This window comes from Benincasa hispida, chromosome 7 (genome assembly GCF_027475165.1).
Source record: "Benincasa hispida cultivar pf3 chromosome 7, pf3_genome.v1.1, whole genome shotgun sequence".
NCBI lineage: Eukaryota > Viridiplantae > Streptophyta > Magnoliopsida > Cucurbitales > Cucurbitaceae > Benincasa > Benincasa hispida.
In genome coordinates, this window is record NC_143484.1 from 29,818,510 (window position 1) to 29,873,032 (window position 54,523).

The 54,523-nt window shown below is 32.9% G+C and overlaps 3 protein-coding genes across 4 annotated transcripts; 2 read left to right on the top strand and 1 right to left on the bottom strand.

Moving 5' to 3' along the window:
- Nucleotides 1-4,716: 4,716 nt before the first annotated feature.
- Nucleotides 4,717-8,572, top strand: LOC120082222 (alpha-soluble NSF attachment protein 2-like). Its single transcript, XM_039037500.2, has 9 exons — nt 4,717-5,086; nt 5,673-5,722; nt 5,819-5,891; nt 6,054-6,133; nt 6,449-6,600; nt 6,753-6,912; nt 7,007-7,054; nt 7,468-7,548; nt 8,322-8,572. The coding sequence occupies exons 1-9, from the start codon at nt 4,942-4,944 to the stop codon at nt 8,400-8,402; spliced, it is 870 nt and encodes a 289-aa protein (XP_038893428.1). The 5' UTR covers nt 4,717-4,941; the 3' UTR covers nt 8,403-8,572.
- Nucleotides 8,573-13,361: 4,789 nt separating this feature from the next.
- Nucleotides 13,362-16,834, top strand: LOC120081889 (uncharacterized). The gene is made up of 4 exons (XM_039037065.2): nt 13,362-14,160; nt 15,222-15,285; nt 15,359-15,438; nt 16,508-16,834. Exons 1-3 carry the CDS (start codon nt 13,801-13,803, stop codon nt 15,418-15,420), a joined length of 486 nt encoding a protein of 161 aa, XP_038892993.1. The 5' UTR covers nt 13,362-13,800; the 3' UTR covers nt 15,421-15,438; nt 16,508-16,834.
- Nucleotides 16,412-21,677, bottom strand: LOC120081888 (staphylococcal-like nuclease CAN1). 2 transcript variants are annotated; one of them, XM_039037063.2, is made up of 9 exons: nt 21,458-21,677; nt 21,226-21,281; nt 21,020-21,134; nt 19,795-19,911; nt 19,517-19,704; nt 19,369-19,425; nt 18,325-18,484; nt 17,976-18,044; nt 16,412-16,756 (listed from the first exon to the last, which is right to left on the bottom strand). In XM_039037063.2, the coding sequence occupies exons 1-9, from the start codon at nt 21,596-21,598 to the stop codon at nt 16,658-16,660; spliced, it is 1,002 nt and encodes a 333-aa protein (XP_038892991.1). In that variant the 5' UTR covers nt 21,599-21,677; the 3' UTR covers nt 16,412-16,657. The 2 variants fall into 2 exon arrangements, with proteins under 2 accessions (XP_038892991.1, XP_038892992.1); XM_039037064.2 differs by having other exon boundaries at nt 16,412-16,791.
- Between the last annotated feature and the right edge of the window lie 32,846 nt (nt 21,678-54,523).

Here is a 54,523-nt window from a genome sequence, read left to right on the forward strand (position 1 = left end):
AATTTCAGATCTAAAAAATTATTTTCCTCTCAAATCTGAATTTTTACACACCGATCATCTTCTTCTCCTTCTTTCTCTAATTCTGAGCGTTTTCTCTCATCAATTCCAACACTTCCTCTGATGAGTATTTCAAATCTAAAACATTATTTTCCTCTCAAATCTGAATTTTTACACACCGATTCATCTTCTTCTCCTTCTTCCTCTAATTCTGAGCGTTTTCTCTCGTCAATTCCAACACTTCCTCTGATGAGTACACGTTCAATGTGGAGTGCTATGTAAGCTTTGGGGAGCAACTAGCATAAACGATGAGATCGTGTTGAATTTACTTTCAAGGCAGTGGTTTCCATGACACAATGATTCAGATATGGTATTGTCAACGACTATTATTCATTACTCCTACTTAAATGAAATGAATATATATATATATATATATATTTATACAATACTTGAACAAACAACATCCACCATACTACAATTAAAATCATGTTATCTTTTGTATAAATTACATACTTTATATTAGATATATATTTTATAATTAGTATATCAGTCAACTAATTGTTGATACCCAAATAATGGTAAAGTTGGAAATCAAATTTAATATTTCTGCTATACTTGCAAGTTTTGAAAATCATGGTTAAATTTATAATACCCTTATATTTTTTTCGCAACCCATTACAATGTTTCCCTTTTTCAAGGAAAAAAGTATTCAATAGCGATTTGGTTTTTGAGTTTTTTTTTTTGAAAAATTAAGCATATAAATATTATTTTTACCTCTAAATTTCTTCATTTGTTGTCTATTTTTTACCAATAGTTTAGAAAATCAAACTGAATTTTGAAAACAAAAAAAAAGTTTTTAAATACTTGTTTTTGTTTTTTGAATTTGATTAAGAATTCAACCATTCTACTTGAGAAATATGCAAATGATAAGAAATTTGAAAAAAATGAACTTGTTTTTCAAAAATCAAAAATAAAAAACAAAATACTTACCAAATGGGGCCTAATGTTTTGGATTTTAGTTTTTGAATAGTAAGCTAATGAATATTCTCCTATCTCTAAATTTCTTGTTTTGTTATCTACTTTTTATTAATATTTTTGTAATCCAAGTTAAGTTTTAAAAATTAAAAAAAATAGTTCTTAAAAACTTTTTTTGTTTTTGGAATTCGACTCTTTTATTTAAAAAGAAGTAAATAATTGTAAGAAAATAAGAGGAAGTATTTTAATTTTTTTTTTAAAAAAAAAAAACAAAAATCCAAAACGCAAAAGACTTTGACACTAAAAAATCTATTAATGACGGTAATAGTCACAAATGAAAGTTACACGAGAATCACTATACTATTGATCACCTCAGGCATATTGACTATAACTTAAAGCATTGATAGTTCAGTAAGCACCACAGTGCTGCTAGTTTCATTTCATCCAAGTCTTCAAAGGTAGTAAAGAAAAACGACCAATATCAATTTATATCATATTTTGTGAGGTTGTTTCAATTAGAATATTGAACTAATAAATGTATCGATTTTAATTTTAATTTTTTTTGTAAATTTATCAATTTACAATCTTCCTCTAAGTTTTTGTTCAACAATATCGTGTGAAATTCGAGTCAATCAAATTGGTAGAAATTTTAAATATGAAATTACAACATTTTTAAACCACATATATTTCAAAAAGATATATATACTTTTGTAAAATTTTATTATTAAGATTTGTTTTACATTTTTCTAAAAAGAAACGATAAATAATTGAGTATTTATCATAATATGAGGGGACAAACGATATGCATATACAAATGTTTGATTTTAAATAGACTTTACAATCTAAATATAATTAAATTGATTAAGATATATATCATCGTTTAAAAAGTTAGAAATCTAAAAAAACTTAGAAACATTGAAAGGACTTCACACTTATGATCTATGTTTTTAATTAGGAGTTTTGATTACTTTCCATTTTTACCCTTTTAAGCATGTTTAAAAGTAAGGGCTCGTTAGTCTTTTTGTTTACCACTTCCTCTTTGACCCATTAGATATTTTTTTAACATGAAAAAATTAAAAGTTGAAGAATTTGTATTATTCACAAAATTAAAAGTAGACATACAATTTTTGTTATTAATTGTTTTAGAAACCTATGTTTTAAATGGACAATTTAATAAGATTATTTAGATAAATTTTTTTGTTTTAAATGAAAGTAGGCATGACATTAAGAAAATTGTTTATATTATTGAATATTTATGTATGAGAATGTCTTGAGATTTTGTATCAATATCCTTACTAATATTTAGGCAATTACATATTAGTTTAAAACACTTAACAAACTTTTGTGTCATTTTGGTCTTTACTAAATTAATGTGTTATCTTTATATAAGTTTAGTTAATGCTAATATTATATTTTAAAGCAAACTAATTTATAATTTAATAATACATAAAAATATTGAAAATTGAATATTAATTTCATCTAAACATTTGTTCCCAAAAATGGGAAAATTAATATAATCAATGGTATTTTTAGACCATCCTCTATAGGTGAATTCTGCTTTACTTTCTGGTTTTGAAAAAAAAAATAGGGTAGATCTAACACAGAATACAATGTCAAGCACGATGTCACAAACAATATGTATGACAAGTGGAGCAACACTAAAGTAAATAGAAATATAAAGACACAAAGATTGATAACATAGTTCAATGCAAATTCACCTACATCTGGGGGACAGTGTGCCCGGTGAAACTAAACTTCACTATATATAAAGTTTAGCAATTACAACAAAAGTACTTATCTGACAAACTCCCTCTTCAGTAACTCACGTATAGCTACCTCTTCAGTTTCAACTTAGGCTTCCCCTTGAGCTCCCCTCACTTCCACAAAAATGCTTCTCCAAGCTTTGTATGAGATTCTCTTAATATAACATATTTAGGTTCCCCTTAAGAGTGAGAGGACCACACATTCATCATATTTAGGCTCTCCTAAATATGCGTGTTCATTATCTTCAATGTACTTAGGCTCTCCCTAAATACAATATCAAATCAAACTCGTCTCGAGTTCTACAATGGTTGTCAAACCAAAAAAAAAAAAATCTCAACGACAAATACAAAAAAATTCAATAACAATACATGGAGGTTAAGGCTTAGACAAATCCTAAGCTCAAAACTCTCAATATACACATTTCGAATTAGGCAGCTAGCCCTAAAAATGAATAAGAGTACAACACAAATAAGGCTAGCTATGGGAATATATTTCTTGAGTGAATAAATATTCTTTGCAGGAAAAAAAAAAAGGAATGCAAATATGGAGATCTGCAAATCACGCAGACAAATATGAAAAATATATTCTGTAGAATTTATTGTCAGACATGTAACAATGTTTATGACAATGCCTTTAACATGATTTACAACATGTTGCTCGAGTTTTTTCTGTAATAAAATTAGGCAACCACACTGCAATAACATTCTCCCCATTTGGCTATTTTTTAAGGCAAAACAAACCAATCATCAAGGCACGACAGCGGAAGCAGACCAACTAGACTAGAGCAACGTACACACAACCAAAAACCATCGAGCAAAGAAAACAAACCCAGTTTAGAACGACCATATTCATTCTCCCCCTTTTGTTTGACTTACAAAAACAACCAAAGCCAACACTAGATAACATATAACACATGCCCAAAGTCTTTAGCAACTGGCCCTGATATAGAGACCACATTTACACAAATAACAGATAACCACAGTAACTTAACATTAACTTCAACCATAAGATTAGTAGAGCAAAAAGAGAACACGCAAATCTTGTGATTTAGATGTAAAAACCTTGGACGATAATAAGCACTAGATGTTGTTGAAACAAATTAACACTAATATAAGTAACAGGAGGAGTTTCACACCAGACATCAAAATATCATCATAAAAAAAATCCGCATCAGCTAGTAGAAGAATGCCTTGGACGATAATAAGCACAAGATGTTGTTGAAACAAATTAACACCAATATAAGTAACACTGAGATCGACAATGACGAGCTACCCATTCTTAAATCAATGCTTTAACACTAAGATCAACAATGAAGAGCTACCCATTCTTAAACCAATGCTTACGAACTCCTAAAATTAATAATTTAAACTCTAAACTAATAGTTATATCAATTTAAACCTTGAGGAGGTAATATCAGTTTAAATCCAAAATTAATAATTTTATCGATTTAAACCCTGAACTTTCATAAGTATATCAATTTAAATCCTAAACTATCATAAGTATATCCAAATAAAATACAATGAAGGGTTCAAATTGATACACTTATGAAACTTTAAGGTTTAAATTGATATACTTATGAAAGTTCATGATTTAAATTCATACCCTTATGAAAATTCAAATTTTAAATTAATACAATCCTCAAAGTTCAAGAGTGTGAATTAATATTTGCACTAAAAAAACATAGTATAATTTATAAAAGAAATGAAGCAACCACCAATATGAGCTCAACCGACATAGTATCTGTATTAAATTCTCCTGTCTCACATATGGTTAAAAAAAACCATTTATTTTGATTTATTCCTAAATTTGAGGGTAGAGTGTTTAATTTAAAAAATAAAAAATTTAGAAAAAAAAATAGAGTGTTTGGTAATCATTTATAATAATTTCGAGCGTATTTTAAATAATTTTTATAAAAGATATTTAAATAAAAATGAGTTTTTTTTGGAGGAAAAAAAAACTTGGGGAGTTTTTAGAGATTTCACATTTGGGCCAAAGAAATAAAAAGTTCAACTTCAGTAGCAGCTTACGCGTAAACGCGAGGACGAACATTCCTCACCGATTGATCCAACAAAATCAGTTTCGTAAAGAAAGTTTTGCCTTTCTAAGACAAAACCCACCAAATTATGCAAGAACAATCACAACCCATTTCTTAATTTCGATCCTTTTTTCGTTTTCTTCTCCCAATTCTTCGATTCACATTCATTCATGGCGGATCATTTGGCCAGAGCAGAGGATTTCGAAGCCAAAGCAGAAAAGAAGCTCAGTGGTTGGGGATTGTTCGGCTCCAAGTACGATGATGCCGCAGATCTCTTCGATAAAGCCGCCAATTCTTATAAGCTTTCCAAATCATGTACTGCTAATCGCTTTTTCTCCTTTTGGTTATGTATTTCCCTCTGTTCTTATTATTTTCATTTTCCCTAAACACTGCTACATATTGGATACTATTAATTTTGTTGTTTGTTTGTTTTGATCATTTTGATGAGTAATTTGATTGTGGCTGGCTACTTGTGTTTTATCCCTCTTCGCTTCCTTTTCGATATGATTTTTCTCGTTTTTCTGGCGATGGTTTTGGGTAATGCGAGAGTTTTTTGCTTGGAAATCAATAGTTTGATGGTTTGAACTTTTGATAGATCGGCATTGTTGCATCCTTGTGTTTTGGGGGCGGACCCAGAAATTTTCATGATGAGGAGAAAAGTTCTATTCCTATATATAATCTATGGAGGTTTAGAAATTTAGGAGGTAAATAGAAGAGAAAGTGAAAAGGATAAACGAAGAGAAGTATTGTGCCCCTCTTCGATGCATTATGGCCGTCATCTTAATTGGTCATTGCCTTATTGCGTTAGCTGTGTTCTTGCTTGTATGAATATTACATTGTTGTCTATTTTAGTTTACTGTCATCCATTGGCTTTTTAATCTCTGTAGATGTGGTTTTGCAGGGGATAAAGCAGGATCAACATATATAAAGTTGGCAAATTGTCATCTGAAGGTTGGTGCTTCATGTTTGTGAGATCAAACGCTTCGTCAGCTTCCTTTATTTTACACTGTTTCTTTTACTGAAAAATGCATTGTTTTTATTATAAAGATGGAAAGCAAGCATGAAGCAGCTCAAGCTTATGTCGATGCGGGCAATTGCTATAAGAAAACATCTGTTAGAGGTAGTACTGGTTCATAATATGATTGTTTAATAACGTAAAGTCCATTCAGGGACATTCGATACTTCAATGTGATTTATATGAGTGAAACTATGTTAATTCGAGTATGCCATTATTGTAGGGTAAATTACTTATTTCCAAATTGCAATTGTTATTTTGATGCAGAGGCCATATCTTGCATAGAGCAAGCAGTGAATTTGTTTTGTGACATTGGAAGACTCAATATGGCGGCAAGATATTACAAGGTATATTCTTATTCTTGTACATGAAGTGCTTTTTTGATTTCTTTGATTATCTAAAATGTTTGGTTACTTAGCTAGGTTACGCTCTGCATTTTTTTTTCTTTTCTTTTGGGTCCTATTCTTGTGGCTGTTAATTCTTGATTAGAAATTGTTATGAAGTATCATACATTAGGTCCCTTTAGACTTTACTTTGCTTGCATAAAATGTTGGCAATTACTTACGCAGAATTCTTTCATCATATGATTAACAAAAAATTAAACAAGTACCTCATGTCCAATTCATGACTTGAAATTTGGATGTACCTTCTCGCTTGTGCAGGAAATTGCTGAATTGTACGAGTCAGAACAGGATATTGAGCAAGCAATCGATTACTTTGAAAAGGCTGCTGACCTTTTCCAAAATGAAGAAGTGACAACTTCAGCAAACCAATGCAAGCAGAAAGTTGCACAATTTGCTGCACAGTTAGAACAGTAAGATACTTTAATATATTTAGTTAGTATGCTCTTTTAACAATTTTTTTAACGTTGTTAGTATTGCTAGTTGCTACCACCAATCTAATGGTTTTAATCTTTATATTCTTGTTTTCTTGTATTAACCTTCCATATGGTAACATAATTTCCAGATATCAGAAAGCAATTGATATCTACGAAGAAATAGCAAAATATTCTCTCAAGAACAACTTGCTCAAGTATGGAGTGAAAGGGCATCTTCTTAATGCTGGAATTTGCCAGCTTTGCAAAGGTGATATCGTTGCTATTACAAAAGCATTGGATAACTATCAGGTCTTTTCTTGACTCGATCTCTCTTATCTCCTAGCAATTTATGTCCTGCCCACAGGCTGGGAAAATAGTTTGATGTATTACTTCCCTTTTGCAGGACTTGGATCCTACTTTTTCAGGGACACGTGAATACAAGCTTTTAGCGGTGTGTAATGTTCATTCCCTGAATTCTGATATATTATTCTTTCTTTTACATGTTTGATAACATTTTATACAAGGCACGATAGTATTCATTTGATTCAGAAAGCCTAAAGTTTGAGCTACATACAAGTATCTCTCTGTTTCCATGTTAAATCTATGCTATATCCAAAAATCTAAACAAATATGTTTAATGCTTGTTTTTTTTAAAGGCAATTTAATGCTTTTTTATGTATGTTGAAATTTGAACAATTAGTTTAATGGTTCTACCCATTTCTGGCTTGCTTATTGATTGAAGACATCGTCATGTATTGCTGATTTGTCCCATATCTTGCATAAAATTGTACTGATTCTTGATTAAGGCACCCGCTCATCTTCTTTCTTTTTCATGTTATATTTTTTCTCTCATATTTACCTCAGGACATTGCTTCTGCAATTGATGAGGAAGATGTAGCAAAATTTACTGATGTTGTCAAGGAATTTGATAGCATGACCACACTGGTAAGATTATATACTTAATTACTCAACTTTAATATTATTGTTTCTTGGGAACTGTATAAAGCAACACGATATTGTTAATGAGGGTCGGGAGTTTAATAAAGGACCTGGAGGGAATTCGATCAATCCATGGTGACCACCTACCTAGGATTTAATATTCTGTAAGTTTTCTTGGCAGTCAAATGTTGTAGAGCCAGGTGAGTTGTATTGTGAGATTTATCGACGTATGCACAAGCTAGCTCGGACACTCACAGATATTATGAAAGAACTAGAAAAATAAAAAAAATAAAAAAGTAACATGATATTGATATGTAAACTGCAAAGTTGCTTCTTGAAACTCTTAGATCTGGAGAATGTTAGGTATCGAACTTGGAATCACCTGAAAATAACATAAAAAAACACACAACAGAGGGAAGTAAGTACCAAATGCGCTTTGATAGTTCATATATAGTGAAATATCCTGCTCGATCACAACCCAGACAATATGTCCAGAAACAAGAAAACACCAGCTATTCTCTCAAGTGGAGAGAGCTGGGAACCTCTCCTCCTAACCCCTGCAAACGCGCTGCCCCACACTCGCCGACCATACGCGCACTTCCTCTGCTCGCTGTGAAATACCTTTCTTACCCTTCCTAGAATAAGCATGCACAATCGGAGGGCTCACACAGAAATGTAGTATGATCATTGGGGATCGACCGAGGGGAGTTGCAACACTCTGACTATATTGTTTTCATTTCTTATGGTAGAATTACCAATGAATTATGTGCATTTGACAGGATCCATTGAAGACAACCCTTCTGTTAAGGGTGAAGGATAAACTGAAAGCTAAAGAACTAGAAGAGGATGATCTTACCTAAAATCATATGCTGGTTTTTTTCTCATCCTTATGTTTTAGATCATTTTTATGAGTTTGTGTGTTCTATGTCCAGTTTTTGTTTTTTTGTTTTTTTGGCAACTGGCATTGTCTATTAATTATTGAATGACTTGGTTTGGGTTCTGATGAATAAAGGTATCCTTGAAGCTGTGAGCCTGTGATGTTGCTTTCTGTCATCATAACCAAATCTCTATAAACATTTATGTCCAAATATATATAATTTTGTACTATATTTCCTTTTGAAGGGCAATTTTGTATCATTTATTAGAAGTTGAAGTCATCAGTAATAAGTAAAAGGTTCAAATACTATTTTGGTCCCTATATTTGAGACATGTTCAATTTTAACCCCTGTTCATCCAACAAAACTTAAATTTAGTCTCAACAATAGTTTATTCTTGATTTTTTCAAAAAAAAATTATTATTTGTTAGAAATTTTATTATAAATTTTGAAAATATATTCACATAGGCTATTTTCTTCAAAATATATTGGGACTAAAATTAGATATTTAAAAAATACTAATATTAAAATCAAACAAACAGGTGGATCTACACTCGCAAGAAATCCCATTTCAAACTATCGAGATAGGCTTTGTTACATACAAAAGTTCAATGTCTAATTTGCTATTTGTATTACTTTTGCAATTTTCTTTTATGTTGACTTTTGGCCTTCTTCTCTGGCCTCATTCCCCTAAAAATAAATAACCCAACCCATTTATTTATTGGATTGAATACAGAGCACCATTATTTGGATTGAACGAACTTATTATTGGGCCACCATTACTTACAATAATTCGTGCATATGTGTATGATCTATGAAGCACAAATATTTCATGTGAGACAAATAATTAGTATTAGATACGCGTGACGTATCTATTTCTATGCGTACTTTTTTTTTAAGAAAAAAGACAAGTAACTCATCTATTTTTCCTAATCTAAAATTAGGCAACCTATTTCAAGCTCACTACTCGAGTCCAAAATTAAAAAATGAAAAATATAACGGACCAAACTTGATACTAGAATCATTTAATCTCCATCTTCACATTCGAGTCCCTACAAAGTCCACAAAAATATAAACCATTTGGATATCTTCAACAGTCATATTTCTCTCCCTAATATTCATCTTCTTCTTTGTAATATGAGTCACTTTTCAATTGCATTTTATTAATTATTGTACTTCAACATCTTATATGTTGCTTTTTTGTATTGTATTTCAGTGTTTGTATTTTATTTTGTGCTATTGTTATTAACTTGTATGCTAAGTTTATTTATATCCTAGATTTTTTTAAAGAAAAAAAAAATGTATCTTCAACATATCAGTATCCTCGTTTTTTAGAAATATATAAAAAATGATTCATCCTTAGACGTATCCATATCTTAGTTTTTTTAGAAATTAACGAATCACCATCCAATCGTATCCGTATCCTGTAGCCATGCTTTATAGTGTATGATTCTTTACTATACTACATTTTATGTAAAAAAAAAAAAAAGAACAAACTTTTTAATATTATTTTTTAAAATATATTTAGATATATCATAGTTAATAATTATAGCTTTTAGTTAACATAATTTTCTTTTCAAGTATTAGAAATTAATTACAAATATTTGAGAAAGTTAAATACTAAATAAAACTTTACGATATTAATAACTAAATCAAGAAAAAGTTATAAAAATACAAAATAAATTTAATAAAAACTATAAATTGAATAAATTTTACTAACATTTCATTTAGAAAACTTAAAATATACATATATATTTTTAAATAATTAAATAATTAATATTTAATGAGTTAATCCAATAAAGCTCAATACAAGCTCGACCTTAATTTTTTGTGTTCCAATGAGCTAGACTCAAAAGGGTTGTGTTATGGGCTCGGTAATTGATGGTTGGGTCGGTCCGATCCAACCCCAAACGATGTCTTAGGCCCTTGGGCTTGGGCACTACACATCTTTTTTTTTTTTTTTTTCCATAAATCATACAATTCAGAACATGGCCATATTTTCAATTGGATATTCTGTTTTGGCCATCCTGCACAATTTCTCATTTTTTTATTTTTGTTGATTCAAACAGTTCCCGTAACCCCACCCAACTCAACTGTGTACACCCACAAAATCGATGGTATAGTTGCCACACAATGAGGGAGTTTCTACCCAAATTGGGAAGATATTTGTTGTCGTGGTATTAAGTTTTCGTCTATATATCAATATTCCTATCAACATTTCTACATTTTCATGGATTCACATGAGGTGAGTCAATATTTTCATCATATCGTAAAAAAGACCATAAAACATAAAAAAGAAGCAACAAATGCCCCGTTTGGTAACTATTTAATTTTTTATATTTATTTTTAAAAATTAAGCCTATAGATTCATAGGCACTACTTCCACATGCAAATTGCTTCCTTTATTATTGATCTTTTACCATTTGTTTAAAATATAAAACCAATTTTTTAAAACTAGAAAAAGTAATTTTTAAAAATTTGACTAAGAATTCAATTATTATACTTAACAAATATGCAAATCGTTGTAAGAAATGGAGATGAAACAGACTTAATTTTCAAAAACAAAAAATAAGAAACGAAATAGATACCAAACGGGACAAAATGTTTGTAATCTGAATACAAAATAAACAATAAACATATTAATTTATTTTAAAAATATAAAATCTTTATTTATTGGTTCAAATAACTTCTTTGAATGTTTTGTTTTTATAATTTTTTCTATAAATATTTATCGGTACTTCCATTGACAATTTCATAAGACTGAAATCTTGACATTCCACCGACATCGACATCTTAAACTTTACTTATTATTTGTGCAAGCACAATGTTATCCTGAAATGCTAAAGCCTTGTCATTTCCACTAACCCAAAGAACACTTTAGACGTCTGGGCTGCTGCCATGATCTCTTCATATGCATTATGAATAACAATTTCATGACCAACTATTTCATCTTTGATTGAGTGCATGGTTGGAAGTGATTTTGAAATTGTTAAAATTACTTTTGTCATAATTAAAATCACTTTCAAACACTCATTTGATCACTTAATTATTTTAATGTTTAATTTTATATGTTTAAATATAATTTTTATATCATCAAAATTGATTTTAAATGATTGAAAGCATGATTTAGAATAAATTTTTAAAAATGACAAAAATGATTTAACCATTTTAGAATTACTCTCAAACTTGTCATGAAGTATCTATGTTCATCTAGTATGAACTACGGTGCTTTTTGTTGTGTTATCATGCTCATGATGATAACACATCAATATATCTCCTCTAGATTTGTTATTAATTTGTTTAAATCAAAATAAATGTACAAACCAAAATTAGTTATTTTCTAAAATTTCAGGGACTAATATAGAATCTATAAAAATTAAGGGATCGAAATGGACATTTTGGAAGTTTAGAAACAAAACTAAAATAATCTTAAAAGTTCAGAGACCAAAATAAGATTTAAGTTTAAAATAAAAGAAAAAAAAAAGATTAAATTACATGTTTAGATTTCAAACTCTTAAGGCCAAGTATAAAATATTCTCGAACTTTAAAAATGTCTAATAGATACCTGAACTTTAATCTGCTGTCTTGGTCATTGACATATTTGAAAATGTTAAGAAAATAACTTATCTATTAGATATAAAATTAAATTTTATGTTTGATAGAACCTCGAGCTGTCAATTTTGTATCTAGTAGGTTTGTGAATTTTAAAAAATGTTAAATATGTCAAAATATTTATTAAACACAAAATTAAAATTGTAGGACCAATTAAACACAAAATTGAAAGTAATACCTTATAAATTATGTATATGGAATTATATATGTGACATTTTTAAAAGTTAAGGACTCTTATGGACCAAACTGATTTAAAGTTTTAAAAGCTTAAGGATTCTATGGACACTTTTGAAAGCTTTAACATTAAAATTTGAAGAACCTATTATAGTTTTTAAATCATAGACCAAACTGACCTAAAGTTTAATGAATAAAGTTGTGATTTAACCCATAATAGTAAGGTCAAATTTTACCAAATAGCTTTAAACTTTAAGCTATGTTCCAATTATCCATCTTTGAAAGTTTTATTTATACCTTTGAATTTATTTGAATTTAAGAGGCATATTTGACATCATTTACAACTCCATGATCTCTGAATCGAGAGTACATATTTTATGTCGGTTGAGCGATGATTTTGTCAGCATTATATAATAGAAACTTATTAGATAATTTAGCCTAATAATAATGAGACAAGGAAAAGGTTAAATTATTGAAAAATACCTTGAACATGGTCATTTGTTTAAAAAAAATACTCATATACATTTAAAAAGCAATATTACCTTTGACCTTTCATAAAGGTTTCAAAAATACCTTTGGAGTATGATTTTTCTTTTTCTTTTTCTTAAATTTGGATGAAAATTGAAATATGAAATTATGTGGTAGGTGACATAAATAGAAAAAAAGTTCAAGGATATTTGTTATAATTCTTTTCTTTTAATATAATAGGGGTAAGAAATTCAAACCTCAATGTCTTGCTCGTTCGTGGGTTGAGTTGAAGTCTTTTTAGACTATCCCATTTTGTTGAGTTGTAAATTTTTTCAATCAAAATAACTCTTATTAAATAACAAACCCAAACCCAACCCAAACCAACCGGTTGAGTTGGCTCGAATTAATCAAATCATTTATTTAAATTTTTGTTATAAAAATAAGTAAAATATTAATATATAAAAATGTTATTTAATTATTTTCATATATTGGATTAAGATTAATAACTGAATTTCAATATATATTATAAAAAATTTCTTTCCATATGCTAAAAATTATTTTTAGGAGTTATTGAAAAATAAATTAATAAAAAAAATTAATGTCTTTCCTTTAAGGGGTTGTTGTGTAACAAGTGCATAATGGCCACTAGAACTTCTGTATATTTTATCGTCAACTTGATGAATTAATTTCAAGATATAAGGCTTTCCTATTATAACATGTTGTTCAAAAAGATTTCCTGTTCTTCTATCAAATATTATGTTTTTTCTTGGATACTCGAGTTCAAATACCCATGGACTCGGTGTTTGCTTAAGACTAGTTTTATAAAATAAAAAAAAATAAAAATATTTAAAATAATTGTATAGTAAATAAATACAATATACTATTTAAAATTAACTCAATTGATTGGATTTTTTGAGTCATGGCTAACACATTCCTACGTGAGTTCTATGTTTGGTTTATATGTTTATAATTTAGGCAAAAGAAAAAAGGAAAATGAAAGTGAAAAAGAGAGAGAGACTGAAATAGTATCATCTCCCTCCTCAACCAAATCTTATTCTAAATCGAAGCTTGAGATTCGCAGAGGCGAAAACTGGGAGTTTTAATTCTCTCGAAACCCTTCCGTTGTTTGATGGCAAAATCGCTTCCATCGCCAACTCGCCTTCACCAATTCGCCAAGGTCGTCGTCGCCTCCAAGAAGCCCCAATCAGCCACACCTAACCCCAAGTCTCGGATCCGAGTTTCGCCGCCCGAAACTCCGATCTCCGGTACCGTCCGAGTCATCTCGGAGTTGAAGAAGAACAACAACAACATGGAGGAGGAGAAGAAGGAGGAGGCGCATCGGACTCCTTTGGCCGATGTGGTTTCGGACTGCGTCAAGCGGTGGTTTCAGGACACGCTCAAGGAGGCCAGGGCCGGCGATACGTCGATGCAGGTCTTGGTTGGCCAGATGTTTTGCTCTGGCTATGGAGTTCCTAAGGACACTCAGAAGGTTTGCGCTTCTTTTTGCTTTCTACATTTCGAGATTTCGTGTTGATTTCTTGCGTATGTATTTGGGGAATTAGAGAGGATATTCTCGTATAATCTAAGGGGAAAAACAAAACGAGTTTCGGTTGTTCCTTGAAAGGGTTGTGAAATACTTCTAGGATAAGAGAATGTAGTTAATTTTGGGATGAAGTTCATTCTAGAATTCCATACAATTGGTGTGTATTTTGAGCTGCTAATTGCTAAGGTTATTGTAGGTTGTGTTTTGTTGTGTTGCTCAATGATGAAGAAGGTTCTCTTTCGGCTCTCCTATTGAGATAGGGGGCGTGGTTTGTTCTTTGCTTCTAGTACGTCGGAATATTTGGCTTGAGAGAAGTAAGAGTTGAGAGTCCTTAGTAGGTGTGACATTTGGTTAGGTTTTAACGTCTCTCGTGTTTGTGCCTTAAAAGACATGTTTGGGATTGATTTTGAAATAGGTAATGTTCAAATCACTCTAAAAACATGCTTTTAGTCATTCAAACTCAATTTTGATGGTATGAAAATTACGTTTAAATGTGTAATATCAAACATTGAATTGAATTTGAATGTGATTAATGGCATATTTAGGAAAATCGGAGATCAGAGTGTTTTCTTCTCAGCTGGAGTTCTTTTGTGGCATGGTTCTCTTTTCTTTTTCCACACCTGTTCATGAATCATGATTAGTAGAATCACTTTTTAATAGATAAGCATAAACTTTCCTTGAGAGAAAAATGTGAGAGTGCAAGGGATGTGTTGCGAATATTAATAGGATAGTAGTAAGTGTATAGTGGTGTCATGGTAATAAGGGGAGCCGATCGATCCCCTTAGAGGGGAGAAAGATTTCTGGTATTGTTCAGTGTGGGGCTTTGGAAGAGACATAACCTTCTTGAAAAGCTATTGATATTGTGAAAAGCTATTGATATTGTAATTTCTCTTGGTATTGCAATATAGTCTTATCTTTGTATTTTCTATTGTGTTCCTTGTTAGGAGAATCCTAACAAAAACAAATCCTGTCCTCTTGCTAAATAATTGTTTGATATCTGAACTAAGGGAATTGCTTGGATTAATCGAGCTTCAAAAAATCAGGCTTGGAAAGTAAGCGATAGACATCCAGGTATTCCAGTCTTCCAGAGTCTGTTTGGCAATAATCTTTTGGCATCGCTTTCTAAATTTTTTTTGTTCTTTAGGTTATCTTGCAACCGATTCAGAATCAAGCGATAGGAGAGTGAAACAAGATGATGTCAGATGATCCTTTTCACTAATCTTAGTAAGTCGTGTTCTGAATGTGAACCTTTCTAACTTGAACACTTCATGTAGTTTTAATTCATGTATGTGAAACTCAGCGTAGATGAGTTATTGAAAAAGAAAAAGGAGAACGAGTTATCTCCCATGTTAATTTGTGGAAAAGTAAAATTTGTTTTGCGTTTCTCACCTCCCCTGATAGATATCTCTTTCATTTATATATTAATATTTCGTTGTTGATTGCTTTTATTTATGTTCTGCTGTCCTTTATTTACGTATTATTCCTATGTAAGCACAGTTAAGAATCAAATTTCAGAAGGAATATAACATTTTTGGTTTTTTGCCATACTAGCCCTTGAACTTCCAAATTTATTCCATTTTGGTTCCAAAACTATACTTTTTAACTATTTGCAGAATAATCATTTGTCCTTGCTGATATTTTGTCATCTAGTTCTAAGATAGACAAATAACTTTGAATATGTGTTACGTGCTTACGCATAACTGCTTGTAGGGCAAGTACTGGGTGGAGTCATGATATTAGAAACTAGGAACTGAATAGTTCAAAGGCAACAAAATACTGTCAAGCCCTAAGTTGTGTTATACAGTGGTTGTGCCTGAGCATTTGTTTGTTTCTCTATAAGAAAACTACTAGTGACTTATCGTAAGGCCGTAAATAGGGGCTATGTCGACTCTTAACTAGGAGATTAATCAAAAGATAATTAAGTGCATATTTTCGGAACTTCTGCATTTTGTTGAGTATCATTGTAATTTAGCAAGCTAGATTCATTTTTCATCAAATTACTCATGTTTCTACAGATTGTAGTATCCCCTAATTTTTGTTACTCATTTTCCTTGCACTGCCAAAGTTAACAGTCAAATGGGGTGTCTTTTCTATCAAAAGCCTTTTGGTTAGCCATTGTAATCTACCCTCCCCATGTTCATATACTGTACTGGTTGATTAAATTTTGAATAGTGAATGCATTTCCCAACCTGATGGCTTTGTTTTTTTCAACAACTAGATTGGACTTTTAAATTGAATGAATCATATGATTTTACAAGTATAACAATTGCTATATCTCTCCATTTCTTTTCAGTTGCAAATTCACAATCAATGTTGAAGATGTTGATAAATACTAAAGACAGAAGAGACCTTGTTTTGGCTGCTTCTCCTTGGTAGACATGAAATGAAACTTCATGTATAAGTTATATATAAAGTGTTGCGTATTGAAGCAGGACAGCAGCCATTATTTCCCTTCACGCTTTCCCTTTCTCCATTCCCATGGCTGCTCTGGGTTTGAAGAAGCCCACAACCCAGCCCTTTTAGCTCGAGCTTCATTTTCCCACTGTTATGAATAATGAATTAATATAAGGTTTCACACTGCAGATGTCACAACGTTGCAAAAAGGTGCTTAGTTGAGAAATCTGTGTTTGTGCTTTTCCTCTTATTTTAACCATTTTGAAATATGTTTTTAATCATTCAAAATGGTATGAAATGAAATAACGATTAGAAAGTGTACAATCAAACACTAAATTAATTTTGAATAATTAAAGATATATTAAGTTGCAAATATGGTCCCTATAATTTATAGAAAGTAACCGTTTAATCTCAATGATTTTAAAAATTAGATTTTAGTCTTCGTGATTTCATAAAGTTTTGTAAATAGTCTATATGGTTTGATAAAATTCTCATAAATAGTTCTTCAAATTCAAACTTCGTAAAATTAGTTGTAATTATAAACCATAGATATTTAACTTCTAACATTCTTCAAACTATTAAGAATTAAATTTGTAATTTAACTTTAAGGACATGTGATATCAACCGTCCATGCATCAAATTATTAATTAAATTTGACGTAATTTTAATATATTTCAATTTTATCTTTTTTCATGACATTTAAGTAGGGATAATTTTGTCTTTTTACTACGATGCATTAGGATTTTTTTTATTGGTAGGTTATTTAAGACTTACCTTAGGTTGTTTTGATAAGTCAAGTTTTATGATTAATTGAATTTAGCCTTTGAGCTTCTTCTTTCAAGTTTAGCTAGGGAGTTTCTTGAACTTTTGTAATTCATGTATTGAATTACATGTCAAGAACATTTAAGTTGGATTGATCATTCTATTTGTGTAGTGTTCAAATCTTGGGGCAAGGAACTTGTTCTTGTTTCAAGATATTTGGCAATCTGCGTCTAATCCAATCATTAGGGTTGAAATCAGTTGATTTGTGGTTTTAGTGATTGAGGATTAAGGATTCTCATCCAAAAAGGGTTTTTAATTTCAATTCGATAGGATTTTTGTATCAATTTATTTATTAGTGATTTTGATCATTTATAAAACTGTTGGTAAACTTGGATGTAAAAATGTTCTTCTTTTTCTTTTTTTCAAATAATTACATCCTTGATCTTAGTCTTTCTTTTAGACTGTTCCTTTCGGATATGTGACTTAATTATATAAATCATATGCTATGAACTATATCCACATTATCATACCCTTATATAGTCAAATTTGAATAAAAAATTTGAGGATAAAAGTTTTTAAAAAAATGAAATCAAAATGTAACTTGCCTTTGATAGCTCTGCTCGTTTATCATAAGCTTTGTAATGCCATGCAAACCCCTTTTTCAGCATTGCTTCCTGTAGAGAGAACCAAAAACTTAATCCTTATATAACCACAAACCTGAAGCCTATAACCGATGTGGAGAGTGGAAATAGTATAAATTAGGTTTCATTTGGATTGACTTGAAAAAAAAGTGTTTTTCGAAAAACTCATTTTTATTTAAACACTTTTGACAAAAAATATTGAATATACATTTTAAAAGCTATTTTGAGTAGTTGTCAAACACTCAAATTTTATTCAAAATGATTTATTATTAAATTAAACACTTGAAAATTCCAAACGCACCCTTAGTATTACCTGAATAAACTTCCCATTACAATACAAGTCACCTACACACCGATTGTACCGATCTTCACCATACACAAGCACTCTCAAACACTTCCCTTCAACAAGCTTTGTTAGTTCTTGTTTTGCCTCTTTACCATAGGGCATTCCACTTTCTGGTGCATCTATTCCTCTGCATAATCAAGTTCAACCAAGGGTCAACGGAATTTGCAGGTTTAAATCTTATTTTCATCTTGTGTTTACAAAATAACTATTTGCAGGTTTAAATCTTATTTTCATCTTGTGTTTACAAAACAACTATTTACAATGAAGTTATGATATTATTTTATGGAACTCAGTGTATGTTATAAATTTGTGATTAAAAAAAAAAGAAAAAAATTATAGAGTAAAATATTTTTTTTGTCTCTAGGTTTTTTGGTGTAGTTTCTATTTGATCTCTACGTTTTCAAATGTTATATATTTAGGTCTTAAGTTTTGAATTTAGTTTCAATTTAGTTTCTCGGTTTCAAACTAATACAAATTTTTCCTTGAGATTGGAATTTGTTTCAGTTTGATCCCTAAGTTATAAGATTTACATTTCTAATCTTGATTTTTTGCTAATTTCTCATTTTCTATGTTTAGTATTAATGCCTATTAATTTAATTAAGTTTTACTATTTTTCATCACTAATGAAATTAAATTTAAAATTTTACTTCGTAATTATTTTTAATTAATTAATAGACATTAACGATAATGATTGAAAGTGAGTATTTTACAAAAAATCAAGGTTAAAAGTGTAAATTTTAAAATATATGAACTAAATTGAAACAAAAGGTAAAATTATAACATTTTGAAATCTAGAGAATAAATTGAAACCAAACCCAAAACTTAGATTAAATGTGTAACATTTTTTAAATAACCTCAAACCTAGAGATTTGAAAGAACCGTGAAAATACATGGATCAAAGGAAACAAAGCTAAGATTACATAAACTAAAATAGAGTTTAAAAATGGACAAAACAATTATCAAAATAAGGTTTAAAGCATTTAATGCAAGTAGGGATAATTTTATAATTACCTGAGACGAATTCTGTATTTTCTTGCGAGAATCTCCTCATTCTGAAAAGTAAGCACCCTTTTGAGGAAGAAGAAACAAGCATCGAATCTCAGTAACCTATTGAAAAAGTCCAATTGTAAGTTATATAGTAAAGATAGAGATCATATACCTGTAACCAGCATCTGTTATTGTCTTGTGAAGAGCATCAGCTTTTGCAAAGTTCTTGGCGTTTCTAGCTTGTGATCTTTGAATGGCTGCATTTCGAACCTCTATTGGAATACAAGAGGACTCTCTAGTGTGCGCTGTACTCACATACACTGTCACTGTATCACCATCTGCTACAGCTTTCGCATCAACCTGGTATGAATTCAACACAATCAGAACACACATGTTTTCATCAAAATGGTTGGTCATTTCCCATAGAAGTATCGCCCTTTGATTACTTACTGGTAGTGTCTCCAGCTCAAACTTGACTCCGTCAGGTAGCGAGGCGGTGGTTGGGGCCGGAGCAGAAAGTTCGACGAGAGTATGAGGAAGAGGAAGACCATAGAAAGTCAATAGCCCCTGTTGCCCAACAGAGAGAACTTGATTTTGTATTTGACATGCCTTTTAAAGTGCTTATAGAAGACTAATGTTACATTTTTTTTTTCTTATATACTTTTCATCTGGGGATGTGTTTCAATATATTACAAATTTAATTCTTTAGTTTTTAATTTAGTTTCAATTAGTTTTAAATTTCAAATTATAATAATTTTACTTTTGAAATTTGAGTTTTGTTTCATTATTGACCCTAGGTTTTAAGATTTAATTTTTTAACTTCAATTTTTTATTAAATACTCACTTTTTATCCTTAATATTAATGTCTATTAAATAATATTAAAAAATTAAAAGAATTATAACTAATTCAATTTTCACTATCACTATTATAATTAAATTTAAAATTTCACTCCATAATTATTTTAAATTAATTAATAGACATCGATGCCAATATCCAAAATGAATATTTGATGAAAAATCAAGATTAAAAATATAAAATCTTAAATCTAGGAACTAAATTGAAACAAAACTCAAATCTCTTAAGAATAAAATCATAACATTTTGAAATCTAAGGGTTACCCTGAAACCGAAACTCAAAATTTAATGACTAGATAAGGTAACATTTTGAAACATAGAAACTAAAGAAATTAGACCCACAATTAGGAACCAAAAAGTTTTTTTTTTTTTTTTTTTTTTTTTCTATTTTTTTAATTTTATTTATTATTATTTTTAGTTGTAGCAGTAGTGATTTTATTTTGCCATAGCATTTTTTATAAATTATGCAAGAATGGAGAAATTTAAAAAACATACCAAACCAGAATAATTTGTTTTCGATCTCAGTTCATCGGATCCCAATCCCATTAGATTTTGGACTGTTCTACAAAGTCATCTAGCTAAATTTCCATGTATATCTAATTTTTCTATCCTAAAATTTTGAACACGAAATGGAAAGAAAAACATATTTTTCCAGAGATTATTAGATTCAGAGCTGTCCATACTTAAAAGGATGACTTCGATTCATTCAATTGAACTACTTGAAGTGCAGAGGTTCTCAGATTCCCAATCAAACAACACAAGCAACAGAGTAAACAATGATAAAATTAAACTAGATTGTTGTACCGTAATTGTATTGTACCTCGACATCTTTCTTTTGGTGTCTCTTGAGCGTCTGAATCACAAGCCTAGATGCTTCTTCAGGCGTTCGTGGAGGAGGTTTCTCCAACTTCCAAGCATCAGCCAATTTTCTATACCTTCACACACACACAAATCCATCACAAACTAACTACGATTACTTTCACAAACTCTCAACTCCGCAACAAAAATACTAAAAAAATACTTCACCAATTCGCTTGTGCCTTCTTCGACGAAACCACATGTTTACTAAGACCTTGAGGAACCTTTCAGAAAACAAATTAATCAACATCAAAGAACAGATCGTTCAATTAACAAATTGAACTAGGGCAAAAGACAAAATCCGACTCAAAATTCAAATCACGGAACGATGCTCACAACACGTGGAGTAAATCAGAAATGTTGAGTGGAGTATTGAGCTTGAGATTGAGAGAAGCGTTACCTGCGAAGTGATCTCGAAATCGAAGAGATCGTGAGCGAGAGCGGAGACGCCGGCGGTGGCGTAAGAAACGCCGTGAGGAGGTTGAGAATCGGAGCTTGGGTTGCAGAAATGGCCGCAGAGGAACCCGAGTACGTTCCCCATTTTTTGCGGCCTTAGGCAAAATGGGAATCGAAGGTTTGATTAATTGGACCCAAAAAAATTCTTAAGACTCAAGCAAACTTCTTTGAAGACTTTTATTATTATTATTATTATTATTATTTTGCAAATTGCTAGAGGTGTGAGAAAGAAGGAAGACACGTGGCTGATGATGATTTGTTATAAGAGGACTTTCGAATTCAGTCCCGTTAAGTGATCGTTTTTTTGGTTTATGCGATTTTTTTATCTAATAATAAGGGGACACGTGGGCGGTGTTGATTTATTGCAAAATATATATTTAAAAAGAACTAACCTTTGACGCTGTTTTCGTTTCTAATTCTTTTTTTTTTTCGTTCTTAGTTTTTTAATTAAAAAAGACGTGAAAGTTTGTTTAGTAAAAATCATTGTGGTCATTCAACTTTTATCAAAATAATGATTTAATTTTGGTTAGTTTAGTTCTTGAATTTTAATGAGTACTAATTTAATTTCTAATTTTTATTGTGAAAAATATTATTGAGATTTAATGAAATTTTTACACACGTAGATCGTTAAACTAATCGATAAGAGTAAGTCGTTTCATAAGAAAAATTGACAATTTTAAAAATGATTTTTTATAATAGGGACTAAATTGTTACTTGTTAAAATTTAGAAACTAAATTGTTATAAATTTAAAACTACAAGAATTAAGTTATTAACCAAAGTTGAGGACCTAAGTTGTTACTTTAAAGAAAGTTAGAATAAAAAACGATTATTATCTTTTTCTTAAAAAAATTAAATTTGTTGTGAACTTGTGGTACACAACAGAAGCACGAATACCAATAAACTATAATATTAAAATAAATATAATATAATAATAATATAAGTTAAACATAATATATAAATAAACAAAATACAAATAAATTAGCAAAATATAAAATCAGAAATTTCTCTAAATTCTCTAGTTTCTTCAATTTTCATGGACTTTACTCAATGTGTGACTTTCAAAATCCACCCCCACTATTTATAAGCAATTTGACAAATAGGAGGTGAATTATGTAGACACTAATAGTGTGTAATCTTGAAACACATGGACAACACATGGGGTAATGGATAAGTGACACATGGTCAACGGACACTAATAATGGACATCTATATTAAACCTAATTTAACATATTTATAATACTCTTCCTTAGATGCTCATTATATATGAAATATGCCTCGTTAAAACTTTATTAGGAAAAAATCAACTGGAAAAAAATCCCAGTGAAGAAAAAAAAGTATATATTTCATATAATCTGATACTCTTAAAAAGAATACAATATATTTACTCCCCTTTATGGAAACATCATTTGAGATATTGTGCACCAATTTTTCAAAGGTTGCGTTTGGTAATGATTTTGTAAATAAGTCTGTCAGGTTATTCTTCTAACAAACTTGTTGTATAGTGATGTCACCATTTTCTTCAAGATATGAGTATAGAAAAGCTTTGGTAAAATATGCTTTGTTCTATCTCATTTAATACATCATCATTTGATTTGGGATCTGCATGTTGTGTTGTCTTCGTATAATATCATTGGAAGGTTTTTTTTTTTTTTTTACAAGAAGGCAAACCCATGTTCCATGAATGTGTTGAGTCATTGATCTTAACTATACACATTCTCAACTAGTCTCGTGAATTGCAAGAATTTCAGCATGATTTGAGGAAGTGGTTGTTATGGTATGTTTCACCAACCGCCATGATATAGTAGTTCCTCTACATGTGAATAGATAATCTGTTTGAGATCTAGCTTTGTGTAGATCAAATAAATATCTAGAATTTGCATAGCCAACTATATCAAAATTTTATTTATTTGACTAAAATAAACCCATGTCAATCTTTCTTCCATATGCTTAATCGCGTTCCAATGTTTTTTTGTTAGAGAAGAAATATATCTTGTTAATAAATTTACTGAAAATGCAATATATGGTCTTGTACTATTAGCAAGATACATAAGTGCACCAATTACACCAAGATATGGTACTTTAGGACCAATAAGTTCTTCATTATTATCTCGAAGTCGAAATATATCTTTCTTCACATCTAGTGAACGAACTTCTATTGGAATGTTCAATGGATGTGTTTTGTCCATATAGAACCTTTTCAAAAAATTTCCTATATAAGTTGATTGATGAACAAATATCCTATCTATTAAATGCTTAATTTGTAAGCCAAGACAAAATTTTGTTTTTCCGAGATCTTTCATATTAAATTCTTTCTATATTCTATTACCTTTGAAAGCTCTTCAGAAGTCCCAATTATATTTAAATTATCAACATATACAGTTATAATAGCAAATCATGACTGTGATTTCTTTATAAAAATACATGGACATATTGAATTATTTTGATATCTTTCTTTCAACAAATATCCACTCAGACGATTGTATCACATTGGTCCTGATTGTTTCAATCCACATATTAATATTTGTAACTTTTATTGAATACAATTCTTGGGAATTTGATTTATATGTTTCAGATACTTTAAATCCTTCTAGATTCTCATATAAATATCATTATCAAGAGATCCATATAAATATGTTGTGACTACATCCATAAGATGCTTGTCTAGATTTTCATACACAGTTAGACCAATTAAATATCTTAATGTAATTGCATTCACCACTGGAGAATACGTCTCCTCATAATCAATATTAGATCTTTAAATCTTGTGTAACTAGTCTTGCTTTATATCTTGTGACCTCATTATTTTCATTTTTTCCTCACAAATACCTATTTGTATCCCACAGGTTTTACACTTTCTGGTGCTCGGACTACTAGGCCAAAAACCTGATGTTTCGAAAGTGAAGTTAATTCTGTCTCGATTGCTTCTTTTTGTTGAAGCCAATCTATTCTATGTTGACATTCTTCAACAAATTGTGGTTCAGGATCCTCATTTTCAAATATAATATCAAGAGTAACATTATACGCAAAAATGTTGTCAGTAACTACATTAGTTCGGTTCCATCTTTTTCCTGTCACGACATAGTTTATTGAAATCTCATTGTTACCTTTAGGTATTTCACCTTTTTCAAAAATTCGACTATTAGTCATGTCCAGTGTTTCTTCATGGATATTTACATCCTCAACCAAATCTTTTTTACTATTAATTATTTTTCATTTTTGAGGATTTTTATCTTTGGAACCCACTAGTCTACCACACTTCTGGCGTATTCTAGACTCATTAGTGAAAACTTGTTATGTTGGAATATCAATTTTCGATGGAACATTTGCAGCTGGTATATGTGATTTAGTTACTTTCTTTGCATCTATAAATGCATCTGGTAACTAATTTGCAATATTTTACAAATGAATTATCTTCTGAACTTCAAGTTCACATTGATCTGTAGGGTGATCTAAATGAGACAATAACGATGCATTCCATATAATTTCCTTTTTCAACTTCTTAATTCCTCCCCTTAATGTTTGAAAATCTGTCTTATTAAAATGACAATCAGCAAATCGTGTAGTAAATACATCACCCGTCAGGGGTTCAAGATATTTAATAATTGATAGGAAATCATATCTAACATATATTCCTAACCTCTTTTGAGGACCCATCTTAATATGTTGTGGTGGAGCAATTGGAACATACTACATATCCAAGAATTCTCAGTTGGAAAATATTTGGCTCATGGTCATAGACTAATTGTAATAGCCAGTACGTATGATGCTATTAGCCTAATGCATACAAGTGACATTGCATGGAAAATAACATGTTCTCATATAGATGTAGGAAGCTTAGCTCTCATAAACAATGGTCTAACAATTAGCTGCAAACGTTTTATGAATGATTTTGTTAAACCATTTTGTGTATGAAAATAAGCTACAGGATGTTCAACACTTATCCTAATTGACATACAATAATTATCAAAAGCTTGGGATGTAAATCCACCAACATTATCAAGACGGATGATCTTAATTGTATAATCGAGAAATTGTACTCTTAACTTAATTATTTGAGCAATTAATCTTGCAAATGCAAGATTTCGACTTGATAATAGACATATGGGTGACCATCTACTTGATGCATCTATTAATACCATAAAATATCTAAATGGTTCACTTGGTGGGTTAATAGGTCCACATATATCACCATGAATTCGTTCTAAAAATGCAGGTGATTCAATCTCCACTTTAACTAGTGATAGTCTAATGATTAGTTTGCCTTGAGAACGAGCCTCACATGATAATTCAATGGATGTTCATTTGAATTCTCAATAATTATTCTCATCATTATAAACGCTGGATGACCCAATATGTCATGCCAAATAGCAAATATATCTAGACTCATGAACTTTAGGTTCATTATTGTATATGTTTCAATTACTTGTATGTGAGTATAATATAATCCAGAAGATAAAGCAGGCAACTCTTCCCATATACGTTTTTCATATGAGACGGTAGATATGATATAAAGATACTCGATATTATTCTTTCTATCAGTCTCAATATGATAACCATTACAACATACATCTTTAAAACTAAGTAGATTTCTCTTTGATTGACTATAGAACAATGCATTTACAATTGTAAATTTTGTTCCTCTAGGCAAAATAATATTTGTTTTTCTAAATCTTTCAATTAGGTTTGCAGGACTTGATATTATATCGACTTTTGCTTCCAACATTGTCAGTTGAAAAAATATTTTCTACTTGTAAGTATTGTACGTGTAGTTGCATTGTCTGCCAGACATAGATCTTCTTTACTCATTTTTTAGTCACCCAACATATGAAAATTATCCAAGTTTCTTCATTAAAAAAAAAAAATAATTACAATGAAAAAAACAACATTTAGAATATACAAAGGTTAACATTTACTAAGTGGAAAAAAAATATGGAGATGAGAAAAATAACATTAAATCTAGATATTTTCGAAGTCAAAGGAAACATTTGATATTCCATCAATTCTGCCGATTTACTCTTTAGGAGATTCAAAGAAGTTCGCTACATCCAAATTTGTCATATGGGGCAGGTCAAATATATTATTATCTTGACATGAAAAATTTGCTTCCACAATTTTCTCTTTTTCTTTTAGGGATGCTTGATAGAGATCAGCTAAGTGTTTTGGCATACTAGGTACATGACCAATGGCCAGTCATTCCGCATCGGAAGAATTTATTTTCAACACTTTTTGAACTCTTATCTTATGGAGTTTTTCCTTTGTGGTCATCATTTTATGTGGTTCTTTTGAAATTTGAATGTTTAGAACGACCAACATAAAAATATAGTTATTTCTTCCTCTGTCACGGTCACGACCTCGACCACGACTTTTGAAGGATCTCTTAACGAAGAGTTCCATGAGCGCTTTCGGATCGCTCCAATTTTACAGTGACTAAAATACACCATCTACATTCAAACGCATAGTTATGCAAACAAACAGTAATTAACGACATGCTTTGAAAAAAATTAATAAGGGAGAGAGTTCTCATACCAGTTGAAGACAATCTTCAAGTTATGGAACTCAACGCCGCGGAAGACCTCTACCCGATCAACCAACGCTCAGTAGAGGCGTCGACTACAGCAGCATGAACAATCGCAATCCCACGAACACAGCGGGGATGACACCAACAAAAAAAGCCCCAGGTATTCTTGGAGTGAGAATCCAAAGTGTGGTCTTTGGTGAGTTTGGTAGTGGTAGGAGGAAGAATAGATAGTATAGGCGATAAGCAAGTGGGAGAGAATGAGAAGCTATCACATAGCTAGATGCTTATCACTTAGAAGAAGCTACACGATCGTGTAGATTTTACTGAACGATCACTTAAGGAAAGGTAGGCGATCGTTTAGCAAACATGGCACACTATACGATCGTTTAGAAAAGCTAACCGATCGTTTAGGAATTAGTATGCTATCGTTTAGGTGCTAGGTAGGCGATCGTTTAGGCGCAAAGTATGCGATCGATTAAGCGCTGCGCGACTATCGTATAGGCTTTCGACCTTATGCGATCGTTTACGTTTCCACACCAATGCAAAAACAATTTGAACTTTTTGAACTCTTCAAAATGAAACAAATTTCTTTTTTATTCATCGGTTACAATAACCGATGTTGTTCCCCACTAATGCACGTCCGAGGGAGATTTTAGGTTAATTATTATATAACTAACCAATTAATTATTAATAAATATAATCATATTATATTTTTACTCTATAGTTTGATATCACATATCTACTATAGTAATTGCTCCTCTACTTAATATAAATCATATTTATATCTAATTTCCTCCAAATAATGTATCTCATACATTTAGCCAATTATATCATATATAATTAACCAGTCCAATTATATCATATATAATCGAACTTCGTCTTGTCAGTTTGAACATTTCAAATTAACCCAAACACTGATTCTCGACTTTATCCAAGGTACCCAAGGGACCTAATGGACCTATGGCTCGAAGCTTCAACGGTTCGTGAATAGCTGACTAAATTCTTTAGCCACGAGATCCACCATCCGTTAACTATCAGGCATTCTACTAAAGACCAACAGTTGAACTCTTTTTACCATAAATATATTTCTGTGTTCATCAGATATAACCAATCATAAGTATGATGATCCTTCACAGATACTTGTAAGTACAGCTGGGCCAAATTATTGTTTTGCCCCTGTAGTTACATCTCACTCCTTAAGTACTACTGATTTCTCTAATGAACAATACAACATAGTCAAACTATGTGTGAACACCTCTCGGGCCAAGAGAAGGTGTGTGGCACCACATCGTTTAAGCCCTGGAATCAGTCATTAAGGGAGCTATCTATCGACTTACCCCTGCCTCGGGGAAGGAGTGAATTCCATCTTGTGTAGCTAAGTTCTTAGCTCCTAAATCAGACGAATCCCCAAAATGGTAGGTTTGAATCGGCGACCTAGCCACTCGCACCCATACAAATCAAAGAACCGCCCTCAATAGCAGAAGTTCCCAACTCACTCAGGATTAAGGTCATGTTACTTATGGTCATCCTAGTGAAATGAAGTCTCTGTCATGAATGGTGTTATATAACGAGACATTAACACTTCGTGGTCAGGTCTTATACAAGCTCTTTGTATAGGACGCCCCTGCTCGCATGTCCCCAATACGAAGATCAGGATCAGAACATCTGTGACAAGTCACAACACTTGTGACCATTCCACAAAGAGGGCCGCATCCGTAGCATTACCAAGATAAGGTTTCCCTCTTATATCAATATACTACAGACCATTTTAGTTATCACTCAAGACATGATCTACTTATATGTCACCACATACATGCTTGAGTCATATACAGATAACTAGGGATTTTATGTTTATTGGTTTGTTGTAAAGCAAATAAAACATGCAATGGAGCAAAATCAAGATGTGAAGTAAAATATCATATATTATACAACACAAGCGTTCATACAAACTGTTTACAAACTACAGGACACGAGACTTTAGGGCATCAACCCCAACAACCTCGACTACGATTATTATTAAAATTCATAATATTCACTTCAGGGAATGGTGCCATTCCGGTTAGTCGAGATTCATGATTTATCATCAACAACTTGTTATTTTGTTCGACCACAAAAATACATGAAATTAATTTAGAATATTGTTTAAAACCTTTCTCTCATATTACTGCTGCAGGAGCATATTCGAGACATGAAATGTAGAAAATATCTTCTCTAACATATCAGCATAAGTAATTTTCTCTCTGCATAACAATAATTTTGAACTGATTTTAAATAATGCAGAGTTGTAATCAGATATGATTTGAAATTTTGTAGCCTCAAGTGCATCCACTCATAACGAGCTTTAGGAAGACTAACTGTTTTTTTATGATCATACCTCTTTTTCAAATTTTTCCACAAGATATGGGGATTTTTTATTTTAAGATACTCCATTTTTAATCCCTCATGGAGATGATGACGAAGGAAAATCATAGCTTTCGCTTTGTCCTGACTGGATGTTGTATTTCCTTTTTTAATAGTCTCTCTAAGATTCATAGCATCCAAGTGGATTTCAGCATCAAGCACCCATGAAAAATAATTATTGTCATTAATATCAAGAGCGAAAAATTCCAATTTTGTGAGATTTATCATGGCAGCACTATCATAACATATTGTATTGAAATGAAAAATTTATTAGATATTAAATATTCAAAATAACATTAAATTTTTTAATTATAACGAAGGGGACAAAAATCGACATAGCATTATGACCTACCTTTAGCGGGAAAAACGATAGGAGCTCGTACTGGTAATGTGTTGTGAACTTGAGGAGCACAACGGGAACACGGATACCAATAATATATAATATTAAAATAAATATATATAATAATAAAATAAACAAATATTAAAATAAATTAAACATAATATATAAATAAACAAAATAAAAAAATTAGCAAAATATAAAATTAGAAATTTCTCTAAATTCTCCACTTTCTCCAATTTTCATGAACTTTGCCCAATGTGTGTTTTCCAAAACCCACAAAATGTCACTATTTATAGACAAATTGGCGAGTAGGAGATGGATTATATGGATACTAATATTGTGTAATCTTGAAACACATGGACAACACATGGGGTAATGAATAAGTGACACATGACCAATGCACACTAATAATAGACATCTACTTTACACCTAATTTAACATATTTATAATAATATATATATATATATATATCAATTTGCATGAAAATAAGTTTTTTAAATTAAATATAAAAATTAAAGGTATTTTTCCTGAGGATTTTTTATGTCAATTTATTTTTATATATCTATTATGCATTTTCAAGTAAAATACGATACATTAATTCTTGTTTTTATGTTTTGGGAAAAAAAAAGTGCAGTGAAAACATAAACAAGGAACAAGAAACTTGATTTTATTGTTTTTAAAACTTTTATATAATTGAGAAATTGTATTCGGTGTTATTTTGAGTTTAGGGATTTGCAAGCGTTGCTCGCATGAGGTTTCCTGAGAAACTTGTTTCATGAAGTTGAACTTGTGTTTGTGTCAATGTTGGTGTTGATTTGATGTGATGTGGTTCGATCTTAATACTTGATCTTTTGATTCTCTCTTAGTTGAATGTGTATGCTTGACTCATTGAAGCGAAACGCGTGATGTTCTTGAAGTGTAAGTCTTGGAAGAAACTTTGAAACTTGCGTCTTCAAGAGATGTGCAACTTTAGGAGTCAAGAGTCTTCTGATTGTAGAGAATTATCTCCAACTCTCTTGGAGTGTAACATTACCAACCCCTTTAAATGAAGAGAGTTCCTCTATTTATAGAGTTATCTGGTGGGCATCATGGGATTGGGCTTGGTTGGTCCATGAGCCTGACCCTTGGGCCCAATTAGCTGAACTTGGACCTACTTTGGCATTTGGGCCAAATTAAGCCCATTTTTGGGCTTAACTGAACTATAGCCCAAATCACAATATCAAATTGGGTCAAATTAATTTTACTTGATCCAATGCTTGTGATGAAAACACTGAAGGAACTCTTATTCAAGAGTACTTATAAGCGGAAGCAGATCTTTCCAATTCATTGTGACAGAATTTCCACATATACATTCAAACATACAAATATGTATTGTAAAGCTAAATTACTAGCATGCTTAAAGGATCAATAAATAAGAGACCGAGAGATCATACCAGTTGAAGACTTTTCTTCACAGCAAATCTCGCTTTCACTGGAACGACAAGCAATCGTTCAACAGTACCCCATCGTCTATCACGAACAGTCTCCACACGAACAGAAGACAACGGGGACGACACCACCATTAAGAATCCTCAGTATTCTCGGAGTGAGGATCCAAAGGGTGGGATTTTTTCGGGTTTGGTAGAGGGGAGGAAGAAGGGAGATCGTATACAACGATCAATCAAGTGGGAGAAAGGCTTGTCTATCATATAGACAAAATGCTTGATCGTTTAGGTGAAGTATACGATCATGTAGGAAAAGGTAAGCGTTTGTCTAAACGATCATGTAGGAAAACCTTAGCGATCGTCTATACGATCGTTTAGAAAATCTCGGGCTCTAAACGATCGTTTAGTAAAAGATAAGCGATCGTTTAGTAAATAGCGCGCGCATGTGTAAGCGTTAAGCGATCGTTTAGCACTATCGTATAGGCTCTCTTTTTTACTAAGCGATGACACACTTTAACACTATGTCCGCACCCAATGCTTAACACACCATGAGTTATTTAAACATCTCAAAGCGATTCTTCATTTTACTCATCCGTTATGAAAACTGAAAAGACGTCGGCCAATTATCCCATAACTGTCCAATTAATAGATAATAAATATAATCACATTATATTCATAACCTATGGTTAAATATCATATATTAACCATAGTATTTTTTTCTCCACTAGATATAAATCATATTTATACCCAATTTCCTCCAAATTAATGTATCTCATACATAAAGTTAATTGTATCATATATAATTTACTAGTTCAATTATATCATATATAATCGAACTTCTTCTTGTCAATTTGAACATTTCAAACTGACCCAAAAACTGAGTCTCAACTTGTATCCAAGCTACCTAAAGGACCTTATAGACCTATGGCTCGAAGCTCCAACGGTACATGAATAATTGACTAAACTCTTTAGCCACGATATCCACCATCCGTTAACTGCCAGACATTTCATTAAAGACCGATAGCTGAACTCTTCTTACCATGGATATATTTCTATGCCCATTGGATATAACCAATCATTAGTATGATGACCTTTCACAGATGCTCGTAAGTACAGCTGGGCCAATTTACAATTTTGCCCCTATAAATGGAAAGGTGAAAACCTTTAAAGCTAGATTCGTGGCAAAGGGTTATACCCAGGTTGAGGGAGTTGACTATGAGGAAACTTTCTCACCTATTTTCATGCTGAAGTCTATTAGGATTCTCCTATCCATAGCCACATTTTATGATTATGAAATCTTGCAAATGAACGTCATGACCGCCTTTCTTAAGGGTAATCTTGAGAAAACCATCTATATGACTCAACTAGAGGGGTTCGTAGTTCCAGATCAAGGGCAAAGAGTTTGCAAGTTTAATAGGTCCATTTATGGGTTGAAACAAGCATCTAGATCTTTGAACATCAGATTTGACACTGCTGTCAAATTGTTTGGCTTTGACCAGAATGTTGATGAGCCCTGTGTATATAAGAAGATCATCAACAGCTCAGTAGCTTTCCTGGTTCTGTATGTGAATGATATCCTACTCATTGGGAATGATGTAGGGTATCTGACTGACATTAAGAGTTGGCTAGCTGCCCAGTTCCAAATGAAAGATTTGGGTGATGCACAGTATGTTCTCGGGATCCAGATCATTCGGGATCATAAGAACAAATGGTTAGCTCTATCTCAGGCATCGTACATTGATCAAATGTTGATCAGGTACAGGATGCAGAATTCCAAGAGGGGTTTGTTACCTTTTAGGCATAGAATCATTCTGTCTAAGGATCAATGTCCTAAGTGAAGGAAATCAGAACTGAGATTTTCATGAGCAGCGGAACAAGACTATTCCAAATTACAATCATGAATGACATATATTTATAGTCGACTTCAAAACAAACAGTTATGCAAATAATTCCAGAAATTACAGCACGAAAGTCTCAAATGCATAAAGGGAAATCTTTACGCACAATGGCAGAAGCGTCTCCACAGCCGCTCGAACAACAAAAACCTTGAATCCCCGATCTACATGACCGCAACACCGCACGAACACTTCGCACTCAGCCTCAACGATCTTCTCGGTCATGAACTCCTCCGCAACACAAACGGCCTCCAGAAAACCTCGACGGGTCGAATTGAGTCTAACACCACCAACAAGGCTACCTTAGTATTCTTGGTGTGAGAATCCAGAGGGTGGGCTCTGTTCGGACTTGGTATGAGGCAGACGAACGAAGGAAACAACGATCGCGTACACAACTAGGCAAGTGGGAGATGGCAGAAACCTATCGTATAGGTTGATGTCCAATCGTTTAGATAAACCTATGCGATCATCTAGCAAAAGCTATGCGATCGTTTAGTCTATCGTTTAGCTCGGTCTGTCGTCTATAGACACTACACGATCATTTACCTTGTGCCAACGATTGTCTAGCAAAACTATGCGATCGTTTAGTAAATACTACATGATCGTTTAGCTTGCACCTGCACGATCGTTTAGCTCGCCCAGCCGTCGTTTAGTAAATCCGAATTTACTTGATGACTTCGTGAGTTTCTTTTCGCGAGAGAAAACTCAAAAACCTTTTGAAATGTTTGTAAAAAAAAATCTTTTCAAAATAGGAAACCACTTTCCTTTTAAACTCACGGTTACCATGACTCAATAACCACCCATTACTTTAGTTATTTAAAAGAAAAATAATTAATTATCCAATAATTAATATTATTATAAATATAAATGATAACCAACTTATCATACTATATTTATAACCTATAGTTTTAATATTTCATCTCATGAAACATATAAACCATAGTTCTTTTCCATTCCATAGTACTTAATGTAAAACTCATTTACATCAATCCTCCACTAGATGTATCTTATACATCATACCGATTATATCATATATAATCAAAATACCTCTTGTCAATTTAAACATTTCAAATCAACACCAAGAATTGATCCTCAACTGAATCCAAGCTACCAAGGGGACCTCATGGACATGTAGCTCGAAGCTCCAAGGGTACGTGAATAACTAACTAAACTCTTTAGTCATGGGATCCACCATCCGTTAACTGCCAGGTACTCCACTAAAGACCGATAGATGTACTCTCCTTACTACAGATATATATGTGTCCATCTTAACCAATCAGTAGTGCGACAACCCTTCACAGATCGCTCGTAAGTACAGCTGGGCCAATAATCGTTATGTCCCTGTAGTTACATCTATCTACTTAAGTACCATTGATCTCTCTAATGAACATAAATCATAGTCCTACTGTGACTGAGTCTTCTCTTCCAAAGAGAAGCTGTAGTCACTATGTTCAAGCCCCAGAATCAGCCCTTAATGGAGCAATCTCTCTACTTATCCCTGCTTCAGGAAAGGAGTGAATTCCATTTTGTGGATTGAGTTCCCAGCTCCCATATCAGACAAGTCCCCAAAAAGGTAGGCATGTTGAGTTGACAATCTGACCACTCTCACCCATACTAATCAAAGGACCGCCCTCAAAGGTAGGAGTTCCTAAAAAACTCAAGATTGAGGTCGTGTCACCTATGGTCATTTAGGAGAGATGTAAGTCTCTAGTATCAACGGCGTTATATACAGAGTCTAGTCATCTCGTGGTCCAGGTCTTATACAAACTCTTTATATAGGACACCTCCATTCCATGTCTCCACATGAATAGTCAGGATCTACCATCTGTAGTAGTTTACAACACTTGTAAACCTCTATAAAGAGGATCGTATCCGTAGTGTCACTAGGATCAGGTATCCCACCTTAATCCTTATACTACAGACCTATTTAGGTTATCACTTAAGGCATGATCCACTTGTATATCATATATACATACTTAAGTTCACATAAGAGAACCAAGGAGCTTTATTTATTGGATATGAGTAAATGTTAGAATTAAATAACATTTATTTTATTCATCGAACAACGTGTATCTTTACAAAACAACGAGACTCTGGGAGAATTAGGACACCAATCCCAACACTAAAATACATCAATAGGTTAAGGAGATGAAACGAATTCTCTATGCTTCTGCTGTAGGAAGCTTGATGTATGCAATGTTGTATACCAGACCCGAAATTTGCTATGTAGTAGGGATTGTCATTTGGTATCAGTCCTGATCAGGGAGATTGTGCATCGCGGTGATTTGATAGTCACAAAGATTGCATCAGAGCACAACGTTGTTGATTCTTTTACAAAGGCCCTCACGGCTAAAGTGTTCGAGGGTCACCTGGAGAGTCTGGGCCTGCGGGACATGCGACATCTTGTCTAGAGCACGTGGGAGATGATACTGGGGTATGCTTTAGTTTATTGTATATTGTACTTTTTTATATTGTATTGTACATTAGTCTCCCGAGTCATTAGGACAAATGGGAGATTGTTAAGATTGGTGTCCTAATTCTCCCGGAGTCTCGTTGTTTTGTAAAGATACATATTGTTTAATGAATAAAATAAGTGTTATTTAATTTTGGCATTTACTCATATCCAATAAACAAAGCTCCTTGGTTATCTTATGTGAACTTAAGCATGTATATGTGATATACAAGTGGATCATACCTTAACTGATAACCTAAATAGGTCTGTAGTATAAGGATTAAGGTGAGATATCTGATCCTAGTGACACTACGGATACGACCCGCTTTGTAGAGGTTTGTAAGTGTTGTAAACTACTACAGATGGTTGATCCTGACCATTCATATGGAGACGTGTGAGCGGGGGTGTCATATATAAAGAGTTTGTATAAGACCTGGACCAAGAGATGACTAGACTTTGTATATAACGTCGTTGATACTAGAGACTTGCATCTCACCTAAACGACCATAGGTAACACGACCTCAATCCTGAGCATTTTGGGAACTCCTGCCTTTGAGGGCGGTTCTTTGATTAGTATGGGTGAGAGTGGCCAGATTGCCAACTCAACATGCTTACCTTTTTGGGGACTTGTCTGATCTAGGAGCTGGAAACTCAATCCACAACTATTCTTAACATGCCTACCTTTTTGGGGACTTGGCTAATTCCAGTGCTTGAACATAGTAGCCACAACTATTCTTTGGAAGAGAAGACTCAGTCATAGTAGGACTATGACTGATGTTCATTAGAAAGATCAGTGGTACTTAAGGAGTTAGATGTAACTACAGGGGCATAACGGTTATTGGCCCAGTTGTACTTACGAGCGATCTGTGAAGGGTTGTCACACTGCTGATTGATTAAGATGGACACATAATATATCTGTGGTAAGGAAAGTTCAACTGTCGGTCTTTAGTGAAGTGCCTGGCAGTTAATGGATGGTGGATCCCGTGACTAAAGAGTTTAGTCAGTTATTCACGTACCGTTGGAGCTTCGAGCTACAGGTCCATAAAGTCCCCTTAGTAGCTCAATGGATTCAATTGAGGATCAATTCTTGGTGTTGATCTGAAATGTTCAAATTGATAAGAGGTATTTTGATTATATATGATATAATCGGTTTGATGTATGAGATACATCTAGTGGAGGATTGATGTAAATGAGATTTACATTAAGTACCATGGAATAGAAAAAGAACTATGGTTTATATGTTTCATGAGATGAAATATTAAAACTATAGGTTATAAATGTAGTATGATAAATTGATTATCATTTATATTTATAATAATATTAATTATATGATAATTAATTTTTTCTTTAATAACCGTGAGATAAAAGAAAAATGGTTTTCCTAATTTTAGTAAAATTTACAAACTGTTGAAAAGTTTTCATAAAAGTTTTTTTTGAGATTTCTCTCTCGTGCAAAAGATCTCACAGAGTTGTCAAGTAAATACAGATTACTAAACGACAGCTTGGGCAATCTAAACGATCGTATAGTATTTACTAAACGATCACATAGTTTTTGCTAGACGATCACTTGCCCAAAGTAAACGATTGTGTAGTGTCTGTAGGCGATAGACCGAGCTAAACGATTGCATAGCTTTTGCTAGATGATCACTTAGCTTTAGCTAAACGATTGGGCATCGACCTATACACGATAGGTCTCCACCATCTCCCACTTGCCCAGTCGTGTACACGATCGGTGTTTCCTCCTTCATCTGTCTCATTCCAAGTCCGAACAGAGCCCACCCTCTAGATTCTCACACCGAGAATACCAAGGTAGCCTTGTTCGTGGTGTCATACTCAATTCGACACCGTGGAGGTGCTATGGAGACCGTTCATGTTGTTGCTGAGGATTTCGTGGTCGAGGCGATCGTTGAGGACGAGCACAAAGTGTTCGTGCTGTGTTGCCGTCGTGTAGATATAGCGTTCGAGGTTGTTATTGTTCGAGTGGTTGTGCACAAAGAAGCGTGGAGACGCATGTTCAAATGTTCGTAGAGTTTTCTCTTTGTGCATTTGAGTTTTCATGCTGTAATTTTCGTATTAATTTCATAACCGTTTGTTTTGTATACGATTATAAATGTAATGTTCATTTATGATTGTAATTTGGAATAATCTTATTTTCGCTGCTCATGGTAATCTCCAGTTCGATTTCCTTCACATACAATATTAAGAAAGCTATTGAATTGTTGATGATCTTCTTGTAGACACAAGGTTCACCAACATTTTGGTTAAAGCCATACAATTTGATCGCAACATTAAATCAAATATTCCAAGATTGAGATGCTTGTTTTAGCCCCATAAATTGACCAATTCAGTTTACAAACATTTTGCTCTTGACCTTTTGCAATGAATCCTTCGGGTTGCACCATGTAAATGGTTTCCTCAAGATTGTCATTCAGAAAGGCCGTCTTGACATCCATTTGCCAGGTCTCATAGTTATAATAAGTGGCAATGGATAAGAGGATGTGAATCAACTTTAACATGGAAACAGGTGAGATAGCCTCCTCATAGTCGACTCCTTCCACCTGGATATAACCCTTTGCCACAAGTTGAGTCTTGAAGGTTTGCACCTTCCTATCAGCACCCCGTTTGCACTTGTAGATACATTTACATCCTATAGGTCTTACTCCATCAGGTTGATCTACAAGATCTCATACTGAGTTGAAGTACATCGACTCTATCTCGAGATTCATGGCTTTGACTCATTCATCCTGGTCAACATCTTCCATTACCTTTTGATAAGAGAACGAATCCTCGACGTCGCCATCTGCCACCATAGCTAGAATTTTCGTGGAACCTAGATAGCAATCAGGCGGATTCTAACCCTCCCATTAGGTCGAGGTTCCCTCAACTCTTGAGGTGGACCGACCTACCAGATGAACTATCATCAACAACTCTGGTTGATGAAGCAGTTCCTTCAACAACTTTTGTTGAAGTTTCAGTAGTTTCGTTGGAAAGCTCCCGTAACACAACTTTACTACGTGGACTGTGCTCCCTGATATGATTCTCTTCTAGGAAAGTAGAATTCGTGGAAACAAACACCTTGTCTTAGGATGGGATCATAAAAGTAACCCCCTTGTGTACCTTTTGGTTAGCCTACAAAGAGGTACAACCTCGACCGCGATTCCAACTTCTTGGGATTTGACTCAAGCATATGTGTTGGGCAACCCCATATGCGGAAGTGACGTAAACTAGCTTTACATAGGTTCCACAACTCTAGAGATTTTCTCGCAACACTCTTAGAAGGAATACAGTTGAGTATGTATACCGCAGTCTCCATTGCGAAACCCCAAAATGAGTCCGGGCGTAACTCATCATCAAACGAACCATGTCCAACAAGATTCTGTTTCTCCTATCTGCTACACCATTCTACTGAGGTATACTCAACACTGAGAATTGGGAAACAATTCCATGTTTTAATAAATAGTCCTGGAACTCAGAATCCAAAAACTATCCACCTCGATCTGATCAAAGTGTTTTAATCCACCTATCCAAAGCATTCTCAACTTCAGCTTTGAATACTTTGAACTTTTCAAAAGATTTAGACTTTCGTTGCATCAGATAAACATACCAATATCTAGAATCATCATCAGTTTAAGTACTTATAACCTCATCGAGCTCGCACATTCATACGACCACAAAGGTTAGAATGTACTAATTTTAGAGCCTTTTTGGCTCAATCACCTTTTCCAGTAAAAGGTCTTTTAGTCATTTTACCCTCAAGGCAAGATTTGCACACTGGTAAAGAATTTTCTTCTAACTCGCTTAAAAAGCCATTCTTCACCAATCTCTCAATCCTATTGAGATTGATGTGCCATAATCGAAGGTGCCAAAGATGGGTATTTTCTTTTGGAGAAACACATTGGCGTTTAGATTGAGTTACGACAGATTTAAATATCTCTATGTTATGGAGGGAACTTAAGCCTAGCGGTTTTAGCACATACAAGTTATTTTCCAATTAGCTGTACAAATTTCAACAGCATCCTTATGAATAAACACTTTATTCAATCAAAAAGAAAAAGTGTAATTGCATTATAACAGACACTTTACAGAATAAGGTTCATTTTTAGTTCAGAAACTACAAAGACATCTTTTAATACAAAAAACCTATTCTGTAAAGTTAACTGGATGCCTCCCACTGTCACAGTTGAGACGAAGTGCCCCGTGCCTACTCGCAACGTCATCTCACTAGCCTCCAGCTATCGTCAGGATCTCCTTTTAAAAGAAGAACAAACATGTTTAGTGGCGCCTGAATCAATTATCGAGGCAAAATCATCATTCTCCACTAAACAAGTTCCTAACACAAGTAAATCACAATTACCTTTGTCTTCTTTGGCCTTAGCCTTGGTTGCCTTCCTTTCCTTCAGATAGCAAGGACAATTCCTCTTCCAGTGTCCATCCTGGTTGTAGTGGAAACATGTTCCTTTTTCAACCGGCGGTGGACACTTCTTCTAGGCGACAAGTGGCGGGTTAGCAGGTGCTTTCCCTTTCCATTTACCACCCTTCTTCTTCTTCCCCTTTCCAGAGTTAGAAGTTGAAGGTTTAGACTTTGTTCCTAAGGTCGAACCATGATGGAACCTTTTAGAAGACGAGACAACATTTGCCTCACCTCCCTTTTTCTCCTTACTTTTCAACAAGGATTGGTAAGTCTGCAACTCATTGAGGAGAGTAGTAAGGGTATAATCCACTTTGTTAAGAAACAAATTGCTAATAAAATGGAGGATGCTCTCCGGCAATGAATACAGGATAATGATAACCTGATTGCCCTCATCGATTTTAGACCCATTCATCTCCACCACGTTAAAGTAGACCATCATATTTAGCACGTGTTCACGAACAGAGGTGCCTTCCTTCATTTTAAATAGAGCTGAAGATGTGTTTTAGAGCCTCATGCTTGAGCTATCCAGACGGCTGTCTAAACATTTCTCACAGGGACTCCATGATCTCACGTGTTGAGACCATGGGCTCATGGTTCTTGGCCAACACGTTACTAAGACTAGCCAAGATATAGGCTCGGGCCTTCTCGTTTTCTCGTGTCCAACACTCGTACGCCGCCCGAAAATTTTGAGTAGCATCCTAGGTGAAGTAGGAGGACAGTCCTCCATAAGGATAAACTTTAGATCCTCAATGATGAGTATTGTCGTGAGCATATGTTTCCAACTTGAATAGTTTTGGCCATTCAGTTTTTCAACGCTAAGTAAACTGATAGTGGTTGTAGCCATTTAAAACTGTTGATGAAAAACGAATAAACTTTTATAAGACTTTGCAAAAACCACATATTTAACCAATTAGTTTTAGCAAAATAGTTTCCAAGTACCCTAAGTGATAAGACTTCTATTTTGCAATGATTCCCCAGCGAGGCAGGACAAACGTCGCCGGTAGGGTGATTAGATGTCCCTTCACTGGGATGAGACATTCTCAACCATTAGGCAGACCAACTTTTGGAACTAAAACTAACAGCCACCATTTGTTTGGTCTAGAACTATTAACCCTTAACAATTTGTAAGTGTAACCCCTCGTTTTCGGCCCCAGAGTCCTTCCCTAATGCGCCCACCGTAAGAAAAAAATAGATTAGGACAAGAGACCAAGCAACCTTATCCTCTTACAAGAGATCAAATAAAGAAACACACAAAACAACCATCCTATAGGGGGACACTCTCAGGGTGCCTCAAGGCGATGCGCGGAAACTTTATTTAATCCAACGAGAGAGACCGTGGGATATGCTGTCGCACTTCCCACTCCCACTTACTATGAACATTTTTTCCATCCACCTTGATATTGACCTACTCAAATACCATCCTTTAAGGGGACACTCCCAGGGTGTCACGAGGTCGAGGATAGATCTCACGTTGTCCCAAGTACCTCTCATTGAATGTTCCACCTAGGGGTTCATTAACCTAGACAATCCGCTACTAATTATATCTAAGTCATTTATTAAGTTTGCTCAAAAATAACTTTTGTCATTGAAATAAGACAAGTTCAAATAGTCACATTAAACTCTTTAATGGATTGTCCTTAACTTGCATGCATGCATCAAATCTATCTAATTCACCTTGCTAGGTAGGGGTGTTTCTTGCCGTCACCTTAAATACCCCAGCTTAGACAGAATCTGCTTTAGAAAAAAGGTCCTTTATAGATATATTTGATACACTTTATCCTTTTATTATTGATTTTAGTTCTAATTTCATTTTATAACCTTTATAAAAGAAACAAATAAAACATACATTGCCACATAACGAGGTATTTATAACGCTTATAAATATAACGCTTAATTAATAACGCATGCATAAATATAAATCTTATATTATATGATGCATGAGATGATATTTACGTAATTTAAATCATGCTTCTCTAAATCATAACACTTATAATAAAGAGAAGATGAATGACCAATGCATAACCTAAGGTGAGATTTATCTATATGTACATACCATATGACATAAAAAAAATACATCGCATGTATAAAACCATGGATTAATGGACCGGGATGAACCAACACAAAACCGGAATGAAAATTCTATCTATTACATTATTCCACCAAGAAAACCGGTTCACAAGCAAACCGGGTCTTGAACCGTTGGGCGAAGCTCCATCGTTTAGTAAACGCCTCCAGGTAAATGATTGTGTAGCGCACACTAGACGATAGCATGAAAGCTAAACGATCACATAGACGACAACGAGACTGTGAAGCCTGATCGTCTAGACGATCGCTTAGCACGCGAAAGGTAAACGATTTACCACGCATTTACTTCGCGATCGTATAGTCAGTAACTAAGCGATGAGGCTTGCTGAGCTAAACGGTCGTCTAGTGCGAGTGCGCGCTAAATGACAACCGAGCATCCGATACTCAGCGATCGTTTACCTCATTATCTACAAGACACGACCAACGCTTGATCATTTTATTCCTCGAAGAACAACAATCCTTGCTCCAAACTTCTTCACGACGACTCAAGATTTCAACTAACTTTGAAATTACAGACTCGATAGCAATTAATTGTGCCAAAAAACTCAGGGGCCTTTACAATTAACTGGAGAATTTAACAAACCGAGGTTACATCCCAGAAAACTCCATTAATCCACACATCCATAAAAAAATTACAATTAAAATAGAGAGTAGACATGTTGCACCCACCGAGAATGTAAATGCAATTCGTTTGCAGCAATGAATTTGAATATCAGAAACCTGGCTCTGATACCAACTGAAGAAACTCTTACTTAAGAGTACCTATGAGCGAAAGCGGATCTTTCCAATTCATTGTGACATAATTTCCACATATACATTCAAACATACAGATATGCATTGTAAAGATAAATTACTAGCATGCTTAAAGGATCAATAAATAAGAGACTGAGAGATCATACCAATTGAAGACTTTTCTTCACAACAAATCTCGCTTTCGCTGAAACGGCAAGCAATCGTTCAACAACACCCAATCGTCTACCACGAACAGAAGGAAATGGAGACGACACCACCACTCGAAGCCTTCAGTATTCTCGGAGTGAGAATCTAAAGGGTGGACTTTGTTCAGATTTGGTAGAGGGGAAGAGGAAGGGAGATCGTATACAACGATCAAGCAAGTGGGAGAAAGGCTTGTCTATCATATAGACAAAATGCTTGATCGTTTAGGTGAAGTATACAATCGTGTAGGAAAAGGTAAGCAATCGTCTAAACGATCGTGTAGGAAAACCTAAGCTATCGTCTATACGGTCGTTTAGAAAGGCTCAGGTGCTAAATGATCGTTTAGTAAAAGGTAAGCGATCGTTTAGTAAATAGCGTGCGCGGGTGTAAGCGTTAAGCGATCGTTCAGTACTATCGTATAGGTAAGCGATCGTTCAATACTATCGTATAGGCTTTGATTTTTACTAAGCGATGACACACTTCAACACTATGTCCGCACCCAATGCTTAACACACCGTGAGCTATTTAAACGTCTCAAAGAGATTCTTCACCTTACTCATCCGTTATGAAAATAGAAAAGACACTGATCAATTATCCCATAACTGTCCAATTAATAGATAATAAATATAATCACATTATATTCATAACCTATGGTTAAATATCATATATTAACCATAGTATTTTTCCTCCACTAGATATAAATCATATTATATCCAATTTCCTCCAAATTAATGTATCTCATACATAAAGTCAATTGTATCATATATAATTAACTAGTTCAATTATATCATATATAATCGAACTCCCTCTTGTTAATTTGAACATTTCAAACTGACCCAAAAACTGATTCTCAACTTGTATCCAAGCTACCAATGGGACCTTATGGACCTATAGCTCGAAGGTCTAATGGTACGTGAATAACTGACTAAACTCTTTAGTCACGATATCCACCATCTGTTAACTGCCAGATATTCCATTAAAGATCGACAGTTGAACTCTTCTTACGATAGATATATTTCTATGCCCATTGGATACAACCAATCATCAGTACGATGACCCTTTACAAATGCTCATAAGTACAGCTGGGCCAATTTACCTTTTTACCCCTGTAGTTACATCTTACTTCTTAAGTACCACTGATCCCTCTAATGAACAATACAACATAGTTTTACTATGTATGAATAGCTCTCGGGCCATGAGAAGGTGTATGGCACCACATCGTTCAAAGGATCAACACTTAAGGGAGAAATCTATCTACTTACCCCTGCTTCGGGGAAGGAGTGAGCTCCATCTTGTGAAGCTGAGTTCCCAGCTCTAAAATCAGATAAATCCCCAAAGTGGAAGGTTTGAGTTGGTGCTCTGGCCACTCGCACCCATGCAAATCAAAGGACCACTCTCAATGGCAGGAGTTTCCAACTCATTCAGGATTGATGTCATGTTACCTATGATCATCCTAGTAAAGTGAATTCTTTGTCATGAACGGAGTTATATGATGAGATGTTAACACTACGTGGTCAGGTCTTATACAAACTCTTTGTATAGGACGCCTCAGCTCGCATGTCCCTTACACGAATGATCAGGATCAGACCATCTGTGACAAGTCATAACACTTGTAACTATTCCACAAAGTGGGTTGCGTCCATAGTGTTACCAGGATTAGGTTTCTCTCTTATATCCTTATACTACAGACCATTTTAGTTATCACTTAAGACACGATCCACTTGTATGTCACTACATACATGCTTAAGTTACATAAAGACGACTAAGGATATTAAGTTTATTGATTTGTGGTAAAGCAAATAAAACATCTAAATGTGCAAAGTCAAGAAGTGAAGTAAATATCATATATTATACATCACAAGCATTCGTAAAAAATATGTTTACAAACTACAGGACACGGACTTTAGGGCATCAACCCCAACAATCTCCCACTTGTCCTAAAGCGAAGTGAGGTGTACAAAAAACAAGTACAAAACGATAAACTAGGGCATAAAAACCTAGTACAATATGGCATCATCGAAATTTGTCTTTAACTTCAATTTGGGACACATGTCAACTGCTAATTGGTCTCAAATTTGACTATTTGGAAGTTCGTCATTAATTTAGTAAATGATATGGAAATTTGTGATTGGTTTAAAATTTCTCCTTCAAAAAATGCCCATTTTCGAGATTTATGCACAGATGTGGGTGGATGAATCTAAAAAAAGATTAAGTTAGAATCGAGATACAAGTAATTTAATCTTGACTTTGATATATCGAATTAATCAAGTCATGAATTTAGGACATAAGTTAATTAAAATTTGTGATAAAGTTTTGGACATGGCCAAACTTTAATTTAAGAAAATCTTCAAGTTTTATTACCAATTTAATTTTATTTGGAGATAAAAGCTTAGAAATTTGAATTTATTATGAAATTGGGAATATGGCCAAATTTGATATACATGTCAATCATGCACTCGTTTATACTGTTGATAAACTTGATACACTTGAATGATATACTTGATAACGATGTGTTGGGCTAATAAACTGATGATAAATTAGTCAATCATTCACTCATTTATATTGCCGATAACTTGATACACTTGACCGATATACTTGATACTAATACACTTGATTGATATACGACTGATAAACTTGATAGCTTTGTACTTTTTTATATTGTTTATACATTTAACTCATATACTGCTGATACACTTGATTGATATACTGAAAATTTCTAGAAAATTACCGTTAGTAGTAAGCCAAACAATGTGCATTACTCCATAAATTCAGATAGCTCTGTTACGATAAGAATGACTTCTCCAGTGGCAGAACCAAATAGCCCACCACAAATCCCAGATTTACGATACGTTTTCTCTTTGGAATTTTGAATTCCAAAGAAAATTCGGTGATTCTTATGTTAATTCTTCTTTTACTTTTCTAAGAAAAAAAAGTTACACAGAAATTTATCTCCAAAGGGTTTTATCACTAAGATGAGTACTAGTAATTTTGCTTCAACACTAATAGGGATTCTTTATCTCTAATATAGAAAAGAATCAATCAAACAATTATACACAAGCAAAGAAACAAATCTCCCATACAAAAATAATTATGAAGAATTAATCCATGACAGAGACGATTTTTAAAAGAAAAAGAAAGAAGAAGAAGGAGAAATCGAGGATTCATGATGAGTCTTCAGAGAATGTACTCCAAAGAAAACATCAAAGCCTAAATTGTCAAAAATCAGAGAAATCGAACTCCAAATAATCTCCTTGAGGACGAAATCGAAACACAAATTCAAGCATAAACACAAGTATGAAACTAGAGGAATAGAACTTAAAAATTCGGACGAAATCAAAATTTTAAGGAATCATAAGCTTCAAACGAAAACAAAATCCTCAATACTCAATAAATCAGAATCCTCAAGGACTTGCATATTGCAAACAATCGAATAAAACGGAAAAGGAAATCAGTAAACAGAGGGAGAAAAATACAAGAGAATATGAAGTAAAATCCTTCAATGATAATTTTGGAATAAGAAAAAAATTGAGATAAGAAATATCTTCTTAGGGGGTATTTGACAATCAAGAAAAGTTGGGTTGAGTTGGTATTTTTTACCAACTCAACGTTTGACAATCAACTTTAAATGTTGGTGGGGTTGAGTTGGTTATTTTACCGACTCACCCTAACTCTCCTTAATTCTCCCTCCCTCTAACGTTTTTAACGGTTCCACCCATTGGTCTTTGTTGGCAATTATCGCTACCACGCCTAGCGACATACTTCGATGACCACCTTCGGATAGCCAACTCTGACGATCAACTTCGAGCTTCGGCAACCACCTCTGACGACACTCTAGCAACCAATTCCGACAACCACCTTGGTACAAAACAACTTCGACTTTCACATTCACATGACCAACTTCAACAAATGACTCCGGGTTCCACCAACCACCTCCAACGATAACTCTAGCACCTAACTCCAACGACTACCTTCGCACAAGTAACTTCGGCAACATACTCCGACTACCACCTTCGTGTACCCAACTTCAACGACCACTGATAAAAATAAAATGGTGGGTTTAGTTATCCACCATTTCATCACTTTCGTTCTCACCCGTTTTCCCACGCATTTTCAATACTCTCCCAACTCCCTCAATTACTTTTTCATTTCTCTCTCTCATGCGTCTTTTCACATTTATTCCCCTCTCTCTTCTTTCGCATTCTGGTTCGACCTCTAGCCTCGAACTCCCAAAACAACAATATTTCTCTAATAAGTTTCAAAACAACAATATTTCTCTAATAAGTTTTGGAAACAACAATATTAATATTAAAGGTCCTTCTCAAATGCCCTTTGTTCGTTGTTTATTTAATATTTGATAAGTTTAATATTTGAGTTTCTTGTTATGTATTCAATTGTTCCATTCATTTCTTTTATTGTTATCTTGCTTTGTGAGCCAATTATTACTGTGTCAATATCGTTATTTTGCTCATGTTTGATCTCTTGTATAGGATATTGGTATCTCAGCGATACAATTATCAATATTGGTAATCAATATCAATTAACGATACTATACATGATAAAAAATAATAGAAAGTGGATAGATATTATTTGTAGTTATTAGATTAGTATCGGTATCATTGATATCCATAATTTTTAACCAAACAGATATATAATCATTTATATACAGACACTAATATCGATTTTTAATGTAACAAAAATCGTATGAACAGTAATTGAATAGGATGGGTTGTTAAGGATATTAAGGATGCCAACACATAAAGTATTGCCTATCTACCAAAAGAATAGGACTTACCAAAGGAATAGGTTGGTTACCACAAAATCTCTAACCATTTGTATTTGTTGAGTTATTTTTGCACTCTCAAATTAGGGATTCTATATTGTATAAATACATCACCTATGTACATTTTAAATAGAATAAATCATAAAGGAAAACTTGGCTTGCCACTATCATTTACCACCTATCTCTTGAAGCTGTCGTCTACCTCCTGCAGACGTTATCGTCTACCTTCTGGTTCGTCTTTCTCATTTTCTCTCTTCTTTCTCTGTCTGGTTCGTATGGGTTTTATTTTCTCTTTTCTTTCTCAACCCCTTCCCTTTCCCTCATCTTCTCTCTTCTTTCGAGTTTCTTTTTCTTAGGTTCAAAATTATCCATAGCAAATTACGAACTAAAAAAGCAACTCCACTTTTGAAATGGGAATCGTGCAAATTTTGAAATAGTTCTTAGTTTTGGAGTTTTAATTTATGGGACTTCTTGTTAAAGTATTGGTCGTAATTTGTTGATAATTTTGAAGTTAGATAGTTGTTAAAGTCAACATAAGATCAATTTCGAAGTATACATTTAAGAGATGGATTGGAATCAAGAGGAACCTTGCTGATAAGAACAGTAGGGGAAACAAAGGAAGAAAAAGATAAAGATCGTGTTCAGATCTAGGTTCACAAAAAAAAATGTTAAAGATTTAAAAAGTCAGGATGTTTCAGATCTAGAATTAAGGCAAAGATGTTTTCAAATCTAAAATTCAAGTTACAACTCTTTAAAAGTTGAAGAGAAAAGAAATAAAAAGTATTTTGGTGACATGTATGTGGGAAAAGAGATTTAATTACCACTTTGTCCACTTTTGAAAGTCCTTTATGGGCTGATTGGTTGGAGGGAAAAGAGGGAGGGAATGGGAATGGGCTTGCCCATGTTTGGTTGGTGGACTTTATTTATTTATCTTGGAAAAGGCATTTCCTAGGCATCTTTTAGCCACACAAGTGAAGGAATTACATACCCATTGAGAAGTGTGAGTTTTCACTTCTTCTTCCCCTTACTACCCTATGCCATTTGATTAATTGTACATGTTTTTCAATTGAGGATTTGATCATCCATATATCTCCTTGGTCTCTACTGAATTTTCCGAATGGCTCTGTTATACATGGACAATTATGGATATATATATCTTGGTACCCTTATCAAATGATGTGTACTCCTTATTTTGAGCTAGCATGTTAATGCTTGCTAAGTATCTTTATTTTGAATGAATGTTGCACTGTACTCTTGTTTGTAACTACGAATATTGACATAATATAAATACTTATTTTGTCTACTTTTAATATTTATACTTTGATATTGGTTATATTTGATTTTGGAATAAAATATAGTGCAGCTACTTAAGGTTGTTTTTAATAATTGCATAATAAAAATAAAACTGTATAAATTAGTTAAGGCAAGTTTTTTTAAGTTTTTTTTATTAGTTATATGCTTTATAATTGCACAAAATTTTGAAAGTGGTCTAATAATATTCTCATACAACACAAAATACATGTATTACTTATTCCCAGGAAAAGTTGATAACATTTCCTACACAACCAAACTAGTTATCTTTAATTCTCACACATACTATTCCCAGACATTGTTTTCCCATGCACAACCAAACATAGTCATCCTTGATTCCCAGTAATTTTATTCCCAGACATATTTTTCCAGGCATCCTTAATTAACAATCTCTAGTATCTTCCAATATGAGACAACTAGAATCTCTTTTATGAAGACTTGCCATACACAAAAGTGCCTATATCCAAGATTGTAAGTTATTCTCAACATTGACTTTCCAAACCAAGTTGAATGTGTTCAGTTAATTGGAATTTTGCAATTAAGTTCAATTAGTTTTTGTTTGCTTAGTTTTGTGATTTGAGTTTCAATACATAACATCTAGGTTTGTGCATTTTGCATAATCGCTTGGTTTGTTGAATTTTGTATAATTTATTAGACCGTATTAGCTATCTAATGAGATTTGGTCTCGATTCCTGTCCACTGATATTCATCTTCGTTGTGATGGCAGGTCTTCTTGGAGTTATCAAGATTTCTAGCTTTGGTCATTTAAAAGTGTTTCCTCTATGGGTGTGGATAAAATTGTGATAACTATTGGGCAACTTTGGGAGGCAAGGAATAAGATGTTATTTTAGATGCAGGCGATCAACGTTGAGTTCATATGTGGCTCAATTGCTAAGCATCTGAAGCAGCGTCAGATTGGTTCTAAGGGGTCCAATGAAAAAGGCAAGGTAGAGATCATCACTTTTAATTTTAATCCATCTCCTCTATCAGGATGACAGTCCCCTTCGATATCTTTTCGGAACTCGAACACGAATGGATATTGCATGGAGCCTTATCTCTAATTTTGGACGTATGGATTGGATGTCAAGGGTGTTCAAATGACCCAACAACCCTAATAATTGATGTAGGTATACAAATTTGTCTAAAAAATGGTTAATTAAATTTTAACATTTTTTAAAGAATTAACTTTTAACATATTTACCTATCATATGTATTTAGGAGTTTTTTTTTTTTTTTTTTTTGAGAATTTGTATAGGAATCTTTATTTTAAAATTTTAATTGATGTGTATTTTCTTATGCCTAATTACAAAATAATATTTTTTTTATATATTTTTTTAAACTAATGTAGCATTTTTATTTTAAAAATAATTGATATTGTGGTAATTGATATAATTTTATTCCATATGATAGTCGTAAACATGTAAATTGATAATTAATTTAAATACTTATTAATGGTAACCATAAGAATCACAAATTAAACTATATGTTGGATAACTTCATAATCAACAAGAATCACCAACTATATTATGTTTGTTAATATTTTGTCTTAATATATGTATTCTTATTTATATTGGTTTTTTTTTTTAAAATATTTTTTGGATGAAATTTTGGTGCATATATTAAAAAAAATTCCTTCATGACACTTTTCAAGTTTTTTTTTGCATCCTTTGCTGTAAGACTGTAAGTGGTGTTACACATCAAATCGTTGCATCTTTGCTCATTTGTCAATACTATCTTTTTGTTTGTTTTAATCCGCATTTTCAATACTCTTTTATTCTTAAAAGTGATTTTATAACTAATAATTACTTGCATATAGAAGCAATTTCAATACCATAATTTTAAAAAATGGCAACATTCACATTAAACCTTCATAAAGAAAAAAGATAATAAATAATGTAATAAACTATCAAATGAGTCATTTTAACGAGTATATTAAAAACCTTGGAAATGCAACTAATCCGTTGAAAATATTTTGTCGTGTTAAAAATATAAATGACAAAAAAGAGAAAAGGACAAAAATATATTAAAATAGAAAAAGGAGAAAATGCAAGAAAATTACAGAAAAATGCAAGAAGACAAAAAAAAAAAAAACAAAAAAAACAAAAACAAAAAAAACAAAAACGAAAACGAAACATGAAAAGAAAACAAAAAAAAAAAAAAAACTGCTTAGTTAAAACAGTAGAAATACTAGAAATACTTGATATGTTCGTATATTCATCGGGTTGGAAAAAGATAAGGAAATTTTTCCATATAGAAAAATGTCTAATTATTTATAAAAATAGCAAAAAGAATATTGATAGGCACTTATAGACTTTTATCAGCATCTATCACATAATATTAATGATAGACTTCTGTCAGTTTTTATCACGGATAGACACTGAAGTTTATCCGCTTTTATTAAAGAAGATTAAATTTTGCTATTTTGTGTAAATAGTTTATCTTATTTTTTTATTTTTGAAAATCTCCAAAAAGAATTCCACAAACCTTCATATTAAAAATGATGATAAATATCAATCTACACTCATAAATTTTAAAGATTAAGAATTGTATACGTTTAAACTTTACACCCTCTACTACATTCTGTTTGGATAAATATTATATGAGTATTATAATTTTATTCATTAATAACTTCTAATCTTTTAATAAACGAATAAATTTAGACTCTCGATTTAAGATTGTTCATGCATCAATTTTAATCATTCATTTTATTAATTTGATATTTGAAGAACTATATATATGAGTAAGAATTGAATGCATGATCGATCTTCAAATGTAATCTTAATAAAATGGTCTAATTTTTTTACAGTGGTAAAGGAGTCATTCACTTATAACAATTAGATGTTTGATTTGAAACAATTTTATGTTTCACATGATATTTTTCAAATTAAATCTTGACAAGAGTGTTAATTGATATAGTTATGAAAGTTCAATAGGACTTTCCTAAAAATTTATTTTTCATTTGCCATTCCTTTTGAATTAGAAGAATATTCTTCAATAATCTCTAACTTGAAGCGGTTTTTTTTTTTTTCCAAATTCATAGTGAATTCAACATTATTTAAAGTTACAATACAATTGAGTCTTTGACTTTTCGATTGATGGTATATATTTTAATCAGCTTAAAGATAACTCTCAAATTAGCAAAGCGAAAAGTTTATTGATTGTGCGCAAAAATTTTATATTATTGCAATTATCTTCAACTAGAATATTAGGTTAAATGAAAGATATACTTTTGATTTTTGAGGTTTGGATTAGGTTACATTTGAGACTTTGGGTTTTCAGACTCAACAATTTTACCTTTGAAATTTGCTTTTGTGGCACCCTTCATCCTTCCATCAAGTTTTCTATTAATTCCTAATGAAAAGTTGGTGAAAACTTAACCTGACACCTATTTTATATTAAAAAATATATTTTTTTTGTTATCAAATTAAGAAAACATTTTAATGCATATTTTCTCTCTCTCTTCTTCTTCTTCTTTCTCTCTCCCTCCTCCCAACTTCTCTCTACATAGCCTATCAATTTTCTTTCTTTCTTTTCTTCTCCTTCTTACGTCTTCTTTTCTTTTCCTCTTCTATCTCTTCCTTCTCGTTTTACTCTTAATAAAAGAAGGTAGAGGAGGAGCTCTTTTTCTCCGATCTCATATCTAAGATGGAGGGAGCCAACCCAGTCCTCTCGTATTAGGGTTGGCTCCTCGCAGTTCTCCCTTTAACAATCAAATACTGCAAGAAAAGGGCACTACAAATTGAAAGCTAAGCAGTGGTAATTATAAGGATTCTCAAGAATGAAAAAAATGGGAATACCAACACATACGAGAATATTTTTTTGACAGACGACAAAGAGTGATGATTTACCGATGAAAAGAGGGCCCGTCGCTAACTTGCCTCGCTCTCAGGTTGGCCAAACTAGAAAGTCAACTAAGATAGAGCCGTTATGATCTCCTTTCATTCTACCCTCTTGGTTGGCATTTGCCAGCCAGCTTCCCAAGAAGGATTAGAATCACCGCATATATCACGAGTATAATTCTCGAGCTGTACTTCAAGCTTTTCCTTCAAGCAGTCTCTTAGGGACGGGGAGCTTGGAAGAAAAAGTGAGGAGAAAGAAAAGAAAAGAAGAATGAGAAGAGAGGAAAATGTTAGAAAAAAGATTTTTCATATATTCACAAAATGTAATCTTTCATGAAAATTATTCTTAGGTTTAAATATTATTTTGATCTTTGAAGTTTGAAAATGTTCTATTTTGGTTCTTAAACTTTTAGAAATGGTCGTTTCAATCTCTAAACTTTGAATATTATTTTATTTTGGTTCTTAAACTTTTGAAAATGATCGTTTTAGTCCTTGAATATTTAAAAAGTGCTTATTTATGTCCTTAACATATTAAGATTTTGTTAAATTTTTAATAAAATGGCGAGGTGACTTGTATTTCTGATGACTAGCCTATCAAAGTTAGCTACTCTAAAAAAATCTATTGTTACAATTTTGAATAAGGTGGTAAAGTGGGAGAATTTAAAAGACATTTTTAGTTCAAAATTTTGGTGGTTCAATAATTTAAAGTGTATTGGTTGTTGGTATTTTACTTCATCTTCATCTTGCTCAATAAATCTAGAGTCTACTCGTCCAAAAATACAAGCTCCCTCACATTTCTTTTGAAAAGTTAACATATTTTTACTAGTAGGGACCAAAATAAATACTTTTTAAAAGTTTAGAGACTAAAACGAACGTTTTTAAAAGTTCAGGGACCAAAATAGAACAAAATACAAAGTTCAAGGACTGAAATAGGATTTAAACCTTATTGTTGTTATTTATTCAGTTTCAATAAAAATTAGGTTTAAATACTACTTTAGTCCCTATACTTTTGATTTTGATTCATTTTAGTCCTTATACTTTCAAATTATTCATTTTGGTCCCTATATTTTTAACTGTGGTTCATTGTGGTCCATATACTTTAAAAATATTCATTTTTGTCATTGTACATTTTAAAGAAACTCTTATCAAAGAGGACATATGAGTGGAAGCAAGATCGTTCTAAATTCATTGTGACAGAAAACCAAGCATTCACAAACATACATACAAGTTATGCAACACGGACTAAATTACGGCATGCTTTGAAAACTGAAAAATAAAGAACTGAAATACTCACCTTTGAAGAACCTTTCTTCTGTTTTTCTCTCGGTCTCATCAGGAAACAGAACCTCTCGTTGTCGCTGTAACTCCAAGTCAATCGTCTACCAAATCTCGTTGTCGCTCACCATCGAACGGTCTTCTACACGAACAAGCAGCAAGGAGGACACCACCACTCAGTGACCTTGGTATTCTCGGAGTGAGAATCCAGGAGGTGTGGGCTCTGTCGGATTTGGTAGAGTGAAGGAGGAAATACGATTGTATTCAACGACCAAGCAAGTGGGAGAGATTTTGTGTCTATCGTATAGACAGATGCTTGATTGTTTAGAAAAAGGTGCACGAT

What these genes read in the sequence shown, in the direction of transcription:
- LOC120082222 (XM_039037500.2), top strand. Translation starts at nt 4,942, where the DNA reads ATGGCGGATCATTTGGCCAGAGCAGAGGATTTCGAAGCCAAAGCAGAA. An exon ending in TTATAAGCTTTCCAAATCAT is followed by an intron (nt 5,087 to 5,672) that starts GTACTGCTAATC and finishes GTGGTTTTGCAG; the next exon opens with GGGATAAAGCAGGATCAACA. An exon ending in TAAGAAAACATCTGTTAGAG is followed by an intron (nt 5,892 to 6,053) that starts GTAGTACTGGTT and finishes ATTTTGATGCAG; the next exon opens with AGGCCATATCTTGCATAGAG.
- LOC120081889 (XM_039037065.2), top strand. Translation starts at nt 13,801, where the DNA reads ATGGCAAAATCGCTTCCATCGCCAACTCGCCTTCACCAATTCGCCAAG. An exon ending in TTCCTAAGGACACTCAGAAG is followed by an intron (nt 14,161 to 15,221) that starts GTTTGCGCTTCT and finishes ATCTGAACTAAG; the next exon opens with GGAATTGCTTGGATTAATCG. An exon ending in AGTAAGCGATAGACATCCAG is followed by an intron (nt 15,286 to 15,358) that starts GTATTCCAGTCT and finishes TTTGTTCTTTAG; the next exon opens with GTTATCTTGCAACCGATTCA.
- LOC120081888 (XM_039037063.2), bottom strand. Translation starts at nt 21,598, where the DNA reads ATGGGGAACGTACTCGGGTTCCTCTGCGGCCATTTCTGCAACCCAAGC. An exon ending in ACCAAAAGAAAGATGTCGAG is followed by an intron (nt 19,912 to 21,019) that starts GTACAATACAAT and finishes GTTGGGCAACAG; the next exon opens with GGGCTATTGACTTTCTATGG. An exon ending in GTAATGGGAAGTTTATTCAG is followed by an intron (nt 18,045 to 18,324) that starts GTAATACTAAGG and finishes TTCTCTCTACAG; the next exon opens with GAAGCAATGCTGAAAAAGGG.